We start from the raw sequence: 72,089 nt of genomic DNA on the forward strand, positions 1-72,089 counted from the left end.
CTGGTAAATTCTCATGAATTTTGGATGAGTAAAACTGTTTTTCATGTTTTTAGTCCATTATAAACACAAAAATCATGGAAAAATAGATATACATTTTTAAAAACTCCCAAAATATTTTTTTGATTCTAAAACATAAGGTAGGAGTTGCGAAAAATAAGAGATAATACTTGCACATTCCCTAAAGTGGTTTTATGATTTAATGGAGCTAAATAAAAAGAAAATTCAAAATCATACTAACCTGTAACAAAAATCGATAAAGCTTCATGAGAGATGTTTATTAACTCAAAGGGTCATCCAATAATTTTTCCAGAATTTATTTACAAGTGTAAGTATTTTATATGCTTTAACACTCTATTTTCTTATTATTTTCATGTAAAAATAAAGAAAATATATATTGAGCTGAAAATTTCCAGAATGCATCTTAATACAATTTAATATTAATGAAAAATCGTTTTCTTATTTTTTATGTCGAAAAACATGCCTAAAGGCTCAATAATTTATAGAGAAAACTTGATACTTGTGATTTTGGTAAAGATTATTGATGTTACTTTGAGAATTTTTGCAACATGTTTCAAAGACTTTTGAATCAAGATCTTTTTGTACCTCTTAATACATGATGTTAAGTGCTCAAATTACTTTTTCCTAGATTTTTAGTGAGGAATAAGACCTTTGAACATGCAATACAAAACTAGTATTCACAAAAAGGTGTTGATTGAGCAACAGTTTTGTAAAAATTCCTAAAAACGAAATATTAGAATTTCCAGTGATGTCAGATGGGTTTGAAAGCTAACTCGAATTGTTATATTTCACAAAAAGAATTTCGAAATTTGGTTAAGAAATGAGTGAGATATGGCAGTTTAAAGTCAGGTAAAGAAATCTGGCAGATTGAATGCATAATGATTGGTTAGAAAAGTGAGTTTTCATCATTTCTTTGAGTAAATCTTTTGAAATATTTTAAAGATATCATGATCCATGCATGTTATGGTCATGTTTCCAGAGATCAAATATATTTAAAAATCATAATTTACATACATGCATTAAAATACAAAAATCTTATTTCTCAAGAACTCTTTAAAATGAGTTTGATGTTTTGATCCTTAAAATCGATTTTTGCACTAAGATCATGAACATGAAACCTTGTTTAACATACATTCATGGTTTTAAAACACATACAAGATGTTCTAAAAACCATTTTAACAAAAAGAAAGGAAGTTTGAAGAAGTTGAAGAAGTAGAAGAAGGAGATATGCAAGAAAATCCATGAAAACTTGAAGGAAAATGAAGGAAAATCGTGTTCTACCTTAATGAACACCACTAGATGATGAAGATTTTGAGTTTAAGGAGTGTTATTGGGTTTGTTTTCTAGAAAATTTCATGGTTAGGAGGGAGGATGAGAGAAAATGGTGGTGGTGGTGGTGGAGAGAAATAAGAGAGAATGAGAGGTAGAGTGAGAGAGTGATTCCAATTTTAGGGAAATGGAGTATTAGGGTTTTCAAGTATGAGAGAGAGGAGAGAGGTCCGACTTTTGAGAGTATAATTCCCTCCCTCTCTTTTAATCTTATAAAAATTTCAATTCTTTTATAAAACTATCAATCTTTTTATAAAATATACACCCTAACCAAGTTTTTGTTCATGAAACCTTGATTTTTGACTTATAAATTAAGGGTAATTGCTTAGTGACTTAAATTTTATTTTCCATTAATGAATTTTCAAAGTTTTAATTATTATAAGATGATATTATAAGGTTCATAACTACTTTTATAGAATTTTTAAGGTTAAAGTTTATAAATATGTGTTTTTAGGGCTTTTTAGGGTTTTTGAGAGTTTGTAAATCTTTGGATATCAAAATAAATAGAATTTTTGAGACTTCAAATTATCTTATGTTATTATAACTCTTGTATAGTTATAAATAATGTTTGTAACTTATTTTATCGGTTTATTGGCATTATATGTAGTGGTTTCGACATTCAAGTGAAATTGAGGAATCAAGTATACTAGTCCAAGCTTTCAACTTTGACTTAAGTTCCAACGAGACTCGGACCTAATTTCTACTACTAGGTCAAGTGCATGATGTGTGTATATGATTCATGAAAAGGTGTCTGAGTCAAAGAGTGACCCGAATATGGATATTCACTACATTTAAGTAGTTGTAGAATTCACATAACAATGTGAAACCTAAGTACATTGTCCATCGTTTCTAATTGTTTCCAAGTTTCTAGTAGATTATAACTTAGCTTCTAGTTACTAAGTCTAGTATGTGTCGTGCCTATATGTGCAACTAAGTTTAGTCAAATCTAGAATCGAATCGAATTTTGACGGTTGTCACAGCGTGAATATAAAGAACGTAAAAAACGGAGCTCGTATGCGAAAGATATGGATTTTTGAGGTTCGGAGCACAAACTTCGAGAATTTGACTGCATTCACGACGTGAACACAGTGTTCACGACGTGAACTCGGTGAACGACGCGTTTTGAGCCTAGAAGACACACGAAAAGCCTAGGGGATGACCGGGATCAAACCTCACGACATGAATAAGCATGGTTCACGTCGTGAATCTCAAAATTTCACCCTATAAATAGAAAACGAAGCCTTCGGGATTTGTTGTCTAATATCTCTCACTCTCTAAACCTTATTTAGCCCACTTTTAAACCCCCCAAGCCCCGGTATCATCCCCGACACCCGAAGCAAGTCCCGACGCCCCGAAGTTCCCGAGAAAATCATATTTTCAAGTCGAAACTCTGCCCGCATAAAGCCGGATTTCAACTAAAATCCTCGGTTTTGTCACATAAAGTCATATTTAGATTCGAAGTGCTGCCCAAATTAATGTCCGGTTATTTCACGGTGAGTTCAATATATAGGAACAATTGTATGTTATGTGTTATATGTTCAATGTGCTTTCCTGTGTTATTCTGGTTTTATACCTTTGGCTATGTAAAGCATGATTTGTATACTAACGGAATACTAACAGAGCTATTCCTTTGACATGAAGTGTATGACATAAGCATCACTTGGGTATTGGTATGTAGCCTCTGGCCATGTAGAGCATGTCTCGTAAGAGAATGACTTCTATTCTATGGCATTAGCAGAAGGTTAGACAAGGCTGAAAGCCTGAAATCTACCAAAATGTTTAATCAGAAAGTATATGTCTTCTGTGCCATTTGGGCCGAAGCTTTATTGATGTATATCAAATATGGAAATTGTTATGTCACATTGATTGTATATCTTTGAATCAAATCATTGATTGATATGGAAAGTATGTCATATGATACTCATCTGCCTTTGTTGTTCCTTGTTCCTCTTTGCTTCCGCCATATTGAAGTATATATATGGCATAACGTTATATTGTATCTATTATTGAACTCACTAAGTGTCACCGCTTACCCCTCTCAATGTTTAACAATTGTAGGAGATAAGTAACCAGTATAGTCTTATACTGTTGCAAGATTTAGAATAGTTAAGACTACTTCTTGGTATTTAGTATTCATGTATGTATATGAATAATATATTCCTGGGTAGTTATGTAATATATTAAACTTAAATAGTCGGTTTGTATCCAGTCCTTTGTAATCAAATTATCAATGTAAAATATTATTTATGAATATGCATGTAGCATGTTTTTGGAGTAACAATATTGTGAAGTATGAAAGTTTGGGTCTTTCAGAAATACGAAAGTTAGGGTCTTTCAACATCCGTAAAAGAAGAAGGAGAAAGTTTTGATTAGATAAGGAATCCGTTATATAACACCCAAAATGAAATATTAAGGCTAGGCCCCAACACAATAATTCAGAATTCGGAAGAGGGATGCCGTAATCCAATTGTAAATTATTTGAAGGTAGGTAAATGACGATTTACCAATTCCACCACGAAAAAGGAAATTAAAAGAATTAGGTTTTAAAGGAAATGAAATTCCTAGATTCTTTGAGATTCATTGAACTATTCAATGGCATGTTTAATCTCGATTATGCCCTTCAAGTTTGTGACTGGGATACCGAGGATCACAAAAAAGGTGTGAATAACCATGCAAATTAGCTTGGTACTCTCGATGTTATTTACCACCTAATCAATGTGTCGGTTAACCACACACGCTCCATTGATCTATGATAATTTACGAGCTACCCATTGCCACCCTTGTTAGTCCAAGTTAGTGTGCGGTTAACCACACACGCTCCACTAACGACTTGACAAGGTGCAATGATCAATTTCATGCATTAGCATCAAATTCACATTTTCCTAAAGTAACTAAGATTGGGAATTTATAAAACATTTAGTTACTTTATATTTATCATTATACTTATTAATGACAAAATTAATGTCCTATCCTACTCGTTCGACTAACGACCCTCCACCAATCAAGGAAGTGGTGGGTGAGAGTGGACACTCATTCAACCGCCATTTTATAGGCAGTTTCCTTACGCCATCCCCCTAGAAATCGGCTTCGTTAATGAGGCCTACTAACGGTAAGACTGACTCATCTTATAAATAAATAAATATATATATATATATATATATATATATATATATATATATATATATAAATTAAACCTTTAATATTATAATAGTGTAAGGGTGTATTTTAGACTTTTAAAATACTGGGGTTTTAGAATTTAATATTTCAAAATTAAACTTTTAATTAAATTTTAAATTCCAAAACTTAAAGGGTGCAATTTGAAACTTTTCAAATATATACTAGATCAAATTTTAAATAATTAGTTAATCATATAATTTTTCATTATCTTAAAATTTGACCAAATCCATCTATTTTGATAAGGGATCAGATTACCATTCAACAAATTCAATTTATGGTGATACAAAACGATTTATGGTAATTATCCTAATCCAAAATAGATCAAAATTTGAAAACTCTGCTAACAGACGAGTCAACTTGTCGAGTCAGGGCATGGACTCGTCGAGTTCATCCAACTCGTCGAGTTCCTCATAGAAGTCGTCGATTTCAACAAGCAAATTGTGAATCTGCTTTGTTTCTGGTTTGGACAAATCACTATTGCATCACATATAACAGAAAAACATCCTAAGCTTTGATACCACTAATGGGTTTTGAGCATAACAACATTCCTATGTGTTCATGCAACCCTAATTGCTTTGGATCTAAGTTTTTCTCTAGTTATACATGCAAATAGAAGTTCCAAAGCAATAACCCTAATACTAGCATACAATTTTTGAAATCAATATGAAAACTAGGGTTAGAATGCTACCTTGCTTGTTATCTCGTAATAACAAGTATTCCACGGATGATATTGACTCTTGAAAGCTTTAGTGCCTTACGTGTTGCACCTCTAATGGAATCACAAACACCAAAAGCAAAGGATGAGTGAGAGAGGGGCAGAAAATCGGCTAGGGTTTTTCTTTGGGAAGCAGTGGCCGATTTTAGGAGGTCTAGGGGCCTTTATATAGCTGTGGCTGCTAGGGTTTCCAAGGGAAACCCTAATTCCTTGCTTAGGCTCCAAGAAACCCATGGACATCCCTTCTGGAAGGCCTTGGACGATTTCTATAGGGCCTCCCCATAGAAATTCGTCCACCCCATTCCAAGGGAGTCCAGCAGCCCAGTTTGCAACAATCAATGATTTGCAAAACCAGTCCCCGTACTTTTAATCAGTTCCTTTAATCCCAAAATTAATACCAAATTAATTTCTGATTAAATACTAATTAAATAATGTGATTTCTAATTAATATATTATTCTTATATTATATTAACAAATCATTAAATAACCTATCTCTCGAAAAGTCATCCTGTCAAGTTGCTATGGTGAAGGCAACCCAAAAGGACCATGCTACTATCAAATCAAGTATATACCAATTATATTTATGGGCTTACACACCTAATCCAACACTAAGAGACCATAATTGGTCTGATTTCTTGCATCCATGTCTCTTGATAATTTGATGCTTGATCATACTTGATATCTAATCTGAAAATAATTGTCCTCTTGGTCTGGGATTTATTAAGAGAATCTAATCGAGTAAAACAAAGACAAACCATACATACATGAGAGAGAGAGAGGGAGAATTTTGGAAAAAATATATATAATTTAGTCAATTTATTAAATGAGTCGGCATAATGGTAACTTGTTTACCCCTTCGATTCTTCCAAAATGGCCAATTAGACCTGACAAACGAACATATCCCCCATAAAGCACAAAAAAATTTAAGGATTAATTAGACCAATGTCAAAAACATTGTACGACTAGCGTGTCATTTTTTCCCATAAAATACTATAATTATATTTACATTTATGGCCCTTTAATTTACCCCACATGTTAATATTAATTTCCTAAACTTCCATTGTTTATATTCATTGAATCACAATACGATCAAATCAAAATAATATAAAAACATTTACATTTATGGTCATTTAAGTTACCGTATATTTTACTATAAATGTCCTAAACTTCAAATGTTTATTAAGTGTGTTGTATTCATTGAATCTCTCTAGGATCAAATCAAAATAATATATTTATATTTACATTTACGGTCCTTTAAGTTACCCCACATTTTATTATAAATGGATTAAACTTTAATTGTTTAGAAGAGTGTTGTATTCATTGAATCTCATTACGATCAAATCAAAATAATATAACTATATTTACATTTTTAGTCCTTTAAGTCACCTTACATTTATTGTTAATGGCCTAAACTTCAATTTAGTTGGATTAAAGTGTCTAAGTTGGTAACTGAATTTGTATATATTCTTGTAATTAGATATAAATTCCTTTTTGGGTTGCCCTCATAACTAGAAATTGATTAGAATGACATTTATAAAGAGAGGATGATTTATTAGATTATTATATGATTAATAAACTAATAGGAAATTATGAGGAAATAATTTGTTAATATATTATGTGATTAATATATTAATTATAAATAGATAATTGGTTTCTAATTTATTATACGAATGGTCCCTGTGGTTTGGGGTAGTCTACATGGTTGGTCCGTATAAAGATTTTATAACTCGGACCATCCCTATTGTATGTTTTTGTTAGACGTTTGGTCCCTGATAGACATATAATGACAATATTACCCTTATTATATATATTTTGTATTATTTATCTATTTTTATAAATTATAAAAAAAACATAAATTAAAACAATTTTAAAATAAAAACTTAAAATAAAATAAAAAGTGTATACAGTCGTCATCATCCCTTCGTCCCTTTCCTCTTTATCTCCATTCCTTCTTCCCAATTTCAAACTTCCGTAAACTCCATAGGACATCGCCTTATACCCCACCGTCGACCACCTTCGTTGCCGGAAATCACTTCTTCTACCGGAAACAATACCGTTCATATGGTGAAGATCGATCGATATACACCTCACAACTAGACTGGGGGGTTTTACATGTGAGGGTCAAATCCTTAAAACGGCCTCAGAAATCAATTTAAGAGATCAAAACCATTCAAGAAATCAAATCCATTCAAGAAATCAAAGCCATTCAAGAAATCAATCGCTTATATAAACATTTAATGCAATAGCTTTGATTTCTTCTCATTTGAAGCCTAATCGAGTCGACCTGGACACGATTCTGTCGAAAAATGTGTTTGACCTACCTGGTTCCCTTTGTCGGAAGGATCTTTGCCACCCCCTCTTGGTTCAATCGTCTTTTCTGGAACAATTTTGCCTTGGTACTGATTTGGTTTGGTTCTGGAACAATTTTGCCTTGCTCAAGAATAACTGGATGATTTTTGTCTGGTCTTGGTTCATCGTTGGATGTGAAGACATTGAAAGTCTATATTGGAGCTTTGAAGTGGGGATTCACCCTACTGAGTTAAAAACACTAAAACATCGAGTTTCTCTTAATCATCTCTAAACTAAAACACAAGCATCTGGGAATAAGTTCCTTTAGATTGAGTTGTAGGTTCTTAAAAGATCATCGACTTTGTATTTCAGGATATGAAACATAAATATCCTTAAAAAACCCAAGAATGGTTCGAATTGTTTGGCATTAAAACGCAAGTGGCTTTCATTTTTTTGGTTTCGGAACACACGTGTGAATTTTGATTTGGTGCTGCTTTAATTTGTCTTTAAATATTTGATTTGTTTAATGTCCGAGTTTGAATGGATTAGTCTGGATGTCATTATTGGCAGAGGATTTGAGTTAAAGATTTCATCATATTTGAGGTTTTGATGTTTAAGAAGAAGATGGAAAAAATGGGAAGAAATAAGGGTTAAGGGTGGGCCTTATTTGTGTTATATTTTATTATAAAAATAAAAATTAATAAAAATAAAATAAAATAAGAAGGGTATAACTGTCTTTCTACATCAACCAGGGACCAGACGCGCAACAAAAGCAAACCATAAGGATTGTTCGAGTGAAAAAAACTTGTTAGGGACCAACCATGAAGACTACTTTAAACCAGAGGGACCATTCGTGTAATTACGATCAAATCAAAATAATATAACTATATTTACATTTATGGTCCTTTAAGTCACCCCACATTTTATTGTAAACGGCCTAAACTATAATTCTGTTGGATTAAGGTGTCTAAGTCAGTAACTGAATTTGTATATGATTCCTTTTTGGGTTGCCCTCATAACTAGAACTTGATTAGAATGACATTTATAAAGAGAAGATGATTTATTAGATTATTATATGATTAATAAACTAATAGGAAATTATGAGGAATTAATTTGTTAATATATTATCTGATTAATATATTAATTAGAAATAGATAATTGATTTGTTAATTTATTATGTGATTAATATATTAATATGAAATCAATTATTAAATAATTGATTTGTTAACTTATAAATTAATGTGAAATCAATAGGATTTAATTAATTATTAATCAGAATTAATCTAGAATTAATTCGGGATTAATTAGAATCACTTAAAAGTGCAAGGGGTGAATTGTAATTCTTCATAGATGAGCCAAAAATCTCCCCCTCTCTCTCTCTCTCTCTCTCTCTCTTTCTCTCTCCTCTTGTGTAACATTCCCATCTGACACGTGTCACAATATTGTCCGCTTTAGGCTATCGACACGAAAACTTCCCAGGGGGTCACCCCTCCCTGGATTGCTCTCGCGCGAGCACGCTTAACTGCAGAGTTCTTATGGGATCTGCTGCCCTCACGGCTTTAAAACGCGTTGTGACAGAGAAGGTATCCACACCCTTTAAAGGAATGTTTAGTTCTCCTCCCAGCCGATATGGGATCAGGTGCAGCTAACCTGCCCGCCTTCACCCCCAATATAGGTTTCGACGTCCCTGTCAAACACATCGACTCATGCCCTGTTTCTGATACCATTTGTAACATCCCCATATGGGACGTGTCACAATATTGTCCTCTTTGGGCTCTCGACAGGAAAAATTCCCAGGGGGTCACCCATCCCTGGATTGCTGTCGCCCGAGCACGCTTAACTGCAGAGTTTTTATGGAATCTGCTACCCCAACGACTTTAACTGCAGACTTCCCTGTCACAATGTGTTTTAAAGCCGTAAGGACAGCAGATCCTATAAGAACTCTGTAGTTAAGCGTGTCCGGGCGAGAGCAATCTAGGGATGGGTGACCCTCCTGGGAAGTTTTTGTGTCAGGAGCCAAAGCGGACAATATTGTGATATGAGCAAGAGGGGAATCTTATAAATGGTATCCGAGCTAGGGCACAGGTCGATATGTTCGACGTGGACGTCAAAACCTATAATGGGGGGTGAAGGCGGGCAGGGTAGCTGCACCGGATCCTACATCGACCGGGAAGGAGAACTAAGCATACCTTAAAAGGGATGTGGACACCTTCCCTGTCACAACGCGTTTTAAAGCCGTAAGGGTAGCAGATCCCATAAGAACTCTTCATTTAAGCGTGCCCGGGAGAGCAATCCTGGGATGGGTGACCCCCTGGGAAGTTTTCTTGTCCGGAGCCCAAAGCGGACTATATTGTGATACGTGTCGGTGGGGATGTTAGATCCCATAAGAACTCTACAGTTAAGCGTGCTTGGGCGAGAGCAATCCAGGGATGGGTGACCCCCTGGGATGTTTTCGTGTCGGGAGCCCAAAGCGGACAATATTGTGACACGTGCCAGATGGGGATGTTACATATTGTCTTCTAGTTCTAGGGTTTGGGTGTGAGCTATTAGAGGCATCATCCTTTTGGTGCTAAGCTTTCTAAGACCCGCACTACAACGAGATTGAGGTGATTTGTTTACTACAACAAATCAAGAAGTATGTAACTCTACACTTGCTAATTTTGAATTACACTAGGGTTATACTAGGTTTAGTTATTCACTGAATGTTGCTATCAAGGTGTATCACACAAATCTTTTATAGGATGCATGTGCCCTATTAATTGTTAATTGTTTTCCATATTTTACAATTTTGTTTTCTATAAAATCCATCAGTGGTATCAGAGCCAGGTTTTTCAAATATTGATTTCACATGAGTTGAATCGAACTATACAATTTTTCGAAAAAGCCTGTTTACTCGACATGTCAATGCTTCTGCAATGACGTGGCAAATAATTTTCTAGATATTCGGTAATCTTCCTAATCAAATTTATGGTGTTATTTTTGGTAATTATCGTATATTAATTCTGCAGGTTCTTATTTTTTGAATGCCTTGTATGATAATCCATAAAACCCTAAATATTATGAGATATCCTAAATTGATAATTTTTAATTAGATAAATTAAATTGAATTATCTCTTATAGTAATGTAATTAATAGATAATTATAAATTCATAATATGTTTAAAATGTTTAATTAATTATATGATAATTTAGATAATTAATATTTAAACATCATATTTTGAAAAGATTTAAAATACACCTCATACTAAATTTGATTAAAAGTTTAATATATTATATGTAATAAGACAAATCGGTCAATCGTTAGTAGGCCTTATTCACGAAGAAATGCTATAAGGGGGTATAAGGATACGGCCTATAAAATGACCGCTAAATGTGTGTCTATTCTCACCCACCGGTCCCTTGCATGGTGGATGGTCGTTAACCAAACGGGTTGATAGGAAATAACCTCTTAAAAGTATGATGCTATAAAGTACTAAACCCCACTTTAAAAATTCCTACTCTAGTTACTTTTTGAAAAAATGTGAAATTGTATGCTAATCCATGAAAATGCACATCGTTTCCTTGTGAGTCATTAGTGGAGTGTGTGTGGTTAACCAACACACTAATTTGGGACTATAAATGTGAAATGATGAAACAACTCGTGTTTTGTGATTGTTGATGGAGCGTGTGTGGTTAACCGGCACATCAATGAGAGATTATAAATCGATCGAGGGTGTTTATGCGGGTTTGCATAGTTATTCACATCTTAACTGTGATCATCGACATCACAATCACAATTGGTAAGAGGGTAATCAAGATTAAACATGTTATTGATAAGTTTCAATGAATCTCAACGATCTAGGAGTTTCATGAGATTGGAATTTGTGAGATGACTCTACCTACCTAAAATAGATTCGAATTTGATTACGACATCCCTCTTCAAAAGTCGAATCGAAAATATGGATCTTAACATTAATTTAAATTTACGGGTTAATAATTAAGGATTAAAATCAACTAACTTGAATTCTCTATTCTCCCAAATTTTATATGTCAAATCAAGACAATGATGGTCTTCCTCGTTCTTCTAGAAATGTTTTTCCTCAACCTTCTACGGATGGTTTTCCACTTTCAATTCAATGTGAAAATGTCTTCCCTTCCTTAGGAAATGGTGGAATTGGACATCGTCTCTATTTAACTCTTTCACCTCCTCCTCATGTGACTCTCCCAACGTCATGTTTTCTTCTAGTTAAAAGATATGAAACTACTCAATCACTATTGGCATGTAAACAAGATGGAAATTTTGTATGTGCGCATGTTCTAGAAAATGAAGTCGTCCATTGACAAGTTGGAAAGGATGAGTGTCATATTCCCAAAGGAGCAAGCCATTGATTTGGTTCTTCTTTCTCTTCCTGATTCATATGGTAATTTCATTAAGAACTTTCATATGAGAAATCTTGATGTGACCCTAATTCATTTGACCGAGATGTTTATATTTGTTAAAGCAGAAATGCTTAAAAACGCATCTGAAGTATATTTGCTTAAAGGGTCTAATTCCAAGGTTTCCATGGAAATTGACAATGGTGACATTGGCGATCAAGAAAAGATTTCTCTTCCCAATCGAAAGGGATCGGCCAAGATCATATCGTTTGATCGTATGGTAAAGATAAAGGGTCGTTTTGAGATCACTTCCAAAGTTGACCCCAATGAGTCCATGTGTTTCTACTACAAATTGAAGGGATATTGAAAGCGAAGCTGCCCAAAGGACCTGAAGGATCTTAAAGATTGGGAAGTCAATTCGTGTGACTTTACTTCAGGTACATCTAGTATCTAACTCTATAAGTATCTATTCTTAGAATCATAATACATGATGAGATGATCACATTTTGATGGAATTGCAGGATCTAAAAGAAGGAAGGATGAATGAGTAAAGTGAGCTAAATCTGATCATGAAAGATGGACTTTGAATATAGGGTTCGATGATCAAAATTTGGAGCTACTACTATGGAGTTAGAATAATTTAATAGGTTGTTATTACTCTTCGGAGATATCTATAAATATAGTTTTCATTTCATGGATTGTAAGGACAAGTTTCAATTTTCATTTTATTTCAATAAAAGCAAAATTTTGGTTTATGTAGTTGCCTCAAATTATTTCCTTGCAATGACATTAATGAAAATTGTTAGTTGTGTTTCTAATAATAGAAATATTAATTATGGCTTGATTCTCATAATATCATTTGTGGTATTATCATATTTGACCAAGTGAAAAGAAATATCATCACCGACTAGACAGATACTTGGTGTTGAACAAGTCATATATGAGATTCTTGCTCATTGGAAAATTATGACTTAATCATTGTTCACATGCTTTTGTGAGGAAACTAAATAACTACTAGATCTAGTACATGTTGATATGGAGTTTTCATATCCACCACAAGGGATGATAACTCTATTTGTCATTATGTATTGATGTTTTAGTAAATATGATTATGCATAATTCAGATATTTTTGAAAAGGTTCAAAGAGTACCAGAACGAATAGAAGAATCTATTAGGCAGAAAGATACAATATTCTCGAATCTGAAAATAAAGGAGAGTATTTTATTATCATGTTATATGATAATCTTAATAATTTTGGATTTGTATCACAATTAAACCTCCAAGAACATCTTAGTGCAATTGTATAACTAAGAAGAGGAATTGAACACCGTTGGAAATGGTTTGATCATAAAATGACTTATACTTCATTCCAAATGAAATTTTAAACTGATTCTCTAGTAACTATAAATCGTATCTTGAAAATGAATTCAAACTAAGAAGGATAATAACGCCTCGTAATATGTGGAGTAAAATGTTTTCTTACCCTAGGACATTTAGCATAGGAGTTTTGATGTTTTTGTTAATCGAGAAACAAGAAATAAATTGAGTCTTATTCTTTAAAGTGTTTCCACACGACCTTTTTGAATGTTTGTTTTAGCTCATCAATGAATGTTCCTTGAGATTAAACTCACATGTCAAGAAGTCAGTAAGAGTCATGTTGATCTTGATCTTGCTAGAGTCAACTAACAATGATCCTTTTAGTTATCACTAGCACACGACTAGAGGTTGAAAACCTGTTGTGTTTATTCTACATTTAACTGCAAAAGAAAAGCACGTTTGTTAGTGAAAGTACACTTATCAATATGGGTGAGCTGTCAATGAAATGGAAGTATTGGTTGGATCTTGTGTTACCAGAATGCAAGAAATTTAATAGCAAAGTTCAGTCCATGAATAAAACCTAATTTTTGAATTTGTTTTGTCCTCATACATGACTATAGGTTGTAAATGATAGATCCACATGGATGGGAACATATGCACATTCAAATCTAGGTGGCATAAGGTTTGCTCTAATTCATGAAAAAGATTATGAGGAAATACTTTTGGTCTTTGATTTTAAATATATAATAAAGATCAATATTGATATTGATTGTATTAATTACGTTCTCAAATTCATAATATGATTACGACATCCCTTTTCATATTTCAAATTATGAGGAATGGCAATGAACTGTTTAGACTTTCAGGTGATATGTTTATCACGTATAGAAAGAGTTTGAACACAAACATTATCTAGAAAAAGTACATAAGCGTAAGAAGCCTAATTAGAGGTTTAACGAAACATCGCGAAATAGGAATCTGCACTTCCATGAGAAATTCAAATGGTATTGATTTCTAGAAGTCTAGTTGATTTCTGAGTACATGTCGAAGCTAGTGGGAGCATAATATTTATGATTGCATGTTGAAAATACTATCCATAGGGAACAATGTCTCTAATTTGCAAGTTGCAAAAGTTGGGAATTGTTTCACTATAGAGGACATAAGGGAGAGGGCACTCATTCTTCGTTACGAATCTAAAAGCTTAGATTGTATGGTTTAATAGAACTTAGTCAGAGACATAAATGAATATCATGTTGAAATGTTTTAACATTGGGGATTCAATATATGGAAATATTATAGAAAGGAGATGAACATATATTGGACCCTTATAATAATGAGTCAAGTCCCATATGCTTCGGATTTAGGATCAATCATATCTGCTATAATATTCACTTATTCTATTTTCAATTGTTTTTAGGATTATGTGAAAAGGATTAGAGTTGCATGTGAATAAGTTGTCAAACAACTATCAAAAAAATTCTAAGGTTTTACCAAAGAATTGGTTGCTTATGGACAGTTAAAAGTATGACATTATTTGGAAAGGAACATATGACACATTTTGGATGGAGATGATTCTTTGTCAAAATTTATGGTCATATGGAACATGAAAATGTTTCCATGATGGGATATGTTTGCAAACTCTACATGTGAGTTGGAACCTTTAATGCAAGAGAGGTGTTCAAGGAATGTATCTTGAATTTGAGACTTCATAACCATGGAATTGTTTCTAGTGACAAGTTCCAATGGAACATATTGTAATGTCAAAGGCTCGGTGAGTTAAGAACCTTGACATCATAGAAATACAATGAATGTAAAGTTGGAATTCCACTACATCTTAGACAATAATAAGAATTTGGAATTGTGAAATATGCATCACTGGAATTGTTTCCAATGGATCTGCTCACAAAGGAAGGACTATAGAGAGGCATTATATGCATGTTCATAACATAGGCATGACTGATGTTATCTAATTCAAGTGGTTAGTTGATTAATCGAAACATTATACAATGAATAAATTCTTAATTGTTATGGTGATTAAATAATATGAATTATTTATATTTAGTAAGTTTGAAACTATAGTTAATTAATTTATTATTGTGTTTCACTTTGCATGTTTACTTCCATGAGTAACTTTAATATTATTCAAAATTGCACAGTCGCTCATATTTTTGAAAGTAAGTAGTGAATTAAGAATGCCATGAGTTGATTGTGGATTGTCGATTGGGGTTAGGACATTGCAATTGGAATTGCTACAATATTCATGAGTACTTTGAAAATAAAGATTTTAAGTATTGTATTAACCCACGCTTAGAGATTACTTCATGGATTATATCACGAGTAAATCTAATAAGATAATATCTATTACTCTTAAGCGGAGATATATAGTTCATAGTTTCTGAATCAGTTGTGCATTGGTTTATCAAAACACATCTCATAATTGGGTGTTATAAACAGTAATTTCATGCATGATTTGGTTAGTAAAATTTATGACTATATAGTCAAAGTAGTTCGTTCCTTAAGCCTTAACAAGAAAAGCGATATCTTTGGGCCCCTCGATGATTTGTTGCCGACATCTGAAGTTCTTGGCCGAGCCAGGACTAAATTGTTGTTTTCAATTAGTAGTCTGAATTCAGTCATCATAAATTAGGAAATCGAGAAATAGAATCTTGGACTATGAGATTGATTCTAATCCATTTCTCACGTCCATACGATGACTTGTATAATGAAGGATTAGTTGATCACTTATCTTAGGGCCAACGTTTTGATTTAAATCAGATTTCGGTAATGGCTTTGTAAAGCATTCTTTGTTGATTAGTTCAAGGTCTTTACTTCCAATTGTAGTTACAGACTTATCCAAGTGGGAGAATGTTGTGTCTAATCCAGTAAATAAATTGGTATATTCTTGTAATTAGAAACAAAGTCCTTTTGGATTTCTCTCATAACTAGAACTTGATTAGAATGACATTTATAAAGAGAGGATGATTTATTATATTATTATATGATTAATAAACTAATGGGAAATAATGAGGAAATAATTTGTTAATATATTATGTGACTAATATATTAATTAGAAATAGATAATTGGTTTGTTAATTTATTATGTGATTAATAAATTAATATGAAATCAATTGTTAAATAATTGATTTTTTAGTTATAAATTAATGTGAAATCAATAGGAATTAATTAATATTAATCGGAATTAATCTGTAGTTAATTTGGGATTAATTGGAATTAAATAAAGGTGCAAGGGGTGAATTGTAATTGTTCATAGACGAGCAAGGAAAGGCAATTCTAGAACCTACCATCAAGGTGGACGGTTTTGGGAGCCTTTTTGGGTTTCCACAAGCCTCCCGTAGCAAATAAGGAAAGGATTTGAACAGTTGCCTAAACTATAAATAGGACCCCAAGGCCATCAATTTTCATTCATAATCTTCCAAGAAAGATACTCTGGATGAAAATCTCATCTCTCCTCTTGTCTTTTGGTTTTAGGGTTTGGGTGTGAGCCACTAGAGGCATCATCCTTTTGGTGTTGAGCTTTCCAAGACCAATACTACAAGGAGATTGAAGTGATTTATTTACTACCACAAATCAAGAGGTATGTAACTCTATACTTGGTAATTTCGAATTACACTAGGGTTATACTAGGTTTAGTTGTTCATTGTATGTTGTTATCAAGGTGTATGACATAGATATTTTATAGGATGCATGTACCCTATTAATTGTTAATTGTTTTCCGCATTGTACAATTTTTTTCTATAAAACCCATCAAATTGTTTAGTAAGTGAGTTTTGTTCATTGAATCCTACTACGATCAAATCAAAATAATATAACTATATTACATTTATGGTTCTTAGAGTTACCCTACCTTTTACTATAAATGGCCTAAACTTTAATGGTCAGTAAATGTTTTATATTCATCGAATCTCACTATGATCAAATCAAAATAATATAAGTATATTTACATTGATGGCCTCTTATGTTACCTCATACTTTACTAATAATGGTTTAAACTTTAACTGTTTATTAAGTTCATTGTATTCATTGAATCTCGCTACGAATCAAATTAAACTAATATAACTATATTTACATATATGGTCATTCAAGTTACCTAAAAATTTAATAGAAAAGGCTAAACTTCAATTGTTTAGTAAGTGCTTAGTATTCGTTGACTCTCACTATGATTAAATCAAAATAATATAACCCTATTTACATTTGTAGTCCCAAAAAATACCTAACATTTTATTATAAATAGCATAAACTTCAATTGTTTAGTAAGTGCTTTGTATTTGTTGAATCTCATTACAATCAAATCAAAATAATATAACTGTATTTACATTTATGGTCCTTTATGTTTCCCTACATTTTACTATAAATTGCCTAAACTTCAATTGTTTAATAAGTGTGTTGTATTTATTAGATCTCACGACAATCAAATCAAAATAATAAAACTATATTAACATTTATAGTCCTTTAAGTTATCCTATATTTTTACTACAAATGAACTAAAACTCAATTATTTAGTATCTGTGTTGTATTCATTGAATCCCACTATGATCATATCACAATAATATAAGTATATTTACACATATAGTCCTTTATGTTGAATCTATATGCCCAAAAATCATTATTGAGTGACATTGTTAATAATATATGATTCTATAGGGTCACACCGTTATCAAGTTGGCACATTTTGTATATTTATTATTAATGTGATTATTAATAAATAATATCAATTCTTCTATTTAATTAGGGAATAATTATTGTTTTGTGAAAATAATAATTATAAGATAGTATAACTAGTTCTTATTTCATATGGTATTAATTAATAAGTCATGCACAACCTATTGGACTAGTTGGGTTCTTTTGTCTTTTACTTAAAAACAAAGTTTATATTTTATATACTTTGAGTTTATAAAAATTGAAGAATCGTTCTTTTTAAAGGGTATGGCCGATTTTTTTTATAAGGCATGGAGGTTGCTTGTCAACCTCCATACCTTGTCCCCGATGCTTCTTAAAAGGCTAGAGTTGCTTTATATTATTTTAATATAAAGGCATGTCTTGCATGGGAGTATAAAAGTAAGCCTTATGCATGAGGTTGAAGCTAGTTGTTCATGTCTTGCACATATCCTCTCAAAAAGAACCTAATGGCCGAAAGTTCTATATCCCTCCTCCTCTCTCTCTCTTTTGAAGTTAGTTTGGTGGTTTAAAAGCTTCATTGAGTTGTCACCTTTAGTGATTATTTGAGTTAATCACTAAAAGACTTAAGAAACTCAAGAGTACAAGAAGGAACTAGCATTCCAAGTGCCTTACTCTTGATGGTGGATATACACAGAGAAAATCATGCTCTTTGATTTTTGCTATCTTCATCAACACCCCCAAACCAAGTGGGTTCAGAGGCTTCAAAGGTTTTCATTCTAAAAACTATTTGGTTGTTTTTATTTTATTCTAACATCTATAAATGGATCCTTGATGGTTTGGTTTTTTATAAGCTAAAAATAAACTTGTTATTTTTAGAGACTTTCGTTGCCGGTTTTTATGAAAAACTATATTATATTTTTTATCAAACTCATCAGTGGTATCAGAGCCATCTTTTATATGTAGAATGATTTTTTATGTTTGATAATCTTTGGTTTATGGAAAACAATCATAGATTTCTTTTGGTTAAGAAAAATTCATATTTGTCTTTTTTGGATACTTCTTGGTTAAAATTATTTATTTTTTTATATAAGCATTTTTCATGCATTTCGGTTATATAAGAGTTGTCTTAGAAAAACAAAGAGTTGTTTGTTAGTCCCTCCGTCCCAAAATTATAGTCCATCTTTCCTTTTTGGTTTGTCCCAAAATAATAGTCCACTTCCAAAAATAAATAACATTTTTACCAAAATACCCCCTCATTATTACTTAACCAACTAAACATTTAATGGAACATTAAATGCAAAGTAAGGACAAAACTGTCATTTTATTGTATAAAGTTAGTGGTAATTAATGTTTTCTTAATCTGTGTGTTTTTTGTCTGTGGACAATAATTTTGGGACAGAGGGAGTATAATATTTGATATGTTGTTGTGTGTAACCAAGCCATTTGGACCTTTGTGTTGTGTTTTGTTGATATTTATTTGTTCATAAGATGTAATAGATAAATAGGTATTTTTTTCATTTGTTGATTTGTTGTAATAAATTAGTTAGACTCGTTGTATTTCTTTTTGAATGTAACAAGATGAAGAAATGATCTCTTTGAAGATGACTTAAACATTTGAGACCATAATCCCAACCATAAGCTTCTACTTTTGGTTTTGGGCTTAATGATAGTCTTAATGGTTTAAGTGCAACAACCTTTACAACATGAAGACTTGAAGTTCTTTTTGCAAGCAAGAGTTGACATGACAAGTGGAAGCTTGAAGACCTTTTGAAGTGTCCCTTAAGTCCTTTAGGAAAGACTTAATAATTATTTTGAATGCATGTGGTGTTTATTTTTATGTTATTGTATGTTATGTTTTGTGTATGAAATGAGTTTTACATGTCAAACAACATATTAACATAATATAATATCATTTGGGGGTTGAGTATAAAGTTTTTTAAAAGATAACATAAGATGTTTACAAATGGATATTTATAAAAACGTTTATATCGGTTACCGGTTTACCGGTTAAAAATCGATTTTTCGTTAAAAATAATTTTATTGTACAACTTATAAATACCCAACTTTAAAATATTTGAAATGGTTTAAAAAGTTTTTAAACATTATATAAACTCCATGTCTTTATAATAAATAAGGAGTTTTTATTAAAAACACCAAAATCGGTTTATAGCGTTATAACGGCAAATAATAAAAACTAATGATTATTTTTTGCATCGAAACTTAATTTATGATATTGGTGTTTTAAACATAACGCAACATGTTGATATTATGTTTTATGCATGCCAAATGACATTTAAAACATATGTATCATCACCGAAGTTTTGGTTTATCAAAATATGACTTTTATCATAAGATGCATAAAATTGAGTTTATAAAATAAAATGAGTTTGTTCTATAAATTCATGAAGTCATGAGACTTTGATTATTAAAATGAGATTTAAAATTGTGATTTTAGAACTCAGCCAAAACTCAAAGTCTTAAATATAAAATGAAGTTTTATTGAGACTATTACCAGTTCTTAAAACCGATCTACGACTAAACTTTTAAATACCGGATTTTAGTTATAATTGATTGCGGCTAATGGCAAATAAAATGAAGTTTGATTTGACACTTAATGAACCTCATAACAAGTGATATGAATTCTACAAAAGGGTACAAGAATTGTTGGATGCATGAAATATTCATGAGACCATATTTTTATAAAACTATAATTATAAAACATATATACAATATTTTCTTAAAAATGCAAGTCATTGTCGTTCTTTTGAAGAACACTATGTATCATTTGTATGGCCTTAGTGTCACAGGGTCACCTGGTCATGAGGATTGTATTGAGATGTTCGGGGTAGTTTTGTAGTTTACGGTGTCTAAAGGGTCACTTTGTCACTGGTTAGTTGTAATACTACAAGTTGTTTCAAGTATGATGACTTGATCGGAATCTTGTATGACAAAGGTCACCTAAGCATAAGAGGTCTGAGGCATATATGCGATCAAACATGCTAATATAATCAACAGTTGTTTAGGATCTCATTATCTAGGAGTTACATATCGTATGCAATTGGTAATCACTACCTACCGAGTTTGATTAAGTTCATGGGATAAAGGTCACCTAACCATTTACTTGTTTCATTACTTGGATCCTAGACTTTAGAAAATTAATATTTTAAGAAACAATAAAATGTATTAATTTTTAAAGACTTAATATTGAAAGTACTAATTGAAACTGTGTTAAATTGTATTAATAAATATTAATACTCTTACTCCCTGAAAAAAAAACTCTCTCTTGTTAGTTTTCAAGAGACAGTAACATTTGATGATTATAATTTCTAAAACTGGTATAATATCTATAGGTTCCACCTTAAGCATAAACATAAATTATATATACTGAAAGATGTCATACCTGAACAGCCTCTGCAAGCCAGTCAGTCTAATCATGATGCTCTGATGTAAATATTATTGTGATAATATTGATGTGTCTCACATCAAACTGGAATAATTAACCTTGACTTGTAGAAAGTCTTGGATAATTATGAAACATATCATATGCCTCATAATGTAAAGCAGATATTCAATCAGAACAGTAGAAACTGCTTCAAGTTTGTTCAAGCATTGAATAATGGAAGTCTAAGAGATTGTGTACTCAAATACACTTATAGTTCAGTTAAGGAAAATTCAACATAAACACATAAATCAAGAAAGGGTTTAAATGGTTAATGTTGTTTCTATTTGTGGAAGAAACTGAACATTAAAAGAGGAACTACTTCTCTAATCTCATCGAGCTGAAGAAGTCTGACATGGACAAGACTTCAAATATCTATATGATAGAACTATTTATTTTTCCATCATTCACTTACATATGTTATAATTCAAGTGACACTAATAATCGATACTATGTGCTGATGATTCGAAGAAATAATCAACTGATTACAAACAAATGACATTTCATGTTGAAGATATAACAAGTGTTGTTATAGTCTTTATTTAAACAATAGATCTTTTGTACCTTCTTATAGGGACATGTAACATTTGTAATTTATAAATAAATCTAGATTTACTTATCGTTTAATGGATGTTCACATTCTTGTTCTGAAATGATGTATTCTATGTTAAAGAATATTTTTTCATAATGTCATTTATGAAGTAAACCTATAAGGTTTCATTAAATTGATAGTTCTTATCATAACACCTAAACAATCAAATGATATTTTATTAAAGGGATAATGACTTAAAAGGGTAATATATTTTTCGATTTGTACACATTTGGTCACTGAGTTTTTTTCGTCCACATTTACCCCTTCAACTTGTTAAACTACATACATTCAGTCCTTATGACCGGCTACTCCAGGTCAGCCGGTAAAAATAACTTAATAGGGTAATACATTTTTCAGTTTGTACACATTTAGGCCTTAATATTTTTGTACACATTTAGTCCTTCATATTTTTTTTGCAAAATAAGTCATTTTTTTGTATTCATTCAGTTTTTATGAATGATTTCTTAAGGTTTTTCTCACGACACCTTACATGGGACAATCATTAATGAGGTTTTTAGGGATTTTGATGCTTATGTTCATATTGATCTCGACTGCTTAGTTGCTTAGGTCACGTGTTCTAAACGTCATAACTTCTTCATACGATCTCGGATTTTAACAATCTTTATATCCATGTGTTCGTATTTTAGTCTACTACAATTTTTATTTAGATTACTCCTGTTAAAAAGTAATATATTTTTACTTACGATCTTTATATCCATACGTTTTTTATGAAGGCATGTATGAATGTTTTTTTTATAAAACTGTAAATAAAAATATATTACATTTTAACAGGAGTAATCTTAACGAAGGTTGTAGTAGACTCAAAAAATGAACAAGTGAATATAAAGATCGTTAAAATCTGATATCGTATGAAGAAGTTACGATGTTCAGAACACAAGACCTAAGCCAAACCACAAGACCTACGCAACCAAGCAGTCGAGATCGTGATGGACATAAGCATCAACAGCCCCAAACACGTCATCAATGATTGTCCTCGTAAGATGTCGTGAAAAAAATGTAATACTCGTAATTTGGTATGTTACGTTTTAACCCTTAGATTAAATTTATTTTTGCATGGGAGGCCCCTCCGTACATTGGGCGTACATATGTGTATGCTTAGCATACATGGGAGTTTTGAATGCGGACTTCCACCACGTACGTGGGGAATACATGGCCACAGAGACAAAACCCTAATCTTAGAGCATGATCCATATTTAAGCTCGCTTATGGATTTTGGACCTTACCCTTATAAGCCTCAATTACTTGTTTTCGTCCCATAAATCCTAGTTTGCTAGTGAGTGTGATCCTTGAGCTTTAAAATGTATTTGGTGGCCTTTTTAATGAGTTTGCAAGAAGAGGAGCTTGGTGTGCCAGCCTTGGACATGGTTGAGCTTCTAGATCCTGCATCTACTTCATCTTGGAATGCTTTTCAAGGTAAAAAGTTCAAACCATGGTAATACTTTTTCTAGTTTGAGTTAGGGTTTGGTAGTGAGTTCATTTTTGGTCCTTGAATCCTCTTTTGTGAGTTTGAGCAACTTCATAGGTTAGAAATGTTAGATCTAAGTCCCTTTGGCATGTTAGAAGCATAAGAATGCTATCATGATGGTTGCAATGGCTCCATGCATGGGTTTAAGTTCTTAAAGTTAGTCTTAATGGACAAAATGCGATGTTGGGCTCCCATGAAGCTTGCAAAGGCATAAAGTTGCCAACTTTATGCCCTAGGAACTTTAAAATGACCAAGATCTGGAATTTGACAAAGCGGTTGCATGGATTAAGCTCTTAATGGTTGGTTATGATTAGCAGACTTGTACGTTGGGAGTACTGGGATGTACACTGCACGTACTGCCTTAAGCCCGAGTATGCAAAGGTACTGATGGTGTACGTTGTGCGTACATCCTCTGAGCAGATGGGGCGAGATTTGGGCTTTGGGACTCTTGGGCCTTGTCTAGTGCTGGGCAATGGCCTGTTTAGGATGAGTGGGCCCAGTTTTCCTTCGTGGGCCTTGAGTGTCATGGAATGGACCTTAGGTGGCATTGTTGGGCCTTTTAGGCCTTATGGCCCATCATTGATTTTGGACCAAGGGTAGTTGGGGTCATTAAAGGAGAAAGGCCTTTGGGCCTTATTTGAAGAGTTGGACTTAGGGATTTTGGCCCCATGATTGGGTTTGTACCATAATTCTAATTAGGGTAAATTGTATATTTATAGTGTGAGATTTTCGGACCGGTAGTCGAGCAATTATTATTATCAGTAGTCTGAGGTGAGTCTTCTCATTATATCAATGGGTCAAAGGAAACAATGTCGGCCCATTATTTGACATGTGGATTGAAAATTGTTATGTATTTAATTGTCTGAAGACCCCGGGGGTAGCCCATGACACTTATATGAAGACCATGGGGGTAGCCCATGGCACTTGGATATCAGACCATAGGGTTAGCCCATGGTATTCCAGGTAAAGACCACGGAGGTAGCCCATGGCACTTGGATGTCAGACCATGGGGGGGGGGGGGGGAGCCCATGGCATTCCAGGTAAAGACCATGGGGGTAGCCCATGGCAACTATATGTATGTTGCATGGTATTTGTGGTTGTATGTTATGTGATCTTTTGGGAAATTCACTAAGTTGTTGCTTACAATTTATTTGGGTGTTTTCAGGTACTTCCGGTACTAAAGAGAAGGGTCCGGCTTGATGGCGCAACATTCACTCTCCAGCATTTTCCACATTTGTTGTTATTGATACTCTAATATTTTGACATGATATGATGTAATGGATTTTTGGAAACAAATTATGATTGTAATTCCTATTTTTAAAATGAAAAATTTTATTTGGGTTTTGGGCTGTTACAAAAAACCTAATGAAATCATTCATAAGTACTGGATGAGTACAAAAACAAAAATGATTTATTTTGAAACAAAAAAAATTAAGGACTAAATGTGTACAAAAATAATAAGGACGAAATGTGTACAAAATGATAAATTATCACCCTATTAAGTAATTTTTCTCGGCTAACCTGAAGTAACCGGTCATAAGGACTAGATATGTGTTGTTTAACAAGTTGAAGGGGTAAATGTGGACGGGAAAAAAACTTAGTGACCAAATGTGTACAAATCAAAAAATATATTACCCTTTTAAGTCATTATCCCTTTATTAAAACTTATCTATGTCATAATCATCATGACTATATAAATGTGAAACACATATACCAACTTCAAAATGATGGAATTTTTTAAGGCAAATGAGCTTGATTCATTTGATATATGTGAATCCAATTTATATGGGAAGCCGATTCGCAAGTGTCTTTATCTATTAGTATTTAACAAACAAAAGGTTTGACAATTATACAGAAGTGATGTGTGTGATCTTTTCAATCCATGAGTAGATTTGGTGATAAATACTTAATCAATTTCACTGAAAACTTTTATTTGTAATTGTTGAAACTTTTGATTTGCTCAAATTGTTTCATAGTGAAGATTGAAATACAACTTAATGGGACTATCATAAACCTTTCGTTGTGATAAAGAAATTTGTTTTTTTGTAAACCAAGTCTTATTGGCACATCTTATGAGTTGTGGAATCAATTCACAACTCATTCCATAAAAAACACCCATTCATCATTTGTATGGTTCTTGTGGCACGGGATCACCTAGTCACTTGGATCTGTCTTTTGATGTTCGATGCATCCTTCGTATTCTCTAGTGGGATAAGATCACCCGGCCACTGGTTGAATGACAATAGTACAAGTTTCTGAAGAGGATAAAACATGGACCTTTCAGTCTATTATTTGATGTTTTTAAAGGAACCATTTACTTTATAAAATTTTGGAATTATGCTTACTGCAACAATATATATAGTATATATATTTCCAACTAAACAAGTAGATTAAATACTTTCATTAGACTAAGGATGTAATGGTTTATCCTTATATAAAAGGTATGGAGTTATAGAGCTTATGTTAGACAATAAGCTTAACCACTCTTGCATCTACTAGTTGCATTTATGTGGACTATCCTAAATGATTGTTTAGGATGAAGTCTCTACTACTCTCACTAATTGTCCTTTCAGAAGACAAGTGCTTAGAAAGTTCTTTTTCTAAGTGGGAGAAATATGGAACTTTAAGAGCTAAAGAACCATAAGCTAAATGCATCATAGTTTGGAAGTAGCAAGTTTTTCAACTATTATTGAATCTGCTCAATAGTTGATCAGAAACAAATGGTACACATAGAGATGAATTAATGTATGATTATCAAGTATGGGCTTGATTAATCTTCCTCGATATATTACGAATATAAAGAGTAAGTGAGTTTTCAAAGGAGAAAACAAACCTGAATGAAAATCTTTTTGGATTTAAGCTAACATCTTAAAGTAAGAATCTTTTTTCTTGTAAGATAATTACATAGCGTGATTTATTGATAAATCAAGATGACTCTTTTGTTTTTCTACGAAGCTAGTGGGTGCGCAGTAATATTCCTAGCCTTATATGTAGTCAACATACTAATTCTTGGAATAAGGATCTATATGGATAGACCATGGCAAGTTAAAGGATTAAGAAAAATTGCATTAATTGTCAAGGATCTTAAAGAGTTGAAGATAAAGGACTCTGAGAGAGTTATCTTGTCAAATACCACATGACACGATTTTGAGAAAAATCCTAGTGCAAATGCTTTTAAACTAGATAATATGATTGTATTCCATATGCTGTTGCAATTGGATTAATAATATATGTCATAATTACGCATAAAGGACAAATAAGTCGTTTGCTTAGAGCATGTCGAATGATACTAGTATAATCTGAGAACAAGTCATGGCACGACTTAAAGGAACATTCTAAATTTCTTGCAAGAACTAGGGGAATATTCCTAATTTACAAAGTATTTGAAAGGAAGCTATATTTAAGCTGTTTCACATATGCTAAAGTTGCAAAGAAATTGAGATGTTTCTCAATCGGGCATGTTCTCATTATGAATGAAGATAAATTACATGAATAGTAGTTCCATGTAGATTTTAATTACAGTTATACATCAGATTTAGAGTACATTGTTCTTTAGAGAACCACATACAAAGATGCTTAATGTATAGTTCATTATGACTATGTATAATCCCATTATGCAAGTATTGGTATCTAAGTAATATTTAAGCATCTAACACATTCCTAATAGTTTTCTTTATATATGAGTCATATATATAAAACTGAAAATGTTTGTATTCGCAAAGTTTATACAAATCAAGTTTGTCAAATCTACTTAACAAAGATCCTTCATTAGCAAAAGCATGAAATTCGAGATGGTGCTATAGGGCCTTGTTGATATAAATAGATGTATTTGATTGAAATTTAGTATTTGAATATTGGAACAATAAAAGGAACATATATTGTAATGAGTTAAGATATTGGATACGAGTCTTTCATTGAATAATTGTTGTTTTCAATATTAGCATGTCTAAATCCATGAATAACTAGGTTATTCTAAATGTCCATTGTCATTCATAGTTGTGGGAGCATATATGAGGTAAGACTAATATGAGTGGATTGGTTTATTCTCATGGAGATGAGAATAGCAAGAGCTGCTACCAACTTCATAGTTACTTGATAAGGAGAATAATTATTGGACCTGACCCGCATCAAAATAACTTTATGGATTATAGCCATGAGTGATGTTTAGATCAAGGTTATATCTTTGTATTTTTAGACCTGAGATACATATTTGGGATTTGAAGTGTAGGAATTGTTTTTCTTTGACATGGTTTAACGCTGTTCCATAAAAGGCAGTCATAAGGGCCATCGTTGGGTATGTAGTTAAGATGAGATTTATCCCTCTTATTCATTGAGAGTTAGACATCTAAGGTCTTAATCAAAGTTGAACTCTAAATGAGATTGATCGCGATCCATATCTCCTGGAATTGGCTATTTATGAGATGGCACCCTTCATATGTTTTTAGGGGAAGTAGCCCATTGATAGACGTCATCTTATGTCTATGTTAGCCTGTAATGAATCGTGTGCAAGTGGGATATTGTTGAATCTATATCCCCAAGAATCATTATTGAGTGGCATTGCTAATAATATATGATCCTATAGGATCACACCTTTATCAAGTTGTCACATTTTATATATTTATTATTAATGTGATTATTAATAAATAATATCAATTCTTGTATTTAATTAGGGAATAATTATTGTTTTGTGAAAATAATAATTATAAGAGAGTATAACTAGTTATTATTTCATATGGTATGAATTAGTAGATCATGCACAACCTTTTAGACTTGTTGGATTCTTTTGTATTTTATATAAAGACAAAGTTTATATTTTATAAACTTTGAGTTTATAAAAATTGAAGAATCTTTCTTCTTTTAAAGGGTATGGCCAAATGTTTTATAAGGCGTGGAGGTTGCTTGTCAACCTCCATACCTTTTCCCCTTGCTTCTTAAAAGGCTAGAGTTGCTTTATATTATTTAAATTTAAAGGCATGTCTGCATGGGAGTATAAAAGGAAGCCTTATGCATGAGTTTGAAGCTAGTTGTTCATGTCTTGCACATATTCTCTCAAAAAGAACCTGATGACCGAAAATTGTCTATCCCTCCTCCTCCTCCTCTCTCTCTTTTGAAGTTAGTTTGGTGGTTTAAAAGCTTCCTTGACTTGTCTCCTTTAGTGTTTATTTGAATTAAGCACGTAAAGACTTAAGACACTCAAGAATAAAAGAATGAACTAGCATTACAAGTGCCTTACTCTTGATGGTGGATACACATAGAGAAAATCATGCTCTTTGATTTTCGTTATCTTCATCAACACACCAAAACCAAGTGGGTTCAAAGGATTCAAAGGCTGTCAATCTAAAAACACTTTTGTTGTTTTTATTTCATTCTAACCTCTATGAATGGATCCTTAATGGTTTGGTTTTGTTATAAACTAAAAATAAACTTGTTATTTTTAAAGACTTTCGTTGCCGATTTTTATGAAAAACTATATTATATTTTGTATCAAAACCCATCACTTTATGTTACCTCACCTTTTACTATAAACACCCTAAACTTTCATTGTTTTGAAAATGTATTGTATTCATTGATTCCTATTACGATCAAATCAAAATAACATAGTTATATTTACATTTATGGTTATTTAAGTTACCCCATTTTTTGATATAAATGACCTAAAATTCAATTGTTTAGTAATTGCATTGTATTCATTGAATCACACTAGGAGTAAATCAAAAATAATATAAACATATTTACATTTATGCTCATTTAAGCTACCCCACATTTTAACTATTAATGGGCTAAACTTTAATTGTTTAATAAGTATGTTGTATTAATTTAAACCATCAGATCAAATTAATATAACTATATTTATATTTATGGTCCTATAAGTTACCCTACATTTTACTATAAATGGCCTAAACTTCAATAGTTTAGTAAGTGTGTTCCACTTATTGAATCGCACTATGATGATATCAATATAATATAACTATGCTTATATTTATGGTCCTCTAAGTTACCATATGTTTTACAATAAATGGCCTGAACTTCAATTGTTTTGTAAGTGAGATGTATTCATTGAATCACACTTCAGGCAAATCAAAATAATGTAATTCTATTTACATTTTTGGTCCTTTTAATTACTCCAAATTTTACTATAAATAGCCTAGACTTCTATTGTCTGGTGAGTGTGTATATCCATTGAATCTCAATCTCATTACAATCAAATCAAAATAATTTAACTATATTTACATTTATGGTCCATTAAGGTACTTTATATTTAACTATAAATAGTCTAAAATTCAATTGTTTGTTTAGTAAGTGTGTTGTACTAATTGAATCTCACTACGATAAAATCAAAATAATATAACTATATTTACCTTTATGGTCTTTAAAGTTACCCTACATTTACTGTAAATTACCTAAATTTAAATTATTTAGTAAGTGTGTTGTATTCATTGAATCTCACTATGGTCAAATCAAAATAATATAACTATATTTATGTTTATGGTACTTTAAGTTGTATATAATTTACTATAAATTACTACAAATGAACGTCTCTTAAATTTCATTTTCGTGGTACGATATTTTGAAAAACGATTTGCTTAAGTAAAAAATGAGTTGGCTAGAGTATTTGTCATCGTTTGATAAGTTAAAAGACGAGGTATGTTCGTTTATTACTAAAATAGTACTTGGAATCATCTTAATCAGATTTGGTGACAGTATTACCAATAATTTATGATGTTGTTCAGTCACAACACAATCCTACCAATCAAGTTAAGGGTGGAGCATAATTATTGCATGACATTGATTCGACCATCCAATTTTTAAAAATTTGGTTGGTAATGTTTTAATTCATTCACTTGAAATAATCTTCAAGGAATTTGAACAATTCAAATTCCTAGAAATTTTTGGATGTTAAATGCATTCTAGTCATGGGCTATCATGTACGCACGAACAAGCGATATATTTAAAAAATGGAAATTGAATACCACTTGATCAAATTCACAACTTCTGGAAAAAAATAATAATTTAGATTCATAATTCTATCTAGAAGATGATGATGTTAATGTTGATGTTGAAATCCAAACGTCAAACAGACAATTGAAAAACAATCAAGATCTAGTAAGTTCAGTTGGGTACGGAAGCTCAAAGACATATTTTCACCATCGAAAACTTTTCTTTAGGAACCTGCTTCTTACAAAAACAAAGAACCCAGTGGACGTTTGCGCTTAAGCATATAAATAAGACCTACTATTCTCCCAACTCAAAATCCTCGTAGACATAGTTTTGCAACGTCTATGTTAGATTATAGAGGGTCTAATCAGTTTGATTTAAACCAAGAACTAGAAAGGCAAAAAGCGTATTCTTTTTTACCACCTTCAATATTTAATTCAAATCCATTTATGAGTGAAAATCCCAATTAATTTCATCCATACGTTACAAACATTAAAGATGTGGTGGGAGATGGAAAATATAGCTTTTGGGCAGTAGCTGTCTCCCTCGGGTATACTCAAAATTAGTGGCCTCAAACCTGCACATAATTATACAACGAGTTATTAGAAAAGTAAGGATTCTATACAATGATTTTTAGGATTGGGTTTTGTGCAAAATGAATTGGTTTCAGTGCAAAATGATATAAACAACTTATATCACTCATTGAGTTTCACTGGATTGGGTCTATTCAAAATGAATATTGGATGATTATGTCGGATATCGGTTTCATCATTGCTAACAATTATGGTGTAATCGTCTATTTTTTAGACAAACAAGGTTCGTCGACATGTTTTCCGCTTTGGCACGGTCTGCAAGATATCTCACATCATAGATCTATTGTTATCAACTACGTTCATAATGGTCATTACGTGAAAGTTAATTTACAAGAATCGCATCTAATGCCTAGAGTTTTTCCCTTTTGGCCTCACAAAAGATCAAACGTTGTGTTGGATTGAAAATAATGTATAATGCTCGACTGAGTGCATATATTCAACCGAATTCACCATTTAATAAATGTAATATTCATATAGTTAATGTCCCTGATAATTAATAAAACTAATTTTTACATTATTAATATTACATATTTTATTGTTAATATTAACGTATTTCTACTAAAATTAAAATGGTGATAAATGAAAATTATAATTTTTATTTATTCGAGTTATGTTTGGTCAAAAATACTTATAATTGTGTTTTTTTAATATGTTTATGATTTATGTAAATATTAATAAAATAAAAAAGACTAGGCTCATCGATACGACAGATATCATAATTTTACTAAACATTTATGTAGAAATCAATCAACTAGATGTGTCCGAGAAGACCACCTATCACCTAAGGAATAATATGAGTTTAATTGATATTTAATTGATATTGAAAGTAAAAACAAAATATTAATACCGAACTAATCAATAAAAAGACAACAATTTTGATACTTTTTAATCTATTTTTTATTATAAGAAAAATTAATTTAAATATTATAATATAAATAAAAAAATAAAATGTGTAGATTAATGATTAAAACTAAAATATATAAAAATTAATAATTTAGAAAAATAAAAATTATTTTAAAAACATTCAATGCACTCAGCCTAAAAAAGCACGGATCCCTATAATTCCTATAATCTTGTCAGTCATTAAATTTGATTATTGCATTTTTAATATTCATAATTATCAATCGTTTGGACTTGATTAATATTGGTTTTAACTTGGGTGAGTTTTGTGTTTAGAAGTTGTTATGACATCTTATGTATGCGGGTGAGCATATGTTTTGGCTCGCAAACTGTTTGTTTTTTGAAAATGAAAACTGTAGAATTAAAAATGTCTACAGTCTTTTTTTAGAAGACATGAAAAATAGCTTTTAAATCGTGCATACATCTTCTAAACTCTATTTTTTGCTCCTCCTTCTTTCATGTTGAATTACTTCATGCCCTTTCGTCTTCGGCCATCCCTCTATCATCCTTCACACCGACCACCATCCACGCCGCCATCTCCCATCGATATCCCTCTCGTCGAAATTATTCTTCTTTTTACGGTTATGGTATTCTTTTCATATATTGGAGCAGCCATTCGTGGTTATTTTAAGGATTGTCACGTGGTAGTGTACGACCAATATTTTTTTTACTATTGAGGTTGTGTTCAGATTGACGCACACAAGTTGTTTGATGAAAATCCTTAAAGAGTTTATTGTTGTTCTTGGCATAAGAAAATGGGTTGCTAGGACATATTCCATTTACTGGTTACCTATTGTGGTGTATCAAAATTAGTATGTTAAATTGTTGTTGTAATCATATATCTAGGATCTACTATTTAGACATTTAAGGAAGTAGGGTCATTTATAATACTTCCAATGAGTTTAATTTAACCATTTAAAATTAGATACATATCATTAATGTTTATTTGGCGTCCAATGCTTTTGGGATACAATGTAAGTCTTATTTTCGAAAAATGTATGTCTCATTTGCTACATATTTGAACTTAATCTAATTTCTGATTGACATCAAGTATCTATCTTGGTTCTAGATGATTTGCATACATATTCCAACAATGCATGGTTTATTTTTCCCTAATCATAACATTGGTGATTTGATGATGCTAGAAGGAGATTGAAAACAATGCCTATCGTCAGAGCAAACATAGAAGGGCACATGAGATTGAAGTTGCTTGATGTTTTAAGGAGATAGCAAGCGATGGAGGGTGTCAGAACCATAAAATATTTTGTTTAGGGATGATGTTTTCTTTTCTTGATGCTCATTTGTTGTGAACATATTCCTTCGATATGTGCATTAGATCTTCGTAAAATAGAACAATATAGTGTCCATATTATAACAAAATACATGATGTTGCAGGATTTACATTGGGTTGATTTCATTCCCATTTTCTTCATATTTTGGTTGCCATTTGCCAATATGTCAAATGGTATTTGTGTAACGCTAGAGGTGATAGTTTAGGACCCCATATAAGCATCATTCCAATCATTTATGTTGTTTTTTATTATTTTTACCTTAGTTTACACATGGGATGACGTTTTTCTAAAATTGTTATGAATTCTATTTCAATGTTGTAAAACTATAATTATTTAAATTTCAGTGTTGTATAACTTTTTTAACTTTAAAAAAAATAGTTTATTTGAATTTTTGTTTATTTTAGCAGTCTGTGAACTGAAAAAAACAATCAGTCTTCTTCTTATAGACTACAGATGTTTGGTCCACATCTTTCTACTACAGATGTGGTCTCTAGATTGTAGACCTTTAACTCTTCAAAAACAAACGTCAATCGTGCGGACATCAAGAAAACTAAGTGCAGGACTCCCCTTCTTGTTCTTGTGATGTGCAAGACTTCAAGAAAATTATGTGTAGAGTTACAACAAGCTGAATTCACTAAAAACTAGTACAATTTATTTTTTTCAGAAAAAAATCACGGCGCGACTATATTTATCACAACATGAATTAACCTTTTTAATCACAAGTCACAACACAACCACTCAAGCGCTGCGAATTTCAAAACAAAAGCACCGAATTGTTTGATTTCACTTTTTGACTGGTTTTGGTAATTACATGCTATTATGGATTTCTTGACCGACTTAGTCTATCAATTTGGTGAAATATCCAACTCAATCCACGAAGCATAGGCAACGATGTGTTTTCGTAGTGGTTAACCAGAAAACCAGATTCTTGCTACTCTTGACTAATTTGGTCACTTTTGTTCTGTTTTTTAGTTGTTATGAAGTAAAGCGGATAACTAGCAAAACAATAAGCACACAAGACACAATAATTACGTGGTTCGGTCAAGGTGACCTATGTCCACAGGTAGGAAGGGAGTATTCTTTTATTTCAGAGCTCTCAAACAGAGGTTACAAGTACAATTACACAGAGATTCGCCTATCACTCTAGAATACAAGATACAAAATGACTTAGCATGCATCCCTATTTATACATGAGGGATCAGACCTAAAACCCTAATGGGCCAAGCTCGTAGGCCCATGAAAGGTGTCAACCAATCATAATCTTCCATGCAGCATCTTCTGGAACATTCTTGAGCATTATCATCTTCTATGCATACTTAGATCAACATGGAACAACAAAGGAATCAATATGGCACATCATGTACGAGGATGGTCCACGGTGGCGCAACAACTTCTTCATGGCACAACAGCAACCTTAGATGGGGCAACTGGGATATAAATGGCGCAAGAGCATCAAGTATCATTGGCAAACATCAATCTTGGAGCAACAACATCACCATGGAGCAACAGGCACATGCATGGCGCAATAGGTCGTGCGTGGTGCAACAAGTATCATGGCGCAAGAGGAGAACAAGATGGCGCAAGAGGGAGTTCCATGGTGCAAGATCATCCCTCTTGGCCCATCCCTTTATCAAATGGCGCAACAAGGACCCATTGTTGCTCCATATCCCTTCCAAGTGCTCCAAACCTCCTCCAAGTGCTCCAAAGTTGTTCTAGGTGCTCCTAACCCCCTTGTACATGATCCGTTCCTTTGGAACTTGATCAGTTCCTTTGTTTAATGATCAATTCCTCTATCAGAAGATCTGTTCCATTGTAACATGCTCCATGAACTCCAAGTGCTCCATTGAGGTCCAAGTGCTCCAAATGCTCCATGAACATGATCCAAATGCTCGAGTCACATTTAACACTAGTTAATGGTATAATAAATCAAAGGAAATAGTCTGATGGGTCTTGAATGTTTGTTTTGTAACAAACCACTTCTTGCACGTGAAAAATTAAATTAGCAAATCATATAAGTGTCACTGGAACACAACAAACAGCAAGAACGGGTGATGGAGCATCTATCGTTCAAATATATTTCTTTGTTTAACGATCCAAAAACCATAAGATAAATATTTCATTTTTAGTTCAAGCAGAAACACCAATTATCCTTTTTCCAATCATTCAAAATGTATTTCAGAATAAAAACATTTATCAGAGTACAATCCCAAAATCATATTGTTGTGGAAACATAGGTGGATGCGCTGCGATCAAGTCGGGCCCTTCCCTATCGAAACGGAAGTACCTGAAACCATAACCATAAAAACCGTAAGCAGAAAGTTTAGTGAGTTCCCCAAAATACCACATACCATACATATCATTGGGCCTAGCCCGACACACAATGCGAGATTCACAAAGACAGCTAGCATCCTACATAACATACATTAGGACTAGCCCTTCCCGGTCCATGGGCCCAGCCCAGCATAGAAATAGGCCTAGCCTGTCATACGGTGGGCCTAGCCCATCATATTTTAGGCCCAACCCAACATACCATGACAGAGTCACAAAGAAAACTAGCATAGCAGATCCTACTGGGCCGGCATTGGTGCCTTTGACCCACGGGTATAGTGAGGAGGCTCACCTGGATCACAAAATCGAATAACACTCAGCTCAAAATCACGTCAACCACAACTAACTGCTCTCCTGCCAAAATATGGGTACAAAACACCTCCTGCCAATCCTCACAAGGCAAACCCTAAACCTTCCAAAAAATAGAGATTGGCAAAAAAGTCAACCCATACCAAAAGTCAACGACCAGAGTTGACTTTAGCTGACCGCCTCGTCGTGGCCTTCACCCAGCCAACTTACAGGAAATTCCCAGTCGCCATGCCGTGGCAACGTATGGCCACGTCGTGGGCACTGGTTTTCCAACATCTTAATGGATTAAGCTGCCTTCCTCGATTCCAAGAGCTCCAAAGCTTAGATCTAGTTCAAACTATGGTGTAAATGAATAAAGTTTCCAACTTTATTCATTAAGACACCTAAAGACATTAAGATCTCAAAACATACGTCCAAATAAAGCCAAAATCCATAATGTCTTAACCATTAAGCCCTTAATCCAAAAAAGTCCTTAACCCCAACTCTTCTAGAAGCTAAATGGGGCACCAAAGGTCCATAAAAATGATTACTTAATGGACATGCATGCCCCATGCATGTCCTTAACCAATCTTAGGTAAAATGGCAAGAAAATGACCTAAACTTATACAAGATTCACTAGACACCACAACTCTTCATATATATAAGATATGATGCTCAAGGAACACTAGAGAGCAATAAAGTTGCCAACTTTATTCCATCCATTCACTCAATCAACTCAACGAACCAAAAAGGGACCAAAACAACCTAGATCTAAGAGAATAACTTAAAAGATAGAGACTTGAATCCTTACAAATGGTCCAGAAGGTGATAACCAAGAAGAGAAATTGTTCCTTGTTTGTACCTTGCACCAATTCTTCCTCACTTTCTTCCCAAAAGCACCAAAACAGCCTAAAATGAGCCAAAACCATCAAGAAGGAAAGAATTATGATTTATCTGAGGTTGAGGGGGATAGAGTCTGAGAAATGAACCCTAGAACTGAGATAGAAAGGCTTAAATACGAAGGGAACCCTAAAAGAGTCATGGACTTGGGCCTGATCAGTTGCCACGTCGCGTCTTTCCTTGGCAGTACCATTGTGGCTCAATAAAATACATGTGCCACTTATACAATTCCATGCCATGGGCATCCTTGCTCCACGCCGTGGCACGAAGTTTTTTCCCAAAAACTCCATCTTTAGCCATAGTGAATAAAAACTAAACCATACTGGAACACGGGTGTTACAACTCTCCCCCACTTAAATTAGATTTTGTCCTCGAAATCACTCCTTACCACCTTTCATACGCCCAACAACCTGGACGATACTTCCACAACCCCGATACGGACTGAAACGTTGATCCATACATACAAAAACCTTCCAAAACTATAATCGAACCCAGCCTTAGTAGGGCTCTCATACCCTGACGACGAACGGATACTTGACCCACTAGCGTTAACAACTGAAGAATAACCATCACTACTCTGCCCGAATACTAAAATCCCAAAACCTTGTATGACTCCCCGACAGATAGACCATTCAGAATCACTTCCAGTTCGACTGCACTTCGCAATCTAATTTAAGCGTAATCCCTTCCAACCCTGGACTACCATGTTGTTTCCACTTGGAAACAGAATCCCTAATCATTCATTGATGTCGAAACCTTTCACTTGAAAAAAAGGGGACTCCAACACGGGTCTCAATCATTGGTACCATCTCAAGCTCATCTTGTTGACCCATAATCACATTTCTGATGTACCCTAGACCTAACTGGCCTCACACTTATCTTCCAATTAACCGAGATACTGGATTCCCAACCGGTTGCTGAGGTTGACAGCCTCACGCATAATCTCCCTCGCGACTCCGAACGAGGGTCTATCTAGTAAGAGCTATCCTAGCCTGATGTCATTATGGCTCCAACAGCCCTCCTGGTCCAACTAAGAATAACATAACCAACCATTCATCACTGTTGAATCCTTTAATTGAGATCAAGGGGGGACTACCAATGCAAATCTCACGCCTAATTTCCAGACATATCTAAAAGATCACATCCTGATAACCGACAAAATTTCACAAATTTTATCTATCCGAAACCTCATGTACCCATGGTGACCTCCCACTGAACTGAGATGAAAAATCCCCAATCAATTGCGGAGACTGAAAGTCTCACACCTATTCCCACCACAAGGCTTCGATTAGAAGTCTAATTAATATGGGCTACCATATCCTAACCATCACACGAGCACTAACCACTGACCATAGAGTCTTCCCACTCTAAACGTGATCCAACACCTTGCTCAAGCCAATTTCCACCGGGTCTCACCCACTTTATCATAACCAAACGGGCCTTACCCATGGGTCTCACCCAGTCTGCACTATCGAACGGGCCTTGTGCATGGGTCTCACCCAATCGAGTTTTGTACAGGCCTTGCCTCGCCTCGGATCCAATGATCCGCATCCTAATAAAATACTAATCCTCTGACAATATTATCAGCCTTGACCCAGGCATGCGTTGATCCTCTTTCAGTCTAACGGCCACTCCTATAATGGCCTACCACATTCTGGTGAATGTTACGACTACATCGCAGACTTACAACACTTCCTGATAGCCTATCCTCCTTGTGAATGTTACGGCTACCCTGTAGTATTACAACACTCCCATAATTTCTTATCAAACTTGTGAATTCTATGGCCTTCCCGTAGTCTTACAGCAATTCCATAGTGCTATGGACCCATCCCATGGTCTTATTGTCTAACTACCGATCCAACCATGACCATCATGAGTTGAACCCGCATCCGACTAAACCCCAATCAGGTGTTCGGGTCATGCTTCAAACCCCAAAGCCTTCATTAGACAAGAACAGGCAGAGAGGCTCTAACACAACCATCAACCTGGATCCAATCACACGTCTTCCATGCGTTACTACAAATGTGCCCACCTGTAGTTGAAAGTTTCTGATCCTAAACCTTGTGCGACCTCTATCCAGACTCCCACTTGATCTAGCTTCCTTCTCCACTAGGATGTGGAACTCTCCTTTCTTTCACACCTGATTTTATTCCCGCAAATCCAAACGGTTTTCCCCGACTTGGATATAACTACACCTTGCCAACCTTACTAAAAACAACGAATAATAAATTCCCTTACTAGAAATGATTGATCACCAACCAAACACCCCACTTACCGAAGGGTCTATGTAATCCTAACCATCTTCAACCGATATAATTTCGAAATCTCTTTGACAGTTCCAATGTCTGAACAAACTCATGCGATGGCCATCATCATCCTCTTGCTACCGCTCCTTCCCTAGTAACGGTAGCAAGCGGACCCAAATTTCCTCCCATAAACGATCATCATCCCCACTGAGAGACGCAACACTTCTAAACTCTGACTTCATTGTTGAAATAATCATGCTAATCTGAATACTGATCTTCCAAACGATACCCCTAATTTGTTTCCACCAATGGCCCACAACAAACTACCTGACCATTTAAATCTAGCTCAACAAGACATATCCCACTCATAACTCTTGTCATGTAAAAATGGCATATTACAATCCTTGATGATATCAACCAGGAAATAACAGAGAACTAGTCCAAAGATAATGCCTCACACATTCAATCACATGATTCAAAAGAATATAAATATACGGATAAAAAGACATGTAGAAAACAAAAGATAACATACCCGTGATAGCGACTGATGAAACTCTGGCCTCCCCTTACTGAAGCTGCAACGTTCGACTCATCATTGCTAGGGCTTTCGTCTTGCCCTCATGACCGTCAGTGATCCTCAAAGTAACTGGATCAGGCATACTCACTGCACCACCCATCAATCTCGGACAATCAGCCTTCTTGTATCCCATCTAGTTGCAATGAAAACACATCGAAACTGATCTAAGGGGGGTAATCCCTACTAAATGACCCATCAGACCACAACTGAAACACCCCCTTCCTGTCTCCCAACAGCCACCCTCATGGGTCCTCCCATACTTGGTATAATGGCCCCAACCCTGATGGCCTCCCAAACGCGAATCTTGAGTCTTGGGCCTCTTCGCCTGTCCCACTGCGATCTAAATCTGCTCTACATTCCTCTTCCCGAGGTGCTCCAAATCAATCTCCTGCTCTCGGGCTGTAGCTATCAAGTCCTCTTAAGTCCGACAAGCTGAAAAGCTAACAAACTCCCGGGTATCGTCTCACAGCATATCATGGTACCTTGTCTTCTTCATCTCCTCGTCTGCAGCATACTGCGGGACCAAAAGAGCCATCTCCTAAACTTGGCAGTGATCTCCACCACCGTCTCAGTTGTCTGGCGAAGGTCCTAAAACTCCCTCGCCAACTGCTACACCTCAATAGTAGGTGCAAACTCCACCCTAAACCGGGTCATAAACTCATCCCAAGTCATCATCTCAATGACTTATCCTCCCAAAGTGAAATCTACCTCCTCCTACCAATCTCGAGGTATATCTTTCAAAATACGGGAAACAAATCTGAACTTTGACCCCTCGGGGCAGAAACTCATCCAGAAAGCGCTCACCATATCCGCTAACCACCTCCTACTATAAATGGGGTCCTTCTCCCCAAAGAACTCAGGAGCGCCACAAGCACGGAACTCGCGGAAGGAAAGAGTGCGAGCTCTCACAATAGCCATAATCTCAATGTGGAATGCGCCCAGACACTAATCCAAATTCACTATAATCCCTTCCTTGATCGTTCTAAAGATCACAGGAGTCTGCTCCAAAATACCGTGGGTGATCTCCGAAGAGATGAACTCCCGCATCTGCTCATCAATCGGCTCAGTACTTGAACCTGATCCTGAACCAGAACCTGAACCTCCTCCATGCGTGCTCATCACCATTCTGAAAAGTAACCATAAAATAATCAAAACATACCCAAATATCCTCATCCACAGGATTCCTAGATTCTCTGTGACTCCCCTCGATTCGAGTATGGATCCTATGCTTTCAGTAGTACGGGCCCAATACTACCTTCCACACCTATCCATACTTTCCTAAAGAGTCATGTACTCACTAAACAAGGCAATCAAACCCACTAAAACAGTTTATAGGCTCTCTTAGGTTCCAACCTCCCCCTGCCATCAGCTGCTGAAGAACTCCCACTAATGCCAGCTAACTACTTCATGAATACAATCACATGTCATAAAGCTTAGATGATCCTTCGAGTAAAAGACTCAACCCTACAACGGTTAGACTCAAATGAGAGCTGCACAATAGAGTCAAATCCATCACTTTGAGATTATTTAACCTTTACGACATGTGACTTAACATATCCACTTTATAGTTAACTCACATCACTAAGAGTTCCACAAAGCACAAACCAAGCAGCATTCGTGTAGTAACACTCCAAACTATAGAACAACAAAGGGCATCCTGAGATCACTTACTATAACCCATGCTAGGAACTTCCACTCTCATTGTCATTTTCCTTATGCATGTAAATTATACACAATAAAGGATCGAATAGACAGCTGAATAAAAGACTCTACCCTAGGACCACAAAAAAACGAGGAACAGGAAATAAGGCCAACTCAGTTATTCTAGGGCTATATGATCCTAAACATATATATATTTTAAAGCATACACTTAGCAATTATTTTTACCAATACATATTCTCAATCATAACATCAAACTCTTCCTAGGCTACAACGCATCACGTATCATGCCAATCTATCCTACATTTCCTGAAAGTATCCCTAGCCTTATCCTAGCACGTTATATTCATATTATATAACATATCAACATGTATGGGTATTCTGGGAATCACTTACTTGAGCTCAGCTGATTGCACGCACCACACCCCCTTTGTCTTTACAAAAGTCTTTTAATAAATTTATTTTCTTTTAAAAGATTATCAACTCATCGGATAGAGTTCAGTCACACCCACGAGTGTGCCCCAATCCCTCAAACCAAGGCTCTGATACCAACTTGTAATGACCAAAAAATCATAAGGTAAAATTTTCATTTTTAGTTCAACCAGAAACACCAATTATCCTTTTTCCAGTTATTCAAAAAGTATTTCAGAATAAAAACATTTATCAGAGTACAATCCCAAAATCATATAGTTGCAAAAACATGGGTGGATGCACCGCGATCAAGTCGGGCCCTTCCTTATCGAACTGGAAGTACCTGAAACCATAACCATAAAAACCATAAGCACAAAGCTTATTGAGTTCCCCAAAATACCACATACTATACATATCCTTGGGCCTAGCCCTCACATTGAGCCCAACCCACAGTAATAGGCCTAGCCTGTCATACAATGGGCCTAGCCCGACATACAATGCGACAGTCACAGAGACAACTAGCATCCTACATAACATACATTGGGCCTAGCCCTTCCTAATCCATGGGCCCAGCCCAACATACAAATGGGCCTAGCCCGTCATACAGTGGGCCTAGCTCGTCATACAATGGGCCTAGCCTAACATATCATGCAAGAGTCATAAAGACAACTAGCATAACAGATCCTAGTGGGTCGGCATTGGTGCCTTTGACCCATGGGTATAGTGAGGAGACTCACTGGAATGACAAAACCGAATAACACTCATCTCAAAACCACGTCAACCACGGCTAACTGCTCTCCTGCCAAAAGATAGGTGCAAACCACCTCCTGCCAATCCACATAAGGCAAACCCCAAACCTTCCAAAAAATAGAGATTGGCCAAAAAGTCAGCACATACCAAAAGTCAACGGTCAAAGTTAATGGCCAGAGTTGTCTTTAGCTGACCGCCACATCGTAGCCTTCCTTGGCCACTTCGTGATCTTCACCCAACCAACTTACGAGAAATTCCCATTCGCCACGCCGTGGCGACCTACGGCCACGTCGTGGGCACTAGTTTCCAGCAACTTAGTGGATTAAGCTACCTTCCTCGATTCCAAGAGCTCCAAAGTTCATATATGGTCCAAACTATGGTCTAAATGAATAAATTTTCCAACTTTATTCATTAAGACACCCAAAGAGATCAATATCTCAAACCCTAGGTCAAAATAAAGCCAAAACCCATAATGTGTTAACCATTAAGACCTTAATCCGAAAAAGTCCTTAACCCCAATACTTCCAGAAGCTAAAGGGGGCACCAAAGGTCCATAAATATGATTACTTTATGGATATGGATGCCCCATGCATGTCCTTAACTCATCTTTGGTCAAATAAAAAGAAAATTACCTAAACTTATGCAAGATTCATTAGACACCACCAAACTTCAGATCCATGAGATATGATGCTTAAAGGACACTAGAGAGCAATAAAGTTGCCAACTTTATTCCATCCATTCACTCAATCAACTCAATGAACCAAAAGGGGACCAAAACAACCTAGATCTAAGAGAATAACTCAAAATATATAGATTTGAATCCTTAAAAATGGTCCAGAAGGTGATAACCAAGATGATAAAGTGTTGATCGCTTGATCCTTACACCAATTCTTCCTCACTTCCTTCCCAAAAGCACCAAACCCACCCAAAATGAGCCAAAACCACCAAGAGGGAAAGGATTATGGTTTATCTGAGGTTGAGGGGGATAAAGGCTTAGAAATGAACCCTAGAACCGAGATAGAGTGGCTTAGATACGAAGGGAACCCTAAAAGAGTCATGGTATTGGGCCTAATCAGTTGACACGTTGTGGCTTTCCTTGGCCATACCGTGGTGGCTCAATAAAATACGTGTCCCACTTATACAGTGCCAGCCGTGGGCATCCTTGCTCCATGCTATGGCATAGAGTTTTACCCAAAAACTCCATCTTTATCCCTAAAGAATAAAAACTAAACCATATTGGAACATGGGTGTTACACTTTGGCTCTTCATCCTGACTATAATGGGTATCGCTTAATTTATTTTATTTTGTTTGTTTACTTAGTTTTATCTTTTTGTACCTTTCGTTATTTTAATGTATTTCTTTCTTTTGATAACGAGTCACTTTTCGAAAAAGGTTACTACTGAATAATTAACATGTTTAAGGAGATCAAATGAGTGAAACACTTATGCAAAATGTAGTCTGCATCATAGCAGAAGGAACCCCCGAAATCACGACTTCCACACGACGTGTAGCTCCCATATGTGGCACGTATGGTTGAAACAGGCATGGATCTGTTTTTAAATTTTTTGTGACAGAATATTGGAATATTTTGTTCTGTTTTGGTTGTCATTTTTGCGGATTAGGGATCAAAAAACCATCGTATGGAACAACAAACAAGTTATTTAGACTGTTCTAGCGGCCATTAGTTTTTGCAATCTCCACAAGAATCTAAGGTGCATTAGCATGACTCCGCTAACAATGAGTGATCTTGTTATTTTTTTTATTTTATTTGGTATCTGGACTTATTTATTATTTTGGTGTGTTTTTAATTTATTTATATGGTTTGATGTTTGTTTAAATTTAATTTGCATGATAGTTCTCTTGGATGTTTAGATTTTTGCAGACATATTAAACTTCGCAAGCTGTCATGAAGTTCGATAATTTGCATACTTTTCGAAAAATCAGAAAAAACGTAGAGCTTATGGAAAAAAAACAATTGGGAAAAATGAAGAAGGATTTGGCACCACATAAGTGTGGGGTTATCTTAAAAGGAGCAAAAGAATGAGCTTGCCAAGGAAGGAAGACGAGTGCATAATAAACACAAGTTGATACAGAAATTATTTTTGAAGAAAAATTAAAGATATTGTACAAATCGTGCAACAACTATCTATTACGCGCCGTGAAAAATGGTTGAAACGTAGACGGAAGATATTTGACACAAAATCGCACCGCGAGTGACCACTATATCACCACGATTCTTCACTGATGTTGGAATGCATGACTTTTAAGCACAAATCTATGGTTACACATATCAATAATACCCCTGGAAGAGCGTAAATACCTAAGGAAGAGCAAGATTTAGTAGGAAGCTTAAACGAAGGAGAAGAAACAAGTGTTTAGCACGAACACAAGTTTGATTCTTATTATTCACGCAAGAAAGACGTATGGTATTAATTAGAAAGGCAGATAAAACTCAAATAAGAAGGTGCAACTTGCTTTTGGCCAACTCTAGTCAATTCTACCATTTATTCGCAAAGGAAATATGTGCAGCTCACTTCATTCTGCAATAATTATATGAAGAAGATGCCACTTCTCACGTACATATATAAGATACCAACATTCCACCAAAGAAGACGTTTGAATTACTCAACTTTGTGCACCTTTCAAAAAAGAATATAAATTTCAGCAAATTAAAGAAGTCCCAAAATTAAAGAAGAAGTTTTCATCAACATGATGTCCTCAAATCAAATATCGATGTTTCCACTACTATCCCAAGGAAATATATTCCTTTTTTATTCCTTATTTGTTCTTTAATTTATTAAGGATACAATGAGGGAGTTGTATGATTTAAGTGTGAGATAGGAGGTTACATGTGAAATAAATGATTAAAATATCAAACAACTATATAGATGAATTTTAAGTCCAAATAAAAAATTAATTAAATGAAGCTAATAAATTTATGTAGGATAGTGTGAAATAAATCTTAAGGTTTTATTTTGTGGATATGTTTTAGTATATCTATGGCTTTCTAGTTTTAGTGAAATTATGAAACAAAAATATGAACTTGTTGGTATGAGGGATACTATATATTTTGCATTGTTTGTTAAAATGTACCCCCACTTAAAAATAAATTTTAACCAATAATAGTTGATGTCAAGTTTCTAATTAGGATTGAAAGAAATGAAAGAAAACTTCCAAATATGAAAAATATAAAAAATGGAAAAATTAAAATTTTCTAGTTGTGCTCAAGAGGAGAAGTCAAGATGTGACCTTTATAATTCGAGATATTCAAATGTAACACCCCGGCCAGCGGCGGAAGCGCAAGGTTGCGACGTCAAAAATTGGATCACAGTTAACAAACATACATTGAACAATACAAAATTTGAATAACATTACATGACTTCATAGATTTAAATACAAGGATTTCATTAATTTAAACTTCAAAAATACAAGTTTACAAAGCAAGTTCAGAAAAGCATAATTTAACAAAAACAAAAGGCTTGCACATGTTAGCCAGCAACAAAATACAAGGAAAGATAGATTATGCCATAACTCACGAGGCTTGAAATCCATATTCTAATTTCCTGAGAATACACGTATCTGAAAATATGTTAACAAAAATTGTTGGTGAATTCTACAAGTCTTGACTATATTTGTCTAATGAAAAGAGGATTTTTATATAAAAGTGTACCCTTATCAAATTATATAAAAATGTTACTTTTATAATTCAGAGTGATAAAATAACAATGAGAAGTCTCATCCTGACCTAAGTGTAAATGTACTTGTAATACCATACAAGCATGGATGTTGATTTACTTATGAAATATAAGTTGAAGTCAACATGATTTTTTGTTGTATACTCTTAAGCATTTATTTTATTTAAATAAAACACTTAAATTAATCCTGATCTAAGAGTAAACCCTTATACTACATACAGTTCTATTATAACTTGTATTAGTGTTTTTGAAGTGAATTTCTGTTGAGAGAAAAACTTTTGAGAAGCACTTGAACAAACATTAGTACAAGATAATGGTTTCGGAATAAGTTAATCTCAAAGGATCAAGTTAGCTCAGCAATAATAAGTTAGAGATGGTAGATAGTTAGTTGCAGAAATGTAAAGGAAATATAAATGACAACAAGTTATATCAAGTAAACATCACACTGATTCGTAATAAGGTTTGCAGTCAAACACGAGTTAGTAAATGTGAACAGTATAAGATGAAGAGGATCTCGGATATTAGATAAGATAGAGATATGAGAGAATGATCTTTGTATTTCAGTGAAAAGTTCAACAGATCGTGAAAGAGGTGTACTAATACATGAAGAAGGGAGTCTCTATTTATAGAGTCCCATAAAGTTACATCTGAAATAAACAACTAATATTCTACTGACTTAAGTGACCATGCAAGGTTCACTGGATAAAGTAATGCTAACACGTTAAGTCAGTTGCCGTAACTAAAGAAAAGATCTTCATCATACTTCACTGTAGTAGTGGTTGCGGTTCACACCAGTTCTCAAAGCAATTTCTTCAACTTCGGTAGCAAAACTCTAATTGTGGTAGTAGAACAGATTGAGGTGGCAGAACAGATTGTGGTATACAGACATGACTGTGGATCATTAAGTTTAAGAGGGTCACTTTTTGTGTTAATAATTTCCCCTAAAGTGACCTCTTCAACTTTCTTCTTCACTTGTTGAGTTTTAGGAATATGATAATGATCCAATGGAACTTCCTTACTTCACCTAGCCACCGGATTCTTCGGGTGATTTCAAACTTCACCTCTTTAGTTGTATTCTTGGATCTTTGAACCGAAGCCAAGGTGGTATCCAGTTGCTTCTTGGTCAACCTATGCATTGCGGTTATAGAGATGAAGTACTTGAGATCATTGTTGGTTTACTTGTAAATGACTCCTAACTCCGGAAAATTTGTTGCTACGATTGACATATCTTGATAACCTTCAGTAAAGCTTGGTGCAAGCTCAAAGTCTGGAAAGTTGAACTTCTTGGCCAGAACCGGGTGAATTTTAGCATCAATTTTCCCAAAATCGCATACTAACGCCTTGAAAAATTCACTAGCTTTTTCACATGCAATCTTCATCTTCGGATGTTTTTCTGCTTTGACTTGAAAAACTCTTACAATCAGGAAAAACTCTTAGGGATTCATGCATGGAAAATCAGCCCGCGTTCTGATATAATCATCTCCTCTCCTGGTGAGGGTATACTAAACAAAATCAGTCTTCATGAACTTCCTCACCTTATAGTTTTTAACCCATTCTGGTCTGTCGTTGGACCAGATCTTTTCAAAGTTAGTACCATGCTTGGCATGAAATTTATTTAAGCATTCGAATTCGAGGGGGAGTCTTTGATCATCCGGAAGGCTGAGATCAAAAGGCTCAAAAATAGGGAAGAACTTGGAGTTCGGAGAGATTGGAATGTCCCAATATCCATCGGATGGAGGTTCAACGTAAGTAAGGATTGGTCTATAATCGTCATCTAGAAGCCTGCGGGTAGGGTTTACCCACGAATTGATTAAAGATTCATCCATGGTTGTATCAAATCCATGCTCTCTCCATATTTGTTCAGCAAACTTCGCGGCCCTCCAGTCGCATTTTCTTTGAAGTGTGACCGGTGAGTCATTTGAATGATCCGATTACATAATGGGTTCCAGATTTCTGAATTACGGAGGAGTCTGATGTGGAGATTTATGAGAATTTTGTTGCGGTGGAGTTTGTTTTGGAGATGGTTGCGGAGTTGGATGTTTGCTGTGTTCTGCGGTAGGAGGAGGTTGAATTCGAGGAGTTTGTTGTTGATGAACCGAATGAGACTTAGACCGTGATGGATCTTGATGTTGAAGAATTAAAGGAGGACTTTCACTTCCCCCTTTTGAGGAAGCAACCACTTGTTGCTCCTCAAACCACTGTTTTAGTCCATCAATTTTAGACAAAAATTCATTAAATTGGGACTTCATTACTTCACAGAGTTGTTGGTTGTTGGGAATGTCTTTGTTGAAAAGTAATTGATAGATCTCCTTGGTGAGTCGCAGGATCTCATCAACACTTGAGTTGGCAGTGAGTGAACGCCTTAAGCCATTGATGGTAGATTGAAGAACCGTAATATTGGATTCATAGGCATTGTGAGTTTCTTCAACAATCTGTTTGGAATGAGCAGCTGGTTTTTCAAGAGTGTTCTTGATCTCATCTTTCAGTGTAGTTACCTTCTTGACGAGGTTTTCAGTTGTTGCCAGGAACTCCTTGTGGTCTGTAGTTCGACTATTATCCAATGCTCAAATTCCCATTTCAACCCTTATAATCATACGCTCTATGGACAAGCGTTCCTGTGTTTCCAATCTTTCTAGTCGTTCAGCGAGTAACTGCGGTGTAGCAAGATCAATATTCTGCGGTTGATTGGTTGTGACTGCGGCCAAGATTTGTTCGACTTTGGATTGTAGACTGAGAAACTCTTTTCTGGAGACTTCAATCTTCTTCTTTTTCTTCACTTTTGGTTTCGAGGTGGAGTGTTGGGATCCACTCGACTCTTCATCTTCAAACACCATCATAAATTCTTCTGAGTGGGGAGGCTGTTGAACATCTTCCAAATCAATATCATCAAATCCGAACATTGGACCTGAGCTTATTTCGATTGCGGTTCCATCATCGTTTGAATCGTGTTTTACTTCATTATGAGGAAGCTTTGATAGACCGGCACCACCTTCCTGGACTTGGGCATGCTGAACGGTTGCTTCCATCTGGGACATCCATTGCTGAATCTTCAAGATGTCGTGAACTGTTTTCACGTTACTGAATGAGTCTGGCCAATATTTTGCTACAGTCTCGAGATCCTTCTCTTTTTTTGTTGTTGTTGGACTTGTTGAGCTTTCCTGTCTTGCACTGCCTTTTTGAACGCTTCAAATTTCCTGATTCCGGACTCAGTACTTGGACGGTACTGAGTCCATGAATCATCAGTATTATATCCATCAAATCCTTGTCTCGCCGAGGTGTCCCTCGGGTTCGTGGTTCCTTGCACATGTGTGCCCCCACACCTAGAGCACTTGTAAGTAATTGTGGTGGAATAGGATTTCCTGAGCTTCCTCGGTCTCCTTGACCTGAAGTCAAGTCTGGCCTCAGCTCAGTTCTGGCATGGGCTGAAGAAGCGCCCTGCGGTGTAACCGATGTTTGCAGTGTTTGTGTGACACCAATAAGAATGGAGTTCAACTCCTCAGGATCAAAAAAGTGCAATTGTGATGCCTTGGAGACCTTAGGGTGACTCGAACCAATAGGATCCACTTGGGATCCGACTGGGGGTGTGTTTCCACGATGAGATGAAACGGATACACTTAAAGTATCTGAGTGGTGAGATGGGGTGTGAACAAGTAAGCCTACGGTGGCTCCAATGACTACCGAAGTCTTTTGAGAGACTGTGGTATGAGTCGTGGTACGCATTTGGCCTTGACTGGGGGTAAGTTTGAGTTTCTTCCTTCTAAAAACATATTCTGAATTCAAATACTCATGATAAGAATCATTTGTAACGTTAACTGGGGGATCTTGAGTCTTCGAAGGAGAGTGATGAACCGCAACAGAGGATTCTGTGGTTGTGTGCTTGCGTTTCTTGGAGGGAGTAACTACCTTTTTCACTATGTTCACTGGGGTCTTTCTTGTAAAGACAAGAGACTTAACTCTGTTGCTTTTGGGCTGAGCAGATGAGTCTGCAGTAGGGGGGGACCTCTATTGCGGTAAGAGTTGTGGTACTAAGAGGAACCTGTGTTGCGGTAGGGGCTGCGGTAGGCTGACTTGGTCCGGGCGGGGAAGAGTGGTATGGGTCAATACCACTCGTAGCCACAATATGGTCAGCTACCTCAAGTTTTGTGAGTCCAATGGACTCCAAAATGTACATTGGAAACTGTCTAAGAGGTCCAAAAATAGTTTGATCTTTATAGGTTGTGTACCTTTTCTGATCGCGAGTGGAGAATAGGTTTGTGTCGTTGCCCATATCCAGCTTGGTGTCCTTGTGCAAATCAAAAATGCAAAGCGACTAGAAACGAGCAAAGGTGAGCTCGGTTGCATCTTCTCTTGGAGTTTCCTTGGTAATGTACTGCAAGAAATCTTCCCACAAGATTTGACCATAGTTCACGGCATTTCCGGTGAAGATACTCCAGATGAGTTCTAGGAGCTTGATCCCTATGTTATCAGTTCCACCCGTTCTTCCTGAAAGACTTCTGATGATGAAGTGATCCCTATGTTATTAGTTCCACCCGTTCTGCCTGAAAGACTTCTGATGATGAAGTGGCACACAAACTGCCAAACTGCAGGAAGTTGATTCTTCTTTAACTCGCCAATTCCTTTGAGTCTCTTCTGGTAACCCATTTGGTACAGAGTAGATACCACATCGTTAGGGCTAGGGGAGTAAAATTTCATCGAAGGAAGAACCCTAAGATTGATTGCACTCAGAAACGTTGCTTTTGTGAGAACCACCAGTGAAGTATCCACCAGATTGAGATGAACTTCTTGTAAGTTGTGACTTGGACGAAAAGCAGAGAACGCGCATTTTAATAGAACCGCCATTGGAACTGCTTCTGTGAAAGCATTAAACACACCATATAGTGGATGTTTTGGAAGAAACTTGATCATCAATCTGATTGCTTCGTTGTATGATGGATGATCTTCGAAAATGGCCATGAAGTTGCTTGATATGATGGATGGAGTCTGATCCTTGATGGTGGATTCAGAACAAGTTGGGAAAGTAGACCCTAAAGCTTTTGATTGCTTCCTTGAAACACCAGACTTCACCATTGTTGTTAAAAAAAAGTTTTTTTTTGTAATAACTGGCAGAAAAAGGGTTTTAGCAAGAAGGCAGAGAAGAAGATCGTCTAAAGGATTCAGATAGCGTAAAAGTATCTTGGGGAGAATTTGGGGTTTTTCTACCTCCAGATTTCAAAAAACATTGTAATTAACTTAACTACAGCTGTTAAAATTAAAAACCCTTGGGTTTTTACCATTATCAGCCAATATTAAAATAAATCAAAAGTAAAATGTTTCCGGGAAAAAAGGAGAATTTATTGCATAACAGTACCATTATCACACGCTGCCTGAACGTAGGGTTGAAAATCGTTTTATCCGTTGTGAAAAATGGGGAAGTGGAAACGGATTTGACAACCAACGGTCGGGTGATATGATTTGTTGAGGAAAAGATTTATTAAAAGATTTTGTTTATGAGAAAACCAAATTCATTTGTTTTTATCCGAAAAAGGAACCTGTCGAAGGAAAGTTATTTGAAAGAGGACTAAAACTGTCATGTGCGACAAAATGAATGTTTGAAAGAATGTTTTTTTATTAAATTCCATTAAATAGCACACAGCGTTATTCACAACATTTATGAGGTTATGACTGCGGAATCATTTATTGCAACTGTGGTGAGATTCAGATGACTGCGGTAGTAGGCAATATGACTGCGGTAGCATTAGCTGAAAGAACACTTGATCATGAATGTAACGCCCGTGTTTCTGGGCTAAGAATTAAAGATGATGTAATAGTCTAGATCAACCATTGTAACTCGTTTTGAAGTAATAAGAATGAAATATGAGAACTTATTTGCTTTATATTTAATTATGATAATATAATAAATTAAAAATAAAAATAAGCTTCAAAATAAAATGTTAGATAAACCCGGTTTTTGAGCAAACCTCCCGGTTTCATAGAATAAGATTGTGCTATGTGTCTATATAGTGTTTGTTTATTTAAGATGGATGTTGAATGAAGTACTGTCCAATCACCATCTTATCAAGTGAGTGTATAGTCACTTTCATCTTACACATAGATATGAAGTATTTTATATAAAATATGTGCTATGTGTCTATATAGTGTTTGTTTATTTAAGATGGATGTTGAATGAATGTTTTATACAAGTTTAGAATGATTTTAACTGTATATGTATTTTTATCTACAAATATGTTGGGTATAACATGGGTAGATGAAATATTTGATGTGTGATGACATGAAATGATGAGAGGCCTCGAAGTTGTCGATGTTCCAGTCATCTAGCGGAGTATAGATGACGACAACGGACTTTTCTCGGAAGTCCAGTGGAACGCTAGCAGGCTCGTAACCTGTGGGTGTTTATTTAAACAAATTGTTCACCAGGTATTTTGAACTAAGTGTTCACCAGGAATTTTTGAACTAAGTGATGAATCAAAGAATCGAGTATAAAATGAATCAGAGTATAAAATCAAGTAAGAATGCGAGATTGAACAACGGATGTAAATATGATCTTGTTTCAGCTCTATTACGCTTTTGAATGTTTACAGAGTACAAAGACAGGTCTGTAAAAACTCTTATCTAACTCTAGTAAATATCCCTATTTATAGGGAACAGAAAGCGTACAAAAAATATACTAAGGCATAGACACTTAAAATTCGAATAAAAGCGCCTTAGTAAAATAGATTACAAAACATTCGAAGAGTGAAAAATACAATTCGACTAATTACAACATCTTGACCCTTACAATCTCCCCCTTTGTAATCATAGTCGAACTTCTTAATTTGTAAGAAGCTGGATGGAATACAGCATCACTCTTCGAATTTCCGTGTACCAGGAAATTATCTTCTTTAGCTCTTTCTTATCTCCTTCATTGTTCTTCCTACAATGATTCATTCAAACAATTAAGTTCGTATATTGAGACGCTGAATATCTCTCCACTTCGCATTCCTGGAATAAGAAACGTTTTGCTTTTCCAGCCTTGTCTTTTCTTGCGAAGACCAACCCAAAAGGCTTCAAGCAGATTTCATCATCAGCATACTTTTTCAATTCTGCTTGAGTCTTCGTGGGTGACATTGGAGCTTTTATTTCCATACCTTTAGCTGTAGCTAACTCCATATCTATTAGAGCCAAGCACTCATAATAATTTTCGATGAAAATCTTGATGTGAGCAACCCCAAGCTTAAATTCATCAGGTTCAGTGTTTTGAAGATATGAAAATGATTTATCTTTCAGAATCAATGCAACTTGTATAAGATCATACAAGTTCATTAATGGAAAATCTGCAATTGTAAATTCGCAAATATTTCCATTTGCCCTAGCAACTATATACTTGATATTTTGGACTGTGTTTTCGAACACCACATCCTTTTTCATACTGATTACTTTCTTGATCTTTATCAAAGACCAAACTTCCTCAGGGGCTTTTGCAAGAACAGCATGAAATCTAATTTTCATGTGAGTACCATCACCCTTTTCTTTGAAATTTCCTTCTGCTTTAAATTGAGGCATGATGAACATCATTTCATTCATTGGAAAGTCCAGCTGACTTGTATCAGTATTCGTAACCATATAACTTTGTTTTGGTTTCTTCTCAAACGAATACATATGATTAAAAGCTACCTTGGCTTCAATTGTTTAGTAATTGTAGTGTTTGGACGGATCACCTTTGTCCATACCCCTCGGATCACTTGCACGCTGAGTCATTATGCTTTGAATCAGCCTTAGCTTTTCAATTTCAGCTTCTGCTTCAGCTTTCTTTTCTTCTTTCGAGTTTTCCACAACTATCGATTTCCCTTTATCTTTCAAAGCTGAATGATCTATTACCTCTTTTGTTTTCGAACCACTCCCACCAGTATCAGTAGATTTACCAATCACAATTCCTTTCGAAATTGGTCTTGTAATTGGCATAGTTGTTACGACTGTTGAATTAACCAGCCCAACAGATACAACAATTGGCTTTGTTGATGGAATCTTCGAAGAAAACACCTTTCCCACAACCTTCGCATCTTCACCTCCAGCCTTCGTATCTTCAACTTTTCTTTCTCCCCCTTGCACCCCTGTAAAAACAGGTGGGGCATCTGTTGTTGGTAGAAGGCTTGATATACGAGAAAGAGGGGCCAGTTGCTTGTGTGAAATAGCTTCGAATTGGGTGAACTTCTGGGATAAGAGTTCTAGAGTAATCAAAGAAGACGAAGCTGGCTTGACAGATAGATCTTTTAATTCCTTCAGCAATGTAAGCACTTCCACAAAGTTGTTACTTTCCATTGTAGAAAGTTGAGTAAGTTGAGGACTCATGCTTTCATATAATTTGACAAATTTCATGACAGCATCACAAATAATGTCAATCTTCTGACTCAGAGACGCAAAATCCTGTTGGACACTCGCAACCTCCTTTTGCATTGCTTCACGAAGTTCACAAATCTGCAAATTAACATCCTCCCTAACTTTCTTAACATCTTGAACAAAGAGAACATGTCATTCCTTTGCAACTGTTTTTAATTCTTTTAAATCTCCAACAAACTTTGAATTTTGAGAATTTATCCGTAGCTCATTGTTTTGATCAATATGATCAACCTTCTCTAAAATTCTTGGCTCAGAATCTCTAACCATCCCAGAGACTTTACCCACTAGTTTGGCTTCGAACATTTGTAACATAGTATCAACTTCCAAAATTGAGACAGACGAACCACCCCCTAAATCAGCTTGAGATTGAATTATGGAATTCAACTTCTTATTCAAAATTTTAAACTGTTTCATCATCATCAACATATGATCTGGAAAATCTTCTTCGTCGTCATCAAACTTTAATTCATCAAACGTGCCTCCAAAACCTTCATTATCAGTGTCTGTTTCCATAAGAACAGTTTCTTGAACAGGCGAATTAAGTTTGGGTGTATCAGTGGATTAAGAAGAAAAAATGGAAGTAAAGGGTTGATTGATGATATTTTCGAATGTAGGAGAATCAGTGGTTGAAGTAATTTGAGTGATTGGTGGAGGTAAAGAAACAATATTTTCGAAGGCTATAGAAGTAGGATGACCTTGATCTTCTTTCTTCGAATCTCCTTCTCCCATATGGACATTTGCATCTGTATCAGATACGTTTGCAGGGATGCCTGAAGTTCGTACCTCCTCAGAAACTGATTTGGCAACCGAATCTTCGGGTGGTATGACTATTATCTGCTCAGGAGTTGAACTTTCTTCATGAAGAGTTGCTTCTGGTGTTTCAGGAATTCGTTCATCGTCATCTTCTGTAGAGTCAGAGGAAAGCATAAGCTTTCGTTTCGTCTTCTTCTTCTTCTTTGACAGATGTTTGGCCATATCCTCAGCCCTTCGTTTCTTTGACAGTGGAGAAACAAGTGCTGGCATTTCACGAATTAAAACACCTTGGTGTGTAACTTGAGGCTTTCGGACCACTTTATTTGTTGGAGACTTGCTTTTATGTGTTGACTTCATTTTGATCCTTCGAAACATACCGGTCTTCGAAGGAATGACCACTTGCTCTTGAGTATCTTCAACAACAGGCTCAACCAATTTTGTTTCAGCAACAGACACGTCAACTGTAATAGTCTTCTTCTTTAGGGATTTCGTATGCTTCAACTCTGTGACTTTGGTTTCAGAAGAAGTAGTTTCATTCTTCTTTGACCGCTTAGATTTCTTATCTTCCCTTTCCAATAGTATCCCAGTTTCTACAGTAGAATCAATAGTTTTCAAATATGCCACCAAGACAGAATTCGAAGGATCAACCCTTTTGAGCATAGCATCAGGAATACGAGCCACAAAAGGAAAATCTTCAACTTTATCCGTGACATACTTCGGACTATGAAAGATTTGGAAAACAGCTTTTTCTTCATCATTAGGTACCAAAATCCCTTCCTTGTTGTAAAATTTTTGGAGAATCAAGCTGCAGTACCTCGCACACGAAATTCCATGAAGAGCATCCGTGTGTTCTACACTCTTTTGAAACTCCTTCCATAACTATGTAGAATAGTCCACTTGAAGATCATAGTATAGCCCAACAACCATGACATATACCTCCATTCGTCCTTTATCGAGACCCACAGTTCTACCAGCTAAACACCTCAGAAAAATACCAAATAGAAAATTCCAGATACTAGGAAGACCAGATTTCTTAAAATCACTGATCTTAGTTAGTGGTGGTTGATAACCCATCTCATTGAGCATATGAACAATTTGAGGGAAAGTGAAATCAACATATGGTGGTGAATTTGGAATTTCAAGAATTTGACAAAAGAGTTTCTTTGACAATCTGACCTTTTTGTCATTAACCAGATTAAAAGTAATAGCATCAAAAGCTTTGTTGTATGTAGCCGTTGATCCTGCTTGAGAAAGCCATGACATCAGAACTGAAAACGAACTGAAGATAGCCTATGACAGAACATAACTCTTTAAAGCAACAATTAACATCTTCAATTCTTCAGGGTATTGAGAAACATCAGCATCCAATTGATAATTAGTCCCTTGAATCTTCATAATCGGTAATGAAGTCACATCTTCAGTGGTGTGAGAAGGATCAGCATCGACATGAACAGAAGTCGCCATTGTTAGAGTTTGAAAGCTTTGAAGATCAGAGAGAATTGGGAATTTGTTGTTTTACTTTGAACGCGTAAACTGAGAAGAGACCTTGGAATCCCCTTTTATATGTAACCCTAGAATTTGAATTTGAAGCGGGATGTGCAATTAATGATATCCGACGTGGCACCTTAAAAGTCGCATCAGTCTGCCAAAAAAATGTCCAGATGGCAAAAAGTAACTGTCACATCGCCTTGAAACAAGGAAACGGCTCCTCCCACAGTCTGTTCGTGTCTCGTCAAGGAATGGTAACCGTCAGCATCCTTCGGATGGAGGAAAGGCTCTTTCACTTTTGGGATTAAAAGCAAAGTCATATGCCAGATGTTTGAAATCATCAGCCTGAGTTGGTATTACTCAGAACCTCAAGGATTTCGTGAGTGCAGTGTTCCAAAAAATTTAGATAAGAAGCAATCCAATAAAAAAATTTGGGATACTGTGATGTCAAAATATCAATTTGACATGAAGCCTGATATAACCCCGGGCAAAGATTGCTTCGTTAATCACCAAGAGAGATGATCAACAGCTTGTGTGTGTTCCCGTGAAATACAATCGAATACTTGAAGAGAAGTATCGAAGGGCTTCTTTTATAAGGTTTTAAGGGTAGCTATAAAAATTTCGTTACATATCAACCTAAACATAAGGTGATAAACTGTAACAGAAATTACTTGTTTGACCATTGTAATCAGTGACAAGTTTGCTTTGAAAAATTTGAAGTGACTTTGAATTCCGAATGAAACTCACACGTAAAGCATATTCATTAGAAAAAAAAAATTGTGCTGGATCTTGTTGGGTAACAAACATCATGGGTTTCGAATGCTTGATCAAGACCACTCATATGAACAGAATATGATTTTGAGTTTCGAATATGGGTACTGAAACAAAGGTTTCGTGAAAATCTGGAACATAGTTCCCCGTCAATTCCTTAAAAGTTTAGATTATTGGGTTTCACCTTCATCACGGTCTCATGATGTCAGATCATGAACACAGACTTTTGATATGTCTAAGTCTCGATTGGTGTGTTCAGAGACCTCTCGGACATATGTCTTCGTGTGTGATCGTGTAAGAACTTTTTGGATGAAAAAGATTGATAAAAGACACGAAATATACCTCTGTTATATTTTGACAAAACAGTCAACTCTTAACTCATTTTGAGAAGAGTCAGGTAGCTCAGGAGACTAATGTGAATACAATCCTGATTTGGAAGAAATTTTCGTATGAAATATTTCATTAAGGCTTTCGTACACACATTGAGTCATTGGAGGCTTTGGACAACATGCAACAGCATGCTTCTAGGGACATCTTAACTAGTTCTAAAATTGAAAGATTCGTAAGATCAATTTACCTGAACCTATTACTGCATGCATTATCCATTGTTTATCGTCATGAATATCTGCAACAAAGTACTAAAAAGAAATAAGAATCAAAATATTTTTGTTGTTTTGATTTTTCAAAAATAGAGAACAAAATAAAGAGAAAATCTTTTTGGATTTTTAATTTTCCGAAAATTAATTGACAAAATAAACGAAAATCTTTTTGGATTTTTAATTTTTCGAAAATTAAATGACAAACGAAATGTACTTGTTGCAAATATACGAAATTTTATCAACCCTTGAAAAACAATAAATCTACGAATTCGAAGGGGTCGAAGCATTGACTATGAACAGTAACCTCTGAACGCTGAATGACTTTGCGTTATCGTTTATTCAGCGCCTCTGAATCATTCCTGGTCAACCTTCATTCTCCTTTTTCGCATGGAACAGAATTTTCATTGATCATTCCAAGTCCTTCTAAAATTTTTACAAAGGATTTTTCATCTAAAGGTTTCGTGAAAATATCAGCTAGCTGATCAGTTGTTTTCACGAAATGCACTTCAATATTTCCATCCTCCACGTGATCTTTGATGAAATGATAACGAAGAGCTATATGTTTAGTCTTCGAATGCTGCATAGGATTATGACAAATTCTTATTGCACTTTGAGAATCACAATATAATGGAATCTTTTTCATATTTATTGCATAATCACGGAATTGACTTTGAATCCATATAATTTGTGATGTGCAAGCAGAGCAGCCACATATTCTGCTTCAGCTGTTGAAATTGATACACATGTTTGTTTTTTCGACTGCCAGCTCACCAATTTGCCATCGAGAAATTGACATCCGCCACTTGTTCTTTTTCTATCAAGATTACAACCACCCAAGTCTGCATCCGAATAAGCTTGTACAAAGAACCCAGTTTTCGAAGGATACCACAATCCTAACAAAATTGTTCCTTTAAGATAACGAAAGATATTCTTCACAGCAGTGAGATGTGGTTCTCGTGGATTTGACTAATACCTAGCACAATTACACACATAGAACATGATATCAGGTCTACTTGCTGTAAGATAAAGTAATGAACCAATCATGCTCCTGTAAAGAGTTAGGTCAACTGCAGATTTATCTAACGAAGGTGTCAACTTTATGCCAGTTGCCATAGGAACTCGTAACTTTGTGCTATTCGTCAATCCAAACTTCTCTAGCAAATTCTTCGTATATTTTTCTTGATTAATAAAAATTCCTTCTCTGCTTTGACGAATATTCAGTCCAAGAAAATTATTGATTTTTCCCATCATGCTCATTTCGAACTTACTTTTCATCAGATCTTCGAATTCTCTAGACAAGGCCGAGTCAGTTGAGCCAAAAATAATATCATCAACATAAATTTGAACAAGCATTAAATGATTCCCAACTTTCTTTCGAAATAATGTGGGGTCAACAGATCCTTGTTTAAATTCAGATTGTTTCAAAAATGAAGTAAGAGTTGCATACCATGCTCGTGGTGCTTGTTTTAAACCATAACCTGCCTTATCTAAAATATAAACATGATCAGGATGTTCTTCGTTAATAAAACCTGGGGGTTGTTCCACGTAAACTGTTTCTTCAAGCTCTCCATTTAAAAATGCACACTTCACGTCCATTTGATAAACATCAAAGTCTTTATGAGCTGCATAAGCCAGAAATATACGAACAGCCTCGAGTCTTGAGACAGGGGCAAAAGTTTCTTCATAGTCGATTCCTTCTTGTTGTGAGTAACCTTTAACAACAAGTCTGGCTTTGTTTCGAACGATATTTCCATATTTGTCGGTTTTGTTTTTGAAAAAAACCATTTTAACCCGACAATCGAAACATTTTTAGGTTTAGGAATTAATCTCCAAACCTTGTTTCATTCAAATTCAGACAATTCAGATTCCATTGCAACCACCCAATCAGAGTGTTCCATTGCAACCTTAACTGTTTTTGGTTCAATTTTAGAGATGAAAAAATTGAACATACAGAATTCTTGATGAGTATTCAATACCTCATTCTTTGCACGAATTTGAGCTGTTTTTAAAACACCCTCTTGAGGATTCCCAATTACTTGATCCTTCGGATGATCTCTTGTCCACTTTTCCATTGGCGGATAAGCTGGATCAAATTCCAAAGGTGCATCTTCGTATAAATCATCATACTCTGATCCTGCAATCGAACAAACATCATCAAAATCATTATTATTTTCAATGTTTTCTATATGCTCCCCCTCAATATCAGCATTTAATCTCTCATTTTCCCCCTCGGAAGAATGCTCCCCCTCAATATCAGCATTCATCTCATTCTCCCCCTCGAAAGAATGCTCCCCCTCAACTGCATTATCTTGCATACTTTCGCCTATCGCTGGAGAAGTGAATGTTGAATCATCAGTAAACTTCGTTAATTCAGAGAGATGATTATCTTTTGCATTAAATTCAGCATCAACAGCATGATCTGAAATACCAAAAATTAAATCATAATCAATATCTAGTGTTTGTGAAGGTTCAGATTCATCTTGTATTTCTTTTAGAATAGGATGATTGTCAAAATGCGTTTCAGTTTGTTTAATATAGTAATCATCAAATGTAAGATTAAAAGTTTTTTCAACTTTTTGTGTTCTTTTGTTTAACACACGATATGCGACTGAATTATGCGAATATCCCAAGAAAATCCCTTCATCTGCTTTAGCTTGAAATTTTGTAAGATTATCCTTGAGATTCATAATAAAGCACCTGCATCCGAAAACATGGAAAAAATTGACATTAGGTTTTCGATTGTTAAGAATTTCATATGGAGTGATGTTAAAACGACGATGAATGAAAGATCTGTTTTGAGTAAAACATGCAGTGGATACTGCTTCAGCCCAAAGGTATTGTGGAAGATTCGCATATGCCAGCATAGTCCTTGCTGCTTCGCATAGAGATCTATTTCTTCGTTCAACGACACCATTTTGTTGTGGTGTGTATGGAGTGGAAAAATTATGCGAAATCCCTTTGTTCACCGAAAATGAATCAAGAACATTGTTCTTAAATTCAGTTCCATGATCACTCTTAATTTTTCGAACAATCTTCTTCAAGGTTGTTTCCATCTTTTTGATAAAGTCAATCATGATTTGTGCAACTTCGGATTTAAGCCTGAGAAAATAAACTCACGTGAACCTTGAAAAGTCATCAACAGTTACTAAAATATATCGTTTCTTGTTGAGTGTTGATACTGTCGATGGACCACACACATCAATATGTAAAAGCTCCAATGGTGCAACAATTTTCGAATCGATTGTAATCGGATGACCTTGTTTATGTTGCTTGCCAACTTCACAAGCTGCACATAAGGAATCATTATCAAATTTAAGTACAGGTAAACCTCTTACCAGATCTTGTACAACAAGTTTGTTGATGTTTCTAAAGTTGAGATGAGAACGTCTTCGATGCCAAAACCAACTTAAGTCTGATGTTGCTTTCGAAATAAGACATATAGCAGGTTTCCCTACTATCGGATTGATGTCCAAAGTGAACATGTCACCTTTCCTTTTTGATTTAAGTAAACTTCTTTAGTGTTGACATTCGAAATAACACTTCCTTCTTTATTAAAAAGAACTTGATTGCCAGTACCCACAACAAGTTGGGAAACACTTATCAAGTTATGTTGAAGACCTTCGACATACGCAACACGATTCACTGTGAATTGTCCGTTTGTGATCTTCCCATATCCTTTGACTTGACATTTTTGATTGTTACCAAACTTCACAACTCCAGCATTCTTTAGGCTTCGAAAATCACGTAAATTCTCCTTCTTTCCAGTCATGTGACGAGAGCAACCACTATCAATGTACCATTTATTATCATATTGCTCGTCACATAGTACCTACAATCAATGGAAAATTTTAGGTACCCAAAGCTTTTTGGGTCCTTGGAAATTAGATTTCAATTTCGAATGTAATGAAGAACTTTTAACCCAATCACAAACTTTGGTTTTGAGACTATCAATTAAGTTCACATCTTCATTTAAAGGAATCGAAACATAAGATTTTGATGGTTTCGAATGTTCACTGACATTACCCTTCGTATTCTGAGTTTGTGAATGTTCATTCTTTGCTTTTATTACTGGTTTCCATGCTTTGACTGATATGTTCGAATCCTTAGAAGATAAACTTCCATTTGATGAAGTATTTACATACTTTTCGTAGGCTTCGTGAATTTGCTCCTTTGAATATGTACTCGACTGATACATTTTTCCTTTGCCTTCAAGCCAATGATCAATGTTCTTCCTTGAAGTTATCCCTTTTTCATGTGAAATTTTCATACTTTGTTTCTTCATATGATTAGGAAAATTTGGTTTTTGAGGAACAAAATCAACTTTTGGATTTGTTAGAAAAGATTGAGCATAGGATGTATCAACTTTCGATTTAAAATGTTGACACTGAGAGAATTTTTGTGTTGTATTTGATTTATGTGAAAATTTTCTTGGAATATTGGTTTCTGATGGTTTCGAAAACTTTGGTTGTTTATTCACTTCAGTCCTTGAGTTATTTGATTGTGATGAATGTTGATTATTTGTTGAAAAAGAGGAATTTTTAGCTTTGAAAACATTTTTGGATGATTGTGATTCAGACAAGTATTTATTTGTTTGAGCTGGATTTTTCCTTTTGTTTGAAAAAGTTGTTGAATCTGTTTTTGTCATTTCATCTGACATCTTTTGTGACTCAATAATCTGCCAAAATATTTTCTTCCTAGCTTGTCTTTTTGAAATGTTATTTTCCTTCGAAAATTTGTCAATTTGATCTTTGAATTCCTTGGGGTTTATTTTGACAACATTTTTATTTTCAGTTACAACTGGTTGTGAATTCTCTTTTTCAATTTTCGATTTTTCAACCCATTTTCTTTGTGGTTTTTGACGTTGAAACACGTACGAATTCTTTGTTATGTTGTTTTCAACTGTGCTTTGATTTGCGAAAAAACCTTCATCAGTTGTTTTTAAATTATCTTCTTCAACTAACTTCTTTAATTCTGGTTTGATATTCTCAACATTTCCAGTAGTTACGAATACTTGATTTGGAAAAATGACATCATCTGTACACTTGAAATTTGGATAAACCACAGTATTCGTTTCAAGATAGTGAGCATCTTTTTCATTCATTACTTTTTCGAACTTTTGCGTATCACCATACACTTGATCAACCACTATTCGAGGAATTTCTTCTTCCTTTGAAGATTCTTTTTCTTCGAAATTTTCTCTTCATTTTCATCATCGCTTTCATCAGTTTGACTGTCTCTGAGATCCACGAAGTCCATATCACAAACTTTCGAAGTTGAGGGTATATCAGTTTCTTTCTTAACCATCAAGTCCTTAACTTTTTCTTTCCCTTTAAATGTTGATGCAACATTAACAACAGACAACTGGGAACAATCAACATCCTCAAGATCACTAATTTCACTAATGTTGTCAGAATTATCTTCAATATCAGCAAAATTAGTTTGAGAATCAGATGTTGAATTCTCAGTCTTTTTCAAAATTTGACTTTGTTCAGATTTAGTCAAAGTATCATTCACTATGTTAACTAATTCATTCGCATCAAGACATTCATCAATTTTGACAATTCCATATTTATATCTATCATCAGGAACTTTGTCAAAATCAGCTATTGTTTTCTCACAATCATACGAAATATTATCTACCTTAGCTCTGTCGTATGCTAAAAAAGGTAGTAATTTTCTATGTTGTTCTTTACTTATTTCACATGAATGATGTAAATCAGTTAATTTGCCATAAAGTCTCTTAGCAGAATTACAGTATATGTTTCTTTGTGCTAGCAAAAGTTTGACTTCATTTGATAAAGTATCCCTATCACACATAATATTTGTTATCTGTAATTCCAAACAATTAATTTTACTTATTTTCATGTCTAATCGCTTTTTGGTCTCTAATAACTCCATGGACAACTTGTTGGCCTCATTGCTAGCAGACACAACAATTGAATCAAAATAAGTAACAGTCTCATCAAAAGATATTAGTTAAGAGTCATAAGCATGTGTAGGAATATTAAAAGATTCGAGATTATTACGTACCTTTGTTGTCATTGGAGATTTGTCTGCTGTCTTGGATACGAAGTATCTTCCTTTCACTTCGAATTCCTCTTCATCTGAGTCCTCCTCCATCTTCTCATACATTGCTCCATGTGTTGGATTCCTCATTTCTTCATCGTCTGATCCGGATGACCAGATTTGATAAGTTCCATCCTCCTCCTGTTCACCCTTTGCGACCAGTGACAAATTATTAGCGTTCACACGAACCTCCTCAAGCCTCTCTGCATAATAAGCCTCATCTTTTACTTTATTCTTCCTCTCATCCTTCTTCCGAAGCATACAATCATTTGCAAGATGATTGGCTCCATTGCAATAATGACAATCTATTTCAGCATCACCTTTTAGCTTCTTCTCACTCTTTTCTTCAGACATCTTCGAATCTTTCTTTTCAAGCTTCTTTTTCTCCTCAACAACAGTTTTACTCACAGCACTTCCTTTTACCTCAGCAAGCTTAGCCTTCAGATTGAATGGATTTTTGAAAAACTTCTTAACACGATTATTCGAGTAAAATGCTATTGCCTCATCATCCGAATTCATGATGAATCCCTCTTCTTCCTCTGAATCACCATTTTCAGATTCTTTCTCAGATATCTTAGACACTAGTGCCAATGGACCTCCCAAATTCAGCTTCGATTCCTCAGCTATTTCATTAACCTCAATTTCGTGTGTCTTCAACTGATTGTACAAATCATTGAGAGTTGATGTATCAAAACTTTGCTGATTCTTCACCATCATACTCACGCTTCTCCATTCTTTTCGAAGACCCATCACAAAGATGAGATTGAATTCCATTGAAGTCCTGGTAATTCCATAGCGATTGCAATGATAGATTAACTCTTCCAGACGATCGTAGTAAACTTCAATTGTTTCTCCTTCTTTTTGTCTGAAATCTTTCAACTCGGCCAAACACTGTTTGACTGAATTGATTTTCGTCTTCTCACTTCCTTGAAACATATCTTTCAGATTGTTCCAGATCTCCTTAGCAGTTGTACAACTCCTTATGTAATTGTACACAACTGGAGGTAAAGCACCTCGCAATTCCCTCATACACCTCTTCTCCAGTTTCTTCAGACGATCAGTTTGATTTTCAACACCAGAACTTGCAGAAGATGATCCGATTGCTTGAACATTCACTGGAACATTGATATTTCCAATAATACATGACCATAATTCTTCATCAAGACCATTCAGATAATCCTGCATACGATCAGCCCACTGATCATAATATTCAGGGATTAGCATTGGAATTTTGGTCGATGATCCTAACAGATGAGAAAACTGTTGGGTTTTGGGCATTCTAACACTTCCTAAGTGTACATGCAACCCTAATAACCTTGGATCTATGTTTGTCTAAGGTACATGCAAAATATTATTTTCCAAGGTTTATAACCTATCTAGCATGGCATAGGGTACTTTTAAACATAAAAGTACTAGATGAATTACATACCTTTTGTTGATTGTTGATTCCTTGGAGTTTGAGAGCCAAGCACCAATAATGTGAATGCCTCAAATGGAAATCACAAATCACCACAAACTTGGAAAATGTATGAGAGAGTATACTAACTCTTGATTTTGGCCACCACTGTTACACACACACTAGTGTCTTTTTCATGCAACATAAGCTTGTTTATATAGTGTGCATGGTTAGGGTGAAACCCTAATAACCCATGTCTTTTCCTCTTCCAATGATCCATGGGTTAAAAGCTCCATGGATCATCCATGGACTTCCATATAAGCTTAGCCCATTAACAAATGAGCATTAGCCCACACCATATAAATACAATAGCCCATGATTTAATTAGTCTTCCTTTTAATCACTAAATCAATTCATAATTAATTCAAGATTAAAACTAATTAAATAACATGACTTTATATTAATATATTATAACTTATAATATATTAATAAATCGTAAGTATACAATTCTCATAAAATTATCCATAAACAGTTTGGGTGAAGTGCAACCCAAATGGACCATGCCGGGTCGGGTCAAGTATATACCAAATAAGTTATGGACTTAGACACCTTATCCAACAAAAACGAGGTCATCGAATTGAGATTGAAGCTCGCCATTGTTGTACGGAAGATGATTTTGAAAATTTTGTAGAAAATTTGGAAATTTGAAAACAAACTAGTTGAATCAAATTGGAATTACAAGAAGAACACTCGATTCAATAATTCAAATGCAGAATCGAATCACAAACTAAAATCTAGACAAATTTTTCACTATCAAAAAGTGCGGAAACTTTTGAACCAAAAATTTGATTCAAAAACTTTTTGAATAGGTGAAAACTAGATCACATATGTGATTCCCGCTCTGATACCAATTAATGAATCAAAGAATCGAGTATAAAATGAATCAGAGTATAAAATCAAGTAAGAATGCGAGATTGAACAACGGATGTAAATATGATCTTGTTTCAGCTCTATTACGCTTTTGAATGTTTACAGAGTACAAAGACAGGTCTGTAAAAACTCTTATCTAACTCTAGTAAATATCCCTATTTATAGGGAACAGAAAGCGTACAAAAAATATACTAAGGCATAGACACTTAAGCTTCAAATAAAAGCGTCTTAGTAAAATAGATTACAAAACATTCGAAGAGTGCAAAATACAATTCTACTAATTACAACATCTTGACCCTTACACTAAGTGTTCACCAGGTGTACTCCATCCCCCTCATGGTTGCCTTCTTTGACATAAACTGCAGAGGTATCCCCTAAGCGGTGTTGTTACCCCGATGATGATCCTTAGACTAGGTCTCTTTTATTAGATGCTTTAGGGACGTAAAGTGAGGATAACGGGAATGGGTAATCAGGGTTTGTTTGGTTTGATAAAATTAATAAACTTATTTATTGTGGGTTGAAAACCCTATATGCTCACCAGGCTCCCAAGCCTGACCCACTTAGTTTTTTGTATTATAGGTAGTGGTAAGAGCATAGTTGGATGACTTCACGAGGGATTTTTGGATTATAGGCCAGTAGATGTAAATAAGTGTTGTAAGGCCTATATTGTACTGTTTATGCTTTTGATCTGTATCGAACATGACATATCGAGGTTTTAATATAATGAAATACATTTCTTCGGAAGTGCTTTGATAAATCTTTATCATATTTATCTTTTGGGAACAAATTCCGCAACATTTTTATTTGAAAGATTACTCTAATTTTATTATAAAAGCATAAACGAAATCGGTCTTTTCTGGCCGTGAAAATGGAGATGTCACAATGAAGGTTAGAGATAAAGGAAACAAAAGACCCAAAAAATATATTGATCATATGTAATTGTGGTATACTAGGTATACTGAAAAATAAATATGAGGAATATATTATTCTAGAACCAAAGTGAAGAGAGTGATTCACTAGGAGATCAGAAGTGGTCTGCGGTAGCTATCAATTCAAGAAGAATTGCGGGTCGGGGTTCATCATTCCAAGCATTTCCAAGAAGTTGTTTAATTTTGTAGCATCAAGTGCTTTAGTAAAAACATCAGCTATTTCTTCGTGAGTGGGAATAAAAATGAGTTCGATGTTACCTTTGAATATGTGATCCTTGATGAAGTAGTACAGTATTTCAATGTACTTCGTCTTAGAGTGGTGAATAGGATTATGAGAAATCGCTATAGCACTCTCTAAATCACAGTAAATTGGTACCGCAGTATTCTGTAACCGTAGTCCATGAGTTGAGTCTTCATCCAAAGAACTTGGGAGCAGCAGCTGGCTGCAGCCACATATTCCGCCTCTGCGGTAGACAAAGAGACACAATTCTGCTTTCTTGAGGACCAGCTGACTAGTCTTCCTCCTAAGAATTGGCATCAACCTGAAGTACTTTTACGATCTAATCTGCATCCTGCTTATGGGTTTTGAGCACTATAATAATCCTATGGTGCACATACAACACTAGATGCTTTGGATCTAAGTTTTCTCAAGTTATACATGCAATATCATTTCATCCAAAGCATACACCCTAGCTAGCATGCAATTTGAGATATACAACATAAAAACTAGTTAGATGAACACCTCTTTGTTGTAGCTTGTAGAACCTTGCCTTTCAAGAGCTTAGCACCTCAAATGTGATGCCTCAAATGTGTCACAAACACCAAATGGAAAAGGAGTATTATGAGAGAGGTTAGGGATCACCAAAAATCGGCTAGGGTTTGCTTCTAGGAAGAGTTGGCCGATTTTATGGTGCTAAGGGGTTACTTTTATAGTGTGGGATTCCTAGGGTTTCATACATGTAAACCCTAATTCACCATGACTCTTCATATTTGATGGCCCTTTGGACTAAACCCTAATGGACTCTCATATAGGTTTAGTCTATGCCTAATCAACATGGATCATTAGCCCAAACTATAAGTATCAAATTTTACCAAATCAGTCCCTGTAAATTTAATCAGTCTCTTTTGGTCACTAAATTAATTCCAAATTAATTATAGATCAATAACAATTAAATAATATGATTTCTAAATTAATATATTATTCATATAATACATTAATAAATCACAAATAACCTCTTTCTCAAATATCCATCCTAACAAATTGCTCTGGTGAAAGCAACCCAAAAGGACCATGCTACTATCGGGTCAAGTACATACCAATTATAGTTATGGGCTTAGACACCTAATCCAACAGTCTCCCACTTGGATAAGTCTAATAACTATAACTGCCAATGCAACTTCAAAATCCGATTGGCAATCGTAGCTCTCAAAAACGCTTTCCAACTTTGATAAAGTCAATGACTCGTCCTTTAGATAAGTGATCATATAATCCTCTGTTCTTCAAGATATCATGTGGACAAAGACATGAAATAAGGTCATACTCATTGTCCAACAGTTTGTTTTCGGATTTCTAATTTGTCTGACATAGAACTTAATTGAACACATCAATTGAGTCCTGACCGGGCCCGACACATAAGTCAAAACAAAATCATCGATGGGACCAAGATATCGCTTTTAATCCTCTTAAGATAAAAGGAACAGATAAACTTCGACTTATATGCTTGTACTGATTACTTGTTAAATCATACACAACAACACGTTTAATAACACCAAGTTACTGATCCGTTTTCGTACTATCAATGCACAACCAACTCGTAATCAACAACTCATACATCTTGGTTTGAAGACTATACGATATTATCGTCTCACAATCACTCGTGATAAATTCCATGAAGTGATTCATGTGAGCGTAGGTTTAATCCAATACTCAAATTCTTATTTCAAGAGTATTCGTGAACGTTGCAGCAAACCATTGCTATGTCTAAACACCTTATACAATCTACAAGCCGATTCATGACAGTCTAACCTCATAGCTTACTTCCAACGTATGATCAACTGTGAATGGTTTGAATAATCATATTATTCTGGAAGTCAAAACATGCAAAAGTGAAACACAAAATAACCAATTGACAGAAGACAGTAAACTTTACTTATAAATAAAAATCTTATTACTTAATCATCAAATGTCAATTACATTTATTTATTACAAGTTTCTAACTGTCTATCTAATCACTAAAACTAATACCGTCCCTCAAACCAATACTCCTAGCATGCTGAAAATGCTTGACCCTACTCAGTCCTTTCGTAAGGGGATCTATTGGGTTATCCTCTAACGATACCCTCTTCACTACGAGGAGTCCCTCTTCTACTCGATGTCTTATGAAGTGATCTTTTATGTCGATGTGACTGGATCTGCCATGATCCCTCGGTTCCTTGGTTAAGGTGACCGCACCCTCATTGTCACAGAAAATCTCCATAGGGTCCTTTGCAGCTGGTACAACTCCAAGCTCTCTGATGAAGTTCTTTATCCATATTTCCTCCTTCCATACTTCGCTTGCTGCTATGTACTCTGATTCGCATGTTGAATCAGCCACAGTCTCCTGTTTGGAACTTTTCCATGTTGTTGCTCTTCCATTGAGGGTACATACCCAGCCCGACTGAGAGCGGAAATTATATTTTTCGGTCTGAAAGGTAGCGTCACTATACCCTGTCATGCTCAAGACATCACTCCCACCGAGGGTAAGGACCCACTCCTTAGTCCTCCGCAGGTACTTAAGAATGTTCTTTACTACTATCCAGTGAGTTCTACCATGATTCCCTTTATATAGACTAACCACGCTCAAAGAAAACGTCACATCAGGGCGAGTACATGTCATAGCATACATGATCGAGCCAACTGCGGAAGCATATGGTACTCGACTCATTTCTGCTATTTCAGCATCGGTACTCGGACTCTGAGTCTTACTCAGTTTGGTATTACACTGGATAGGCAATTCTCCTTTCTTGGAATTCTCCTTGTTGAAACGTTTCAACACCTTGTCCAAGTAGGTACTTTGACTAATTCCTATTAGTCTTCTACTCCTATTTCTGAATATCCTTATCCCTAGATTGTAAGTAGCTTCCCCGAGGTCCTTCATAGCCAAAAACACTTCCCAAGCCAGGACTTAACTTCCTGCAAGGTCGGAACGTCGTTTCCTATGAGTAGTATGTTATCCACATACAATACCAGAAAGATAACTATACTCGCACTAGCCTTGACATATACGCAAGACTCATCCTTGCTTCTCAAAAATCCAAACTCTTTGACTTTCTCATCAAAACAAAGATTCCATCTGCGAGATGCTTGCTTTAATCCATAAATAGATTTCTCAAGCTTACACACTCTATCATGGTACTTCGCATCCACAAAACCCTCTGGCTGACTCATGCAACCATCTTCATCCAACTTCCCATTAAGGAAAGCGGTTTTGACATCCATCTGACATATTTCATAATCATGAAACGCAGTTATGGCTAGCATAACCCTTATAGATTTCATCTCCGCTACTGGTGAGAAGTTCTCGTCATAGCCAACTCCAGGAATTTGAGTAAAGCCCTTCGCAACCAATCGCGCCTTGTATGTCTGTACTTTCCCATCCATGTCAGTCTTCTTCTTGAAGATCCACTTGCACCAGACCGTCTTATGACCCGGTACATTGTAAACCAAGTTCCAAAATTGATTGTCATACATAGACTGAATCTCATTATCCATCGCCTCTTTCCATTTCGCAGACTCTTGGCTCGCCATGGCTTCCTTGTAGTTGTTAGGTTAATCCAAATTTACCAGTGTGTTATCACTGATAAACATATCACCTTCACTTGTTATATGAAAACCATATAACACAGGTGGAACACTAACTCTACTGGAACGTCTCAGAGGTAAGGACTAGTCAACTGGTTCAATAGGAGTCTCATCCTCAGGTTAAGCGCTAGTGTTAGAGGTTTCTTCATCGCTTAACTCTTAAAGCTCGTCAAGGTCAATTTGCCTCCCACTATCCTCTTGGCATATGAGTTCTCTTTCACGAAAGACACCCATTCGTGCTACGAAGACCACGTTCTCACTAGGTCTATAGAACAAATATCCAAAGGATTTCTGTGGGTAGCCGATGAAAACACACCGCTCACTTCGAGGTTCGAGCTTGTCGTGAGTCTTTCGTCTTACGAAAGTCTCGCAACCCCAAACCTTCATATGTGCTAACGAGGGAACCTTCCATGTCCACATTTCATGAGGTGTTTTGGCAACCTTCTTAGTTAGGATTAGATTAAGGATATGGGCGGCAGTCTCTAAGTCATACCTCAAAATGAGATAGGTAATGAAGGTCGACTTATCATGGAACGAACCATGTCCAACAAGGTTCGATTGTGCCTCTCAGCCACACCATTCAGCTATGGTGTCCTAGGTGGCATCAATTGTGAAACAATTCCACATTCCTTAAGATAGTCGTCGAACTCAATACTAAGATACTCACCACCTCGATCGCATCGGAGCAACTTTATCTTCCTGCCCAATTGATTATCTAGTTCTTGCTTAAACTCTTTGAACTTTTCAAAGGTTTCCGACTTGTGCTTGATTAAGTAGATATATCTATATCTGCTATAATCGTCGGTAAAGGTTATATAGAAGCGGTTAGCATCCCTTGTGGCGGATCTGAAGGGTCCACACACATCTGTGTGTATGAGATCCAAAAAACCCTCACCTCTTTCACAAGTACCAGTGAAAGGTGACTTGGTCATCTTTCCAAGCAAACAAGATTCGTACGTGTCATCCGACTTTAAGTCAAATGACTCCAACACTCCATCCTTTTGGAGTTGG

This window comes from Lactuca virosa, chromosome 9 (genome assembly GCF_052849685.1).
Source record: "Lactuca virosa cultivar CGN04683 chromosome 9, Lactuca_virosa_CGN04683_v6, whole genome shotgun sequence".
In the NCBI taxonomy this organism is placed as follows: domain Eukaryota; kingdom Viridiplantae; phylum Streptophyta; class Magnoliopsida; order Asterales; family Asteraceae; genus Lactuca; species Lactuca virosa.